Here is a 72,089-nt window from a genome sequence, read left to right as displayed (position 1 = left end):
AGCCCGATACCAACCCCCTAACCGACCGGTGACTTCTAACTCTCACTACCCACGACAGGATGTCAGCGAGCTACGTTGCTTCCGGTGCCGACAGCTGGGTCACATCCGACAGAATTGCCCCATGGTCAACCACACCAGGTCAAATTGGTCTCGACCTGGGTACCAGCAACCACCAGCAGCAGCCCATTGTGTAGATTCGACTTGGGGTCCCAAGGAGCTGGGTCAGGAAGAACCATTGGGCACCCTTTACGAAGCCCTCATGGTGCAATCCACCGTCACAGACAATCGGAAACACCATTGCCAACTGGTCATGGTTAACGGCAAGACAGCACGGGGATTAAGAGACAGTGGTGCGACCATCACGCTAGTACAACGACATCTCATTAACGCATCGGAGAAGCCGGGGAAATCAATTGCTGTGAGAGTGGCAGGGGGGGGAGTGTATCGCATTCCTACCGCACAAGTACACCTGGACTGGGGTGCGGGAGCTGGCAAAGTTCAAGTGGGCGTAATGAAAGACTTACCCTCTGAAGTCGTGTTGGGCAATGACATTGGGCCCCTGACTTCGGCATTCGCCTCAACCACCACTCAAGAGGCCCACGCAGTAACCACCAGAGCACAAAGTCGCGCTGCCGAGAGCCACCCGCTTCCTACTGAGACCCAGGTAAGCCAACCCGACCTACCCCTGACTATAGAACCCCTTCCCTGGGACACCCCAGAAGACTTTGGGCGGGAAGTGACCGGAGACCCTTCCCTCAGAAAGTATCGAGAGAAGGCCAGGCGGGGAATGGGGGGGTTAGAGAAGGAACAGTTTATCTGGGAAAAAGGCCGCTTGTGCAGGCTCACTGAGACACGGGTTAACACACCTGGGCCTAGGCAAAAACGCCAGCTGGTAGTTCCACGGAAATACCGGCGGGAGTTATTGAGAATTGGGCACGACGTTCCTCTGGCAGGACACTTGGGAATACGCAGGACGGGATATCGGGTAACCCAGAACTTTTTCTGGCCTGGGGTATCCGATGACGTCCGGGCGTATTGCCAGACGTGCGAGATATGTCAACGCATAGGTAAGAAGGGAGACCACCCAAAGGCTAAACTGGTCTCCATGCCCATAATTGAAGAACCGTTCACGAGGGTAGCCGTGGACATCATAGGACCCTTGGCCCAACCTAGCCGCTCCGGCAAACGTTATATCCTCACAGTGGTAGATTACGCCACCCGTTACCCCGAAGCGGTGGCCCTTTCTAACATACAGGCTGAGACGGTGGCAGATGCGCTAGTCCGGATATTCTCCCGAGTGGGCTTTCCCAAGGAGGTACTGTCCGACCAAGGTACACAGTTCACGGCCGAGGTAACCCAGCAGATATGGAAAGTCTGTGGAGTTAAATCCCTGACTAGTTCCCCATACCACCCCCAGACTAATGGCCTGTGTGAACGCTTCAACGGGACGCTAAAGCAAATGTTGAAGTCGTTCACGGGGGCGTACAAGGATTGGGAGCGGTTCCTTCCACACCTTCTCTTTGCCTACCGAGAGGTGCCGCAGGAATCAACCGGATTCTCACCCTTCGAACTCCTATATGGGAGGCGGGTGAGGGGGCCTTTAGATCTTATCAAGGACCACTGGGAGGGTCAGACGGAGATTGAGGGGACCCCGGTTGTACCTTATGTGCTGGAACTGCGGGACCGCATGGAGGAACTCGCCCAGGCGGTGCAGGGAAACCTCCGGGCGGCCCAGCAGCGTCAGAGGGTATGGTATGACCGACGGGCTAGGCACCGGAGCTTTCAGATCGGCCAAAAAGTCATGGTGCTAAGACCGGTCCGAACAGACAAGCTCCAGGCCGCCTGGCAGGGCCCCTACAAAGTTATAGGGCAGATATGCGACACCACCTACACCATAGCTAGCTGCGAGGATGAGGATGTGAAGCAAACCTTTCACATCAACATGCTTAAGGCCTATCAGGAACGGGCAGAGGAAGTGACCGCTATCTGTGCACCAGCAGGGGAAGACACAGAGACACTACCTCTTCCCGACCTATTGGGCAGCAACGAAGGGAGGACCCAGATAGAGAAAGTCCAACTAGGCGAACAGCTGGGACCACAAGAGAGGGCTCAAGCTGTCCGCTTGCTAGAAACCAAACAGGCCACATTCTCTCAGGAGCCTGGGTACACACTCCTAGCCGTCCACAAGGTGGAGACTCCAGGGCAAGCACCCCTGAGGCAGCCCCCTTACCGTATTCCGGAAGCAGTCCGAGAAGGGATGCGGAAGGAAATCGATGAGATGCTTCGGCTAGGGGTAATAGAACACTCGGAAAGTCCTTGGGCCTCGCCGGTAGTCCTAGTACCAAAGAAGGACGGGACAACCCGCTTCTGTGTGGATTACCGGCGACTCAACGACAAAACAGTTTCTGACGCCTATCCAATGCCGCGGATGGACGAACTGCTTGACCGTATCTCTGCAGGGAAGTATCTGACCACAATTGACCTATGTAAGGGATATTGGCAGATTCCCCTAGCAGAAGATGCCATACCCAAGTCTGCCTTCATCACCCCGTTCGGCCTATACCAATTCCGGGTGATGCCATTCGGGATGAAGAACGCCCCGGCCACCTTCCAACGGATGGTGGACCAATTACTGGGAGGTCTCCAGGACTACGCATGCGCCTACCTGGATGACATCGCCATCCATAGCGATACCTGGGAAGCGCACCTAGAACATGTAGGGGTAGTATTAGATAGGATAAAGGGGGCCGGGCTGACCTTGAAACCAGACAAATGTCATTTGGGTATGGCGGAGGTACTATATTTGGGCCACCGAGTAGGATGTGGTAAGCAACGGCCGGAGCCGGCTAAGATCGAGGCCGTTGCCAATTGGCCCACTCCCCAAACCAAGACACAAGTCATGGCTTTCTTGGGCACAGCCGGCTATTACAGACGCTTTGTACCAGACTATAGCGCCCTAGCCAAACCCCTGACCGACCTGACCAAAAAGAAGTTACCCCGACAAGTCCTGTGGTCCCCGGAATGCGAGGTGGCTTTCCAAGCACTAAAGAATGCTCTTGTTAATGCTCCAGTGTTGGTTACCCCAGATCCTAACAAAAGGTTTATTGTCCACACAGACGCTTCAATGTTTGGACTGGGGGCAGTACTAAGCCAGATCGGAGAGGATGGGGGAGAGCACCCGGTGGCATACCTGAGTCGGAAGTTGTTGCCAAGGGAGGTCAGTTATGCCACCATTGAGAAGGAGTGTTTGGCCTTGGTATGGGCACTCAAAAAACTCACACCCTATCTCTATGGCCGGGCCTTCACCCTCATCACGGATCACAATCCCCTAGTTTGGCTCAACCGGGTCTCAGGGGATAACGCCCGTTTGCTGCGCTGGAGCCTGGCGTTACAGCCCTATGACTTTACTATTCATTATCGCCCAGGCAAGCAAAACGAGAATGCTGATGGACTGTCGCGCCAAACGAACTTGGCCTCAGATTAAAAACTTTGGAAAGACCCGTCAACCCTATTGGACCAGGAAAGGTCCAACCGAGTTGCCGGAGCAGGGAGAAAAAGGGGGGCCATTGTGAAGGATTTTTCATGTATTTGCCTGTGGGCCCTCAGTTAAACCTTCTCCCTGCTGTTTAAATGCCTGTATCTGTTCAGTTCAATATGTATGTACCACTTTAAGAACATTTTTCAAAAGTTGACAGTTGGCAGTTAACTCCTTGAGCCATTATTAAATTGGCAGTTGTCTCCCTGAATGGTGTTTCTTCTGGTTACTGGGGGATTTGGGATATTACCTTCTATACCAGCGGAGATCTGGGGATTTAATATTGCAGTCCCGTTACAGTCGGTTATTTCTAATACTCGTTATTACTAACACTGCGAGTTCCCTTTAATAAAGCAGTATGTCGGTTATTTCTAATACTCATTATTACTAACACTGCGAGTTCCCTTTAATAAAGCAGTATGTCGGTTATTTCTAATACTCATTATTACTAACACTGCGAGTTCCCTTTAATAAAGCAGTATGTCGGTTATTTCTAATACTCGTTATTACTAACACTGCGAGTTCCCTTTAATAAAGCAGTATGTCGGTTATTTCTAATACTCGTTATTACTAACACTGCGAGTTCCCTTTAATAAAGCAGTATGTCGGTTATTTCTAATACTCGTTATTACTAACACTGCGAGTTCCCTTTAATAAAGCAGTATGTCGGTTATTTCTAATACTCGTTATTACTAACACTGCGAGTTCCCTTTAATAAAGCAGTATGTCGGTTATTTCTAATACTCGTTATTACTAACACTGTGAGTTCCCTTTAATAAAGCAGTATGTTGGTTATTTCTAATACTCATTATTACTAACACTGCGAGTTCCCTTTAATAAAGCAGTATGTCGGTTATTTCTAATACTCGTTATTACTAACACTGTGAGTTCCAGTTAATAAAGCAGTATGTCGGTTATTTCTAATACTCGTTATTACTAACACTGCGAGTTCCCTTTAATAAAGCAGTATGTCGGTTATTTCTAATACTCATTATTACTAACACTGTGAGTTCCCTTTAATAAAGCAGTATGTCGGTTATTTCTAATACTCGTTATTACTAACACTGTGAGTTCCCTTTAATAAAGCAGTATGTCGGTTATTTCTAATACTCGTTATTACTAACACTGTGAGTTCCAGTTAATAAAGCAGTATGTCGGTTATTTCTAATACTCGTTATTACTAACACTGCGAGTTCCCTTTAATAAAGCAGTATGTCGGTTATTTCTAATACTCGTTATTACTAACACTGCGAGTTCCCTTTAATAAAGCAGTATGTCGGTTATTTCTAATACTCGTTATTACTAACACTGCGAGTTCCCTTTAATAAAGCAGTATGTCGGTTATTTCTAATACTCATTATTACTAACACTGCGAGTTCCCTTTAATAAAGCAGTATGTCGGTTATTTCTAATACTCATTATTACTAACACTGCGAGTTCCCTTTAATAAAGCAGTATGTCGGTTATTTCTAATACTCGTTATTACTAACACTGCGAGTTCCCTTTAATAAAGCAGTATGTCGGTTATTTCTAATACTCATTATTACTAACACTGCGAGTTCCCTTTAATAAAGCAGTATGTCGGTTATTTCTAATACTCATTATTACTAACACTGTGAGTTCCCTTTAATAAAGCAGTATGTCGGTTATTCCTAATACTCATTATTACTAACACTGCGAGTTCCCTTTAATAAAGCAGTATGTCGGTTATTTCTAATACTCGTTATTACTAACACTGCGAGTTCCCTTTAATAAAGCAGTATGTCGGTTATTTCTAATACTCGTTATTACTAACACTGTGAGTTCCCTTTAATAAAGCAGTATGTCGGTTATTTCTAATACTCATTATTACTAACACTGTGAGTTCCCTTTAATAAAGCAGTATGTCGGTTATTCCTAATACTCATTATTACTAACACTGCGAGTTCCCTTTAATAAAGCAGTATGTCGGTTATTCCTAATACTCATTATTACTAACACTGCGAGTTCCCTTTAATAAAGCAGTATGTCGGTTATTTCTAATACTCATTATTACTAACACTGCGAGTTCCCTTTAATAAAGCAGTATGTCGGTTATTTCTAATACTCGTTATTACTAACACTGTGAGTTCCAGTTAATAAAGCAGTATGTCGGTTATTTCTAATACTCGTTATTACTAACATTGTGAGTTCCCTTTAATAAAGCAGTATGTTGGTTATTTCTAATACTCGTTATTACTAACACTGCGAGTTCCCTTTAATAAAGCAGTATGTCGGTTATTTCTAATACTCGTTATTACTAACACTGCGAGTTCCCTTTAATTAAGCAGTATGTCGGTTATTTCTAATACTCGTTATTACTAACACTGCGAGTTCCCTTTAATAAAGCAGTATGTCGGTTATTTCTAATACTCGTTATTACTAACACTGCGAGTTCCCTTTAATAAAGCAGTATGTCGGTTATTTCTAATACTCATTATTACTAACACTGCGAGTTCCCTTTAATAAAGCAGTATGTCGGTTATTTCTAATACTCATTATTACTAACACTGTGAGTTCCCTTTAATAAAGCAGTATGTCGGTTATTTCTAATACTCGTTATTACTAACACTGTGAGTTCCAGTTAATAAAGCAGTATGTCGGTTATTTCTAATACTCATTATTACTAACACTGCGAGTTCCCTTTAATAAAGCAGTATGTCGGTTATTTCTAATACTCATTATTACTAACACTGTGAGTTCCCTTTAATAAAGCAGTATGTCGGTTATTTCTAATACTCATTATTACTAACAGTGCGAGTTCCCTTATATAAAGCAGTATGTCGGTTATTTCTAATACTCATTATTACTAACACTGTGAGTTCCCTTTAATAAAGCAGTATGTCGGATATTTCTAATACTCGTTATTACTAACACTGCGAGTTCCCTTTAATAAAGCAGTATGTCGGTTATTTCTAATACTCGTTATTACTAACACTGCGAGTTCCCTTATATAAAGCAGTATGTCGGTTATTTCTAATACTCGTTATTACTAACACTGTGAGTTCCCTTTAATAAAGCAGTATGTCGGTTATTTCTAATACTCATTATTACTAACACTGCGAGTTCCCTTATATAAAGCAGTATGTCGGTTATTTCTAATACTCGTTATTACTAACACTGCGAGTTCCCTTTAATAAAGCAGTATGTCGGTTATTTCTAATACTCATTATTACTAACACTGCGAGTTCCCTTTAATAAAGCAGTATGTCGGTTATTTCTAATACTCATTATTACTAACACTGTGAGTTCCCTTTAATAAAGCAGTATGTCGGTTATTCCTAATACTCATTATTACTAACACTGCGAGTTCCCTTTAATAAAGCAGTATGTCGGTTATTTCTAATACTCGTTATTACTAACACTGCGAGTTCCCTTATATAAAGCAGTATGTCGGTTATTTCTAATACTCGTTATTACTAACACTGCGAGTTCCCTTTAATAAAGCAGTATGTCGGTTATTTCTAATACTCATTATTACTAACACTGCGAGTTCCCTTTAATAAAGCAGTATGTCGGTTATTTCTAATACTCATTATTACTAACACTGTGAGTTCCCTTTAATAAAGCAGTATGTCGGTTATTCCTAATACTCGTTATTACTAACACTGTGAGTTCCAGTTAATAAAGCAGTATGTCGGTTATTTCTAATACTCGTTATTACTAACACTGCGAGTTCCCTTTAATAAAGCAGTATGTCGGTTATTTCTAATACTCGTTATTACTAACACTGCGAGTTCCCTTTAATAAAGCAGTATGTCGGTTATTTCTAATACTCATTATTACTAACACTGTGAGTTCCCTTTAATAAAGCAGTATGTCGGTTATTTCTAATACTCATTATTACTAACAGTGCGAGTTCCCTTATATAAAGCAGTATGTCGGTTATTTCTAATACTCATTATTACTAACACTGTGAGTTCCCTTTAATAAAGCAGTATGTCGGTTATTCCTAATACTCATTATTACTAACACTGCGAGTTCCCTTTAATAAAGCAGTATGTCGGTTATTTCTAATACTCGTTATTACTAACACTGCGAGTTCCCTTTAATAAAGCAGTATGTCGGTTATTTCTAATACTCGTTATTACTAACACTGTGAGTTCCCTTTAATAAAGCAGTATGTCGGTTATTTCTAATACTCATTATTACTAACACTGTGAGTTCCCTTTAATAAAGCAGTATGTCGGTTATTCCTAATACTCATTATTACTAACACTGCGAGTTCCCTTTAATAAAGCAGTATGTCGGTTATTTCTAATACTCGTTATTACTAACACTGTGAGTTCCAGTTAATAAAGCAGTATGTCGGTTATTTCTAATACTCGTTATTACTAACATTGTGAGTTCCCTTTAATAAAGCAGTATGTTGGTTATTCCTAATACTCATTATTACTAACACTGCGAGTTCCCTTTAATAAAGCAGTATGTCGGTTATTCCTAATACTCATTATTACTAACACTGCGAGTTCCCTTTAATAAAGCAGTATGTCGGTTATTTCTAATACTCATTATTACTAACACTGCGAGTTCCCTTTAATAAAGCAGTATGTCGGTTATTTCTAATACTCGTTATTACTAACACTGTGAGTTCCAGTTAATAAAGCAGTATGTCGGTTATTTCTAATACTCGTTATTACTAACATTGTGAGTTCCCTTTAATAAAGCAGTATGTTGGTTATTTCTAATACTCGTTATTACTAACACTGCGAGTTCCCTTTAATAAAGCAGTATGTCGGTTATTTCTAATACTCGTTATTACTAACACTGCGAGTTCCCTTTAATAAAGCAGTATGTCGGTTATTTCTAATACTCGTTATTACTAACACTGCGAGTTCCCTTTAATAAAGCAGTATGTCGGTTATTTCTAATACTCGTTATTACTAACACTGCGAGTTCCCTTTAATAAAGCAGTATGTCGGTTATTTCTAATACTCATTATTACTAACACTGCGAGTTCCCTTTAATAAAGCAGTATGTCGGTTATTTCTAATACTCATTATTACTAACACTGTGAGTTCCCTTTAATAAAGCAGTATGTCGGTTATTTCTAATACTCGTTATTACTAACACTGTGAGTTCCAGTTAATAAAGCAGTATGTCGGTTATTTCTAATACTCATTATTACTAACACTGCGAGTTCCCTTTAATAAAGCAGTATGGGGGGGCGTGGTCTGACTGCCGACAGAGATGGCCGCCTAAAGCCGGAGCTCCGCACCAGAGGCTCGTAAATTAGCACTATAATCAGCACCAACCTGATCCAAACTCGCCCAGACTCAGCCCCAGCGAACCCTAAGCTGCCAGCCCGCACCGATCGCGGATGTCCAGCCGCAAACCCGCCAAAAAGGGCCAAAAGGAAGCGCCATCAGTGGCGGAGATGTTCACGGCCCAGAGACCGTCGCCTCGTGGCACTGCTACCGACACGGGCCCCAGTGAAACACACCAGCCTGAAGCAGCCTCCACTGCCGCACTGACAGCCCCAGAGGCCTCTTCCCGCGCCATCCTTAAATCGCTGGCGGAGGTAAAGGGATACCTCGCAGCTGAAATCAGCCGCACAGCGGCGGAAGTGAAGGCAGAGATTGCCGCCATTGGGGCCCGAACAACCGAAACGGAGCGCAGAGTAGCCCAGATGGTCACTGCGCAGAACGACACCGCTAAGGCCACCAACACCCTCAAACAAAAAATTTCTGACCTAGAGATCGAACTGGAGGATATATCTAACCGGTCAAGACGCAATAATTTACGTGTTAGAGGCCTACCAGAAGCTGTGAGGGACGAAGACCTGGAACAGGTACTACTACAAACTTTCCAACAGCACCTGCCTAACATACCGGATTACCTCTGGCTGATTGACAGAGCACATAGAGCCCTCAGGGCCAAAGGCCCGAAGTCCAGTCCGCCAAGGGACGTCATTGTAAGATGGCACTATTTCCAGACAAAGGAAGCCATACTTAAACAGAGCAGAACAAAACCGTTCCAGCATGAAGACGCCGAACTGCAACTGTACCAAGACATCGCGCCTGCAACCCTCCTCAGAAGGCGGGCATGGAAACCAGTTACAGATCTGCTGCGCCAGAAGGGAATCAGATTCGCCTGGGGGTACCCCTTCAAGATCATCGTCTTTCATGGGCCCTCACCATCCATACTGCTACCTTCAACAAATGTCCGAGACTTTCTAAAAGATCTGGATATACTGCTCCCAGAGGATCTGCAACTCCCGGTGACGGGCACCACGGACCTGCCACCATTGCCAGCTAGCTGGGAAGATCGCGACTCCCAAGTGGACTGAGTGATCGGACTGTAGCAAACCAGTAATGTATTAACTGACTCTGGACTTGCACACACATCATAGCAACCATTTTATTGAACGCAATTTAATCGCTCACGGTTAGAGCAAGTTAAAGGGGTTTTGAGGTCACATTTCGGCCTCGGGGGTTGAGGCTGAGGCAGGGGATGTGTGGGAGGGTGACAAGTGGGGTCCACTAACTAAAGAAACATGGGTGGGAGGGGGCGACCAACGGGGCCCCAGGCAATACGTTACCACACATTGTGATAGGCCATAACTGGGACAAGAAAGGGGGGTAAGAAGCAACAGGAGGGAAAAAAAATAAAAAAAAAAAATATAAAAAAAAAAAAAAAAAAAAATACCAATGATAATAATGAAAAAAGCATAAAAAGACAAAAAATTAAAAAACAATAATAATAACTGAAATAAAAATAAACTGCATTGATGGGATGGAGGGAAATGCAAGCTTACAGGGAAGAATGGGGCGGGAAGGCAGGACAGTGTCCAGTAACTACAATAGACCGCTGTCCGAAGAGCGGGAATTTCGGGTCAGGTGACCTGGTGCTCCCGCCTAAATCGGAGACCGGAACGTTAGGATAAGAGAAAGGAATAGACGTTACCAAACATTCCAAGGGTGCCTCTTCCCCACCCCCATACTGCATAACCGCACTCTCCCGGAGGGCAGTAATCAGGATCCCTGTTAGCCGCACCTTAACAGACAAAACATGGGTGGTGTACATAGCCAGAACCCGGGAGACTCTTGACCCCGCACAAGGCAGCACACTCCCTGACGCCACATACATAATACATAAGCGGTTTACTCCAAGCTTCGACTGAGGTATCCCCCCCCCCCCAGACCAGAAAACCGAAATAAGGCGTAGTAATGCAGAGCGCAAAGGGCTTGCTCAGGCAAGGAATATACGAGTGGACGACCCACCCCCCCCCCCCCCCCCCCCCGAGATACTCAGCAGACACAGGTTGTTTATTCTTTGGCCGAGCCTCGGCAGGGTGCTTATCGGCTGAGTTTCCCCCCCGTTAGAGGAGATACCCTCAGCGCGGTGGATACCCACCCCCTATAGCTCCTGGCGACTGGTAAGACCCGGATAAGTTAAATTTAATTTATTGTTTCACTATATTACGCTCATTGTGAACTTGGTTGGTTCACACTGCATATTGTACTGTTTTAATTAATTATTCATTTGCTTCTTCGTAGGTTGTATTTTCACTACAACCTCCTCTTTCTACCTACCCACTTCAATCTCTCCACCCTCCCCTTTCCCCCGTTCCGCACGAATACACAAGCGACTTAGAGGAGATTGGCACCTGAGGACGCATCTGCTGGGGTGGACGGCACCGGTTTCGACCTGAGCGCGAGATAGACTGACACCTCGCCCTGGGTCAGGTAAGCGGACGCACCATACCCCACACACAGACATGGACCTAAAGATAACCTCACTGAACGTGAATGGGTTAAATGTACCCAACAAACGAAGACTACTTCTGAGAGAAGTGCGACGACAGAGGGCAGACGTCACATTCGTACAAGAAACCCACATACCCAACGGCTCCCATATAGCCTTAACTGACCACGTATATACAAGGGCATTCGCATCCCGAGCCCCATGGAAGAAAAACGGAGTAGAGATACTCATCCATAAAAAATGCCCCATACAGATCACAAATATACAAACTGATACAGAGGGCCGGTACGTGGTCCTGTCAGGCACAATTCACTCCAACACATATCATTTAATTAACGTATATGCCCCGAACACTCCCACTCCAGGGTTCTGGGCAGAACTCGAGACAAGGATCTCCACCCTCCCAAGGGGCATAGTGATACTAGGGGGGGACCTTAATGCGACACCCTGTCCAGCGACGGACCGGGGAGGCGGGCAACACCTCCCACGATCACAATACAGAGGGGGACAGGACAAACTCCTAAACAACTTCATACTCAACACGGGACTACTAGATCCCTGGCGTATCCACCACCCGAGTACACGTGATTACACGTTCTACTCCGCCTCCCATGCCACCTACTCACGCATCGACCTATTTCTCACAAACAAGCTGGGCATGCAGTGGGTCAAAAATTCTGCGATTAACCTAATCTCCTGGTCAGACCACGCAGATATTGAAATAACCCTTAAAACTGCGGGCGCACGCACACCATGGAAGTGGAGAATGAACCCCTCCCTTCTTAAGAACCTACAGGTCCAAGAGAGTGTTAGACGCGAACTAACACAATATTTCCAAACCAACGACACCCCGGACATATCGCCCACAACCCTATGGGCGGCCCATAAGCCCGTTATCAGAGGCCTTCTTATTAAGCTAGCTACACAACACAAGAAGCAGAAATACGATAAGCTTACGGACCTACTCAAGCAATTACGCAGAACAGAGCAGCAACATAAACAAAACGCTACACCCACAACATATAGAGATTTACAGGAACTTAGACGGATGATCAGAGAGCTGATGGTGGACGAGGTCAGCAATGACATGCGCCACACCAAAAGACTCTTCTACGAGAAGTCCAACAAAATGGACACCCTTCTCGCAAGAGCCCTACGACCTAGAGCACATAAAACCACGACAATCATCGTCAAAAACGCACAAGGAACGGTCCTTACCAACCCCAGTGAGGTGAACGATGAATTCACACAGTTCTATACACAACTATATAACCACTCCCCCACCCTGACAGAGTCCAATACCGAGTACATGTCGGAGCTTCAGGCATTCCTAGCCAGGGCCCGAATCCCGAAACTTGCCACAGACCTGACAGAGCCCCTGGGAAACGCAATAGAAATGGACGAAGTAGTTGCGGCTGTCGCAGGGCTTAAGGGGAACAAAGCCCCAGGCCCCGATGGATTTGACGGCACATACTACAAGACATTCAAGGACGACTTAATGCCATACCTAACCAACATGTACAAATGCTGGACACAAGGCGACATGCCACACCAAGACCTCTCGACAGCAGACATCACCCTAATCCCCAAACCTGATAAGGATACCACCAGCATCACCAATTACCGGCCCATATCCCTAATAAATTTTGACCTCAAAGCTTACGCAAAACTACTAGCCAACCGGTTGAACCCGCTCCTCACAACATGTATACACCCCGACCAAGTGGGCTTCGTCCCCACGCGACAGCTGTATGAGAACACACGAAGAGCGGTGGACCTCATATGGAGGACGGGCGAGAAACAGACGCCTTCTCTGATCCTCTCACTGGATGCGGAGAAGGCGTTTGATCGGGTCCTCTGGCCCTTTCTCTTCACATTACTGCGCGACATGCACCTACCAGACACATTTATCAACGCGATCCAGGCCCTATATGCGAACCCCAGAGCACAAACACTAGTACCAGGAACAACACAACGCCCCTTTGCCCTTAAAAACGGCACGCGACAGGGATGCCCCCTGTCCCCCCTCCTATTCATATTAGCATTGGAACCGCTCTTGAGGCTCATTAGGGAACACCCGGGGATCCGAGGAGTCAGGGGAGCGACAGAGGAGTTTAAAGTTTCGGCCTACGCCGATGACATCATGCTGACCCTCACCAATCCGAAAGACTCAGTGCCAAACCTTCTTGACCTACTCGACGAATATAACCGCGTCTCAGGGTACAAGATAAATGTTGACAAATCGGTGGGCATGCCCATCGGACTCCCAGACTCAGACATCGCATGGCTGGCCAACACATACCCACTGAACATTAGCAGCCGCCCAATTAAATACCTAGGAGTGGCACTCCCCCCCGACCCTAAGGACCTGTATGCGGAAAACCATAAAAGACTGATAACCACACTGATCAAAGACATTACCAAATGGCATGAAAAACCCATCTCATGGATAGGCAGACTACACAGCGTCAAGATGAATATCTTGCCGCGCCTCCTGTTCCTCTTCCAGGCCCTACCGGTACGGGTCACTAAAGGAGACCTAAAACCAATTCAAACAGTAATAGACGACTTCATATGGGCAGGGAAGAGGCACAGGATAGCGAGACAAACCCTGTATACACCCAAAAGCAGGGGCGGTCTCGGGCTACCCCATCTCCACGCCTACTACCTATCCGCACAATTAGCGCAAATAATAGAGTGGCATTCGCCACCTGACACCCACCGATGGGTCGATCTAGAAACGATGATCATGAACACGGACCTACCGCAATATTGGATCTGGGTCCCCAAGCTGGACAGACCGGTTCTCTCTACGACCTGCCCAGCAATCCTGAACTCGATCAGGATCTGGGACGCCACGGCACACAAACACGCCTTAACTCACCCCATCTCACCCCTAACACCGTACCTACGCAATAACGCCTTTCCACCTGGCCTGACAGCTAGAGATTTTCAGGGAATAGAGAACACGGGCATCCAAAGATATCACCAGCTATACCAGGCAGGTACTCTCAGAACATTCGAAAACCTCGCCACCCTGGCCCCATTAACCACAAAGGACCATTTCAGATATATTCAGCTCAGGGACTTTGCGGGTAAGACACAGGTAAGGGAGGCCGCTCATACCAGACCAACATTCTTTGAAAAATTGTGCATATCCGAAGGACCACGTACCGGCCTAATCACCCTCCTCTACACCCAATTAAGCGCACCTACAGACAAGACATACACTCCCGCCTATGTCACACAATGGGAAACCGATCTACAACAAACACTAGAGGGGGGAGAGTGGCAAGATATCTGGGAAGCAGCAGCAAAAACATCCATCTGTGTACTCCATCAAGAACAATGCTATAAAACTCTTATGCGGTGGTACACCACACCGGTTAAACTGTACCGCATGGGTAAAACACCCATTGACACATGCTGGAGGGGGTGTGGGGAGAAGGGTACGTACCTACACATGTGGTGGACGTGTCCCAAGGCAATGACATACTGGGAAGGAATAGCCCGCCTTATGACAGAAGTACTACACAAAACACTGACCCCGGACCCTTGGTCCTTCCTGATAGCCAGACCAGTTGACGGCCTGACCAACAAAGAACAAAGACTGTTCAATAAGATATCCCTGGCCGCAAGGCGAGCTATGGCGCATACCTGGCTACAAACTGACATGCCACAAATAGAAAAAGTCATCCACAACATCAAAGAGGCACACCTTATGGATAAATTGACAGCACAAATAAGGGACACATATCCTCAATTCATCAAGACATGGGAGCCGTGGGAGGACTATACTGATAGTTGAGAATGACATAGACGAAGTGACGTTTATTCAGGAACACACGTTTTGGAGATGGCCACCGGTGCCGGCCACCCCGATCTCATGGATGCCCATTCCGCACGAACGCAACCCTGTACTACCCCCCCCCTCTCCCCTCCCTCCTCTTCTCCTCCTAAACTTCTCTACTTTTCACCCAAACCCACTCTCGGGTCATATCATAAAATTGTTCATGTCATGAAAGGGTGTATAAGACACAGGTACAAGGCCACAGGCCGCAAATGTATAGAGTATATTGATACACAGAGATACAGAAAAAAAAAAAAAAAAAAGGTCTACACGTGGACAGCAGCTAGCATCGGAGCTGGAACAGAGGCCGAAGACATATCCTCGAAAAAGACCGATTGTCCTTACCTCACAAAACAAGGATAGTAAACTAATGTATATTGAAAGATGAACCCCCATTACTGTTCATAATTGCATTGGCTAGACCAGTCTTGTGTAACCTGGTATGGAACATCTCATTTATCATTGTATATTTGTACCACTGGCAAGTAATTTTTGTCTGTATAACCATACAAGCATATACCCTATAAGTATGTCATATCAAATTGACATGCATGAACCTATAAATAAAGATTTAAAAAAAATAAAAAAAATAAAGCAGTATGTCGGTTATTTCTAATACTCATTATTACTAACACTGCGAGTTACCTTTAATAAAGCAGTATGTCGGTTATTTCTAATACTCATTATTACTAACACTGTGAGTTCCCTTTAATAAAGCAGTATGTCGGTTATTTCTAATACTCATTATTACTAACAGTGCGAGTTCCCTTATATAAAGCAGTATGTCGGTTATTTCTAATACTCATTATTACTAACACTGTGAGTTCCCTTTAATAAAGCAGTATGTCGGATATTTCTAATACTCGTTATTACTAACACTGCGAGTTCCCTTTAATAAAGCAGTATGTCGGTTATTTCTAATACTCGTTATTACTAACACTGCGAGTTCCCTTATATAAAGCAGTATGTCGGTTATTTCTAATACTCGTTATTACTAACACTGTGAGTTCCCTTTAATAAAGCAGTATGTCGGTTATTTCTAATACTCATTATTACTAACACTGCGAGTTCCCTTATATAAAGCAGTATGTCGGTTATTTCTAATACTCGTTATTACTAACACTGCGAGTTCCCTTTAATAAAGCAGTATGTCGGTTATTTCTAATACTCATTATTACTAACACTGCGAGTTCCCTTTAATAAAGCAGTATGTCGGTTATTTCTAATACTCATTATTACTAACACTGTGAGTTCCCTTTAATAAAGCAGTATGTCGGTTATTCCTAATACTCATTATTACTAACACTGCGAGTTCCCTTTAATAAAGCAGTATGTCGGTTATTTCTAATACTCGTTATTACTAACACTGCGAGTTCCCTTATATAAAGCAGTATGTCGGTTATTTCTAATACTCGTTATTACTAACACTGCGAGTTCCCTTTAATAAAGCAGTATGTCGGTTATTTCTAATACTCATTATTACTAACACTGCGAGTTCCCTTTAATAAAGCAGTATGTCGGTTATTTCTAATACTCATTATTACTAACACTGTGAGTTCCCTTTAATAAAGCAGTATGTCGGTTATTCCTAATACTCGTTATTACTAACACTGTGAGTTCCAGTTAATAAAGCAGTATGTCGGTTATTTCTAATACTCGTTATTACTAACACTGCGAGTTCCCTTTAATAAAGCAGTATGTCGGTTATTTCTAATACTCGTTATTACTAACACTGCGAGTTCCCTTTAATAAAGCAGTATGTCGGTTATTTCTAATACTCATTATTACTAACACTGTGAGTTCCCTTTAATAAAGCAGTATGTCGGTTATTTCTAATACTCATTATTACTAACAGTGCGAGTTCCCTTATATAAAGCAGTATGTCGGTTATTTCTAATACTCATTATTACTAACACTGTGAGTTCCCTTTAATAAAGCAGTATGTCGGTTATTCCTAATACTCATTATTACTAACACTGCGAGTTCCCTTTAATAAAGCAGTATGTCGGTTATTTCTAATACTCGTTATTACTAACACTGCGAGTTCCCTTTAATAAAGCAGTATGTCGGTTATTTCTAATACTCGTTATTACTAACACTGTGAGTTCCCTTTAATAAAGCAGTATGTCGGTTATTTCTAATACTCATTATTACTAACACTGTGAGTTCCCTTTAATAAAGCAGTATGTCGGTTATTCCTAATACTCATTATTACTAACACTGCGAGTTCCCTTTAATAAAGCAGTATGTCGGTTATTCCTAATACTCATTATTACTAACACTGCGAGTTCCCTTTAATAAAGCAGTATGTCGGTTATTTCTAATACTCATTATTACTAACACTGCGAGTTCCCTTTAATAAAGCAGTATGTCGGTTATTTCTAATACTCGTTATTACTAACACTGTGAGTTCCAGTTAATAAAGCAGTATGTCGGTTATTTCTAATACTCGTTATTACTAACATTGTGAGTTCCCTTTAATAAAGCAGTATGTTGGTTATTTCTAATACTCGTTATTACTAACACTGCGAGTTCCCTTTAATAAAGCAGTATGTCGGTTATTTCTAATACTCGTTATTACTAACACTGCGAGTTCCCTTTAATAAAGCAGTATGTCGGTTATTTCTAATACTCATTATTACTAACACTGCGAGTTCCCTTTAATAAAGCAGTATGTCGGTTATTTCTAATACTCGTTATTACTAACACTGTGAGTTCCAGTTAATAAAGCAGTATGTCGGTTATTTCTAATACTCATTATTACTAACACTGCGAGTTCCCTTTAATAAAGCAGTATGTCGGTTATTTCTAATACTCATTATTACTAACACTGCGAGTTCCCTTTAATAAAGCAGTAGGTCGGTTATTTCTAATACTCATTATTACTAACACTGTGAGTTCCCTTTAATAAAGCAGTATGTCGGTTATTTCTAATACTCATTATTACTAACAGTGCGAGTTCCCTTATATAAAGCAGTATGTCGGTTATTTCTAATACTCATTATTACTAACACTGTGAGTTCCCTTTTATAAAGCAGTATGTCGGATATTTCTAATACTCGTTATTACTAACACTGCGAGTTCCCTTTAATAAAGCAGTATGTCGGTTATTTCTAATACTCGTTATTACTAACACTGCGAGTTCCCTTATATAAAGCAGTATGTCGGTTATTTCTAATACTCGTTATTACTAACACTGTGAGTTCCCTTTAATAAAGCAGTATGTCGGTTATTTCTAATACTCATTATTACTAACACTGCGAGTTCCCTTATATAAAGCAGTATGTCGGTTATTTCTAATACTCGTTATTACTAACACTGCGAGTTCCCTTTAATAAAGCAGTATGTCGGTTATTTCTAATACTCATTATTACTAACACTGCGAGTTCCCTTTAATAAAGCAGTATGTCGGTTATTTCTAATACTCATTATTACTAACACTGTGAGTTCCCTTTAATAAAGCAGTATGTCGGTTATTCCTAATACTCATTATTACTAACACTGCGAGTTCCCTTTAATAAAGCAGTATGTCGGTTATTTCTAATACTCGTTATTACTAACACTGCGAGTTCCCTTATATAAAGCAGTATGTCGGTTATTTCTAATACTCGTTATTACTAACACTGCGAGTTCCCTTTAATAAAGCAGTATGTCGGTTATTTCTAATACTCATTATTACTAACACTGCGAGTTCCCTTTAATAAAGCAGTATGTCGGTTATTTCTAATACTCATTATTACTAACACTGTGAGTTCCCTTTAATAAAGCAGTATGTCGGTTATTCCTAATACTCGTTATTACTAACACTGTGAGTTCCAGTTAATAAAGCAGTATGTCGGTTATTTCTAATACTCGTTATTACTAACACTGCGAGTTCCCTTTAATAAAGCAGTATGTCGGTTATTTCTAATACTCGTTATTACTAACACTGCGAGTTCCCTTTAATAAAGCAGTATGTCGGTTATTTCTAATACTTATTATTACTAACACTGTGAGTTCCCTTTAATAAAGCAGTATGTCGGTTATTTCTAATACTCATTATTACTAACAGTGCGAGTTCCCTTATATAAAGCAGTATGTCGGTTATTTCTAATACTCATTATTACTAACACTGTGAGTTCCCTTTAATAAAGCAGTATGTCGGATATTTCTAATACTCGTTATTACTAACACTGCGAGTTCCCTTTAATAAAGCAGTATGTCGGTTATTTCTAATACTCGTTATTACTAACACTGCGAGTTCCCTTATATAAAGCAGTATGTCGGTTATTTCTAATACTCGTTATTACTAACACTGTGAGTTCCCTTTAATAAAGCAGTATGTCGGTTATTTCTAATACTCATTATTACTAACACTGCGAGTTCCCTTATATAAAGCAGTATGTCGGTTATTTCTAATACTCGTTATTACTAACACTGCGAGTTCCCTTTAATAAAGCAGTATGTCGGTTATTTCTAATACTCATTATTACTAACACTGCGAGTTCCCTTTAATAAAGCAGTATGTCGGTTATTTCTAATACTCATTATTACTAACACTGTGAGTTCCCTTTAATAAAGCAGTATGTCGGTTATTCCTAATACTCATTATTACTAACACTGCGAGTTCCCTTTAATAAAGCAGTATGTCGGTTATTTCTAATACTCATTATTACTAACAGTGCGAGTTCCCTTATATAAAGCAGTATGTCGGTTATTTCTAATACTCATTATTACTAACACTGTGAGTTCCCTTTAATAAAGCAGTATGTCGGATATGTCTAATACTCGTTATTACTAACACTGCGAGTTCCCTTATATAAAGCAGTATGTCGGTTATTTCTAATACTCGTTATTACTAACACTGCGAGTTCCCTTTAATAAAGCAGTATGTCGGTTATTTCTAATACTCATTATTACTAACACTGCGAGTTCCCTTTAATAAAGCAGTATGTCGGTTATTTCTAATACTCATTATTACTAACACTGCGAGTTACCTTTAATAAAGCAGTATGTCGGTTATTTCTAATACTCATTATTACTAACACTGTGAGTTCCCTTTAATAAAGCAGTATGTCGGTTATTTCTAATACTCATTATTACTAACAGTGCGAGTTCCCTTATATAAAGCAGTATGTCGGTTATTTCTAATACTCATTATTACTAACACTGTGAGTTCCCTTTAATAAAGCAGTATGTCGGATATGTCTAATACTCGTTATTACTAACACTGCGAGTTCCCTTTAATAAAGCAGTATGTCGGTTATTTCTAATACTCGTTATTACTAACACTGCGAGTTCCCTTATATAAAGCAGTATGTCGGTTATTTCTAATACTCGTTATTACTAACACTGTGAGTTCCCTTTAATAAAGCAGTATGTCGGTTATTTCTAATACTCATTATTACTAACACTGCGAGTTCCCTTATATAAAGCAGTATGTCGGTTATTTCTAATACTCGTTATTACTAACACTGCGAGTTCCCTTTAATAAAGCAGTATGTCGGTTATTTCTAATACTCATTATTACTAACACTGCGAGTTCCCTTTAATAAAGCAGTATGTCGGTTATTTCTAATACTCATTATTACTAACACTGTGAGTTCCCTTTAATAAAGCAGTATGTCGGTTATTCCTAATACTCATTATTACTAACACTGCGAGTTCCCTTTAATAAAGCAGTATGTCGGTTATTTCTAATACTCGTTATTACTAACACTGTGAGTTCCAGTTAATAAAGCAGTATGTCGGTTATTTCTAATACTCGTTATTACTAACACTGCGAGTTCCCTTTAATAAAGCAGTATGTCGGTTATTTCTAATACTCGTTATTACTAACACTGCGAGTTCCCTTTAATAAAGCAGTATGTCGGTTATTTCTAATACTCATTATTACTAACACTGTGAGTTCCCTTTAATAAAGCAGTATGTCGGTTATTTCTAATACTCATTATTACTAACAGTGCGAGTTCCCTTATATAAAGCAGTATGTCGGTTATTTCTAATACTCATTATTACTAACACTGTGAGTTCCCTTTAATAAAGCAGTATGTCGGTTATTCCTAATACTCATTATTACTAACACTGCGAGTTCCCTTTAATAAAGCAGTATGTCGGTTATTTCTAATACTCGTTATTACTAACACTGCGAGTTCCCTTTAATAAAGCAGTATGTCGGTTATTTCTAATACTCGTTATTACTAACACTGTGAGTTCCCTTTAATAAAGCAGTATGTCGGTTATTTCTAATACTCATTATTACTAACACTGTGAGTTCCCTTTAATAAAGCAGTATGTCGGTTATTCCTAATACTCATTATTACTAACACTGCGAGTTCCCTTTAATAAAGCAGTATGTCGGTTATTCCTAATACTCATTATTACTAACACTGCGAGTTCCCTTTAATAAAGCAGTATGTCGGTTATTTCTAATACTCATTATTACTAACACTGCGAGTTCCCTTTAATAAAGCAGTATGTCGGTTATTTCTAATACTCGTTATTACTAACACTGTGAGTTCCAGTTAATAAAGCAGTATGTCGGTTATTTCTAATACTCGTTATTACTAACATTGTGAGTTCCCTTTAATAAAGCAGTATGTTGGTTATTTCTAATACTCGTTATTACTAACACTGCGAGTTCCCTTTAATAAAGCAGTATGTCGGTTATTTCTAATACTCGTTATTACTAACACTGCGAGTTCCCTTTAATAAAGCAGTATGTCGGTTATTTCTAATACTCGTTATTACTAACACTGCGAGTTCCCTTTAATAAAGCAGTATGTCGGTTATTTCTAATACTCGTTATTACTAACACTGCGAGTTCCCTTTAATAAAGCAGTATGTCGGTTATTTCTAATACTCATTATTACTAACACTGCGAGTTCCCTTTAATAAAGCAGTATGTCGGTTATTTCTAATACTCATTATTACTAACACTGTGAGTTCCCTTTAATAAAGCAGTATGTCGGTTATTTCTAATACTCGTTATTACTAACACTGTGAGTTCCAGTTAATAAAGCAGTATGTCGGTTATTTCTAATACTCATTATTACTAACACTGCGAGTTCCCTTTAATAAAGCAGTATGTCGGTTATTTCTAATACTCATTATTACTAACACTGCGAGTTCCCTTTAATAAAGCAGTATGTCGGTTATTTCTAATACTCATTATTACTAACACTGTGAGTTCCCTTTAATAAAGCAGTATGTCGGTTATTTCTAATACTCATTATTACTAACAGTGCGAGTTCCCTTATATAAAGCAGTATGTCGGTTATTTCTAATACTCATTATTACTAACACTGTGAGTTCCCTTTAATAAAGCAGTATGTCGGATATTTCTAATACTCGTTATTACTAACACTGCGAGTTCCCTTTAATAAAGCAGTATGTCGGTTATTTCTAATACTCGTTATTACTAACACTGCGAGTTCCCTTATATAAAGCAGTATGTCGGTTATTTCTAATACTCGTTATTACTAACACTGTGAGTTCCCTTTAATAAAGCAGTATGTCGGTTATTTCTAATACTCATTATTACTAACACTGCGAGTTCCCTTATATAAAGCAGTATGTCGGTTATTTCTAATACTCGTTATTACTAACACTGCGAGTTCCCTTTAATAAAGCAGTATGTCGGTTATTTCTAATACTCATTATTACTAACACTGCGAGTTCCCTTTAATAAAGCAGTATGTCGGTTATTTCTAATACTCATTATTACTAACACTGTGAGTTCCCTTTAATAAAGCAGTATGTCGGTTATTCCTAATACTCATTATTACTAACACTGCGAGTTCCCTTTAATAAAGCAGTATGTCGGTTATTTCTAATACTCGTTATTACTAACACTGCGAGTTCCCTTATATAAAGCAGTATGTCGGTTATTTCTAATACTCGTTATTACTAACACTGCGAGTTCCCTTTAATAAAGCAGTATGTCGGTTATTTCTAATACTCATTATTACTAACACTGCGAGTTCCCTTTAATAAAGCAGTATGTCGGTTATTTCTAATACTCATTATTACTAACACTGTGAGTTCCCTTTAATAAAGCAGTATGTCGGTTATTCCTAATACTCGTTATTACTAACACTGTGAGTTCCAGTTAATAAAGCAGTATGTCGGTTATTTCTAATACTCGTTATTACTAACACTGCGAGTTCCCTTTAATAAAGCAGTATGTCGGTTATTTCTAATACTCGTTATTACTAACACTGCGAGTTCCCTTTAATAAAGCAGTATGTCGGTTATTTCTAATACTCATTATTACTAACACTGTGAGTTCCCTTTAATAAAGCAGTATGTCGGTTATTTCTAATACTCATTATTACTAACAGTGCGAGTTCCCTTATATAAAGCAGTATGTCGGTTATTTCTAATACTCATTATTACTAACACTGTGAGTTCCCTTTAATAAAGCAGTATGTCGGATATTTCTAATACTCGTTATTACTAACACTGCGAGTTCCCTTTAATAAAGCAGTATGTCGGTTATTTCTAATACTCGTTATTACTAACACTGCGAGTTCCCTTATATAAAGCAGTATGTCGGTTATTTCTAATACTCGTTATTACTAACACTGTGAGTTCCCTTTAATAAAGCTGTATGTCGGTTATTTCTAATACTCATTATTACTAACACTGCGAGTTCCCTTATATAAAGCAGTATGTCGGTTATTTCTAATACTCGTTATTACTAACACTGCGAGTTCCCTTTAATAAAGCAGTATGTCGGTTATTTCTAATACTCATTATTACTAACACTGCGAGTTCCCTTTAATAAAGCAGTATGTCGGTTATTTCTAATACTCATTATTACTAACACTGTGAGTTCCCTTTAATAAAGCAGTATGTCGGTTATTCCTAATACTCATTATTACTAACACTGCGAGTTCCCTTTAATAAAGCAGTATGTCGGTTATTTCTAATACTCGTTATTACTAACACTGCGAGTTCCCTTATATAAAGCAGTATGTCGGTTATTTCTAATACTCGTTATTACTAACACTGCGAGTTCCCTTTAATAAAGCAGTATGTCGGTCATTTCTAATACTCATTATTACTAACACTGCGAGTTCCCTTTAATAAAGCAGTATGTCGGTTATTTCTAATACTCGTTATTACTAACACTGTGAGTTCCCTTTAATAAAGCAGTATGTCGGTTATTCCTAATACTCGTTATTACTAACACTGTGAGTTCCAGTTAATAAAGCAGTATGTCGGTTATTTCTAATACTCGTTATTACTAACACTGCGAGTTCCCTTTAATAAAGCAGTATGTCGGTTATTTCTAATACTCGTTATTACTAACACTGCGAGTTCCCTTATATAAAGCAGTATGTCGGTTATTTCTAATACTCGTTATTACTAACACTGTGAGTTCCCTTTAATAAAGCAGTATGTCGGTTATTTCTAATACTCCTTATTACTAACACTGTGAGTTCCCTTTAATAAAGCAGTATGTCGGTTATTTCTAATACTCGTTATTACTAACACTGCGAGTTCCCTTTAATAAAGCAGTATGTCGGTTATTTCTAATACTCGTTATTACTAACACTGCGAGTTCCCTTTAATAAAGCAGTATGTCGGTTATTTCTAATACTCATTATTACTAACACTGTGAGTTCCCTTTAATAAAGCAGTATGTCGGTTATTCCTAATACTCATTATTACTAACACTGCGAGTTCCCTTTAATAAAGCAGTATGTCGGTTATTCCTAATACTCATTATTACTAACACTGCGAGTTCCCTTTAATAAAGCAGTATGTCGGTTATTTCTAATACTCATTATTACTAACACTGCGAGTTCCCTTTAATAAAGCAGTATGTCGGTTATTTCTAATACTCGTTATTACTAACACTGTGAGTTCCAGTTAATAAAGCAGTATGTCGGTTATTTCTAATACTCGTTATTACTAACATTGTGAGTTCCCTTTAATAAAGCAGTATGTTGGTTATTTCTAATACTCGTTATTACTAACACTGCGAGTTCCCTTTAATAAAGCAGTATGTCGGTTATTTCTAATACTCGTTATTACTAACACTGCGAGTTCCCTTTAATAAAGCAGTATGTCGGTTATTTCTAATACTCGTTATTACTAACACTGCGAGTTCCCTTTAATAAAGCAGTATGTCGGTTATTTCTAATACTCGTTATTACTAACACTGCGAGTTCCCTTTAATAAAGTAGTATGTCGGTTATTTCTAATACTCATTATTACTAACACTGCGAGTTCCCTTTAATAAAGCAGTATGTCGGTTATTTCTAATACTCATTATTACTAACACTGTGAGTTCCCTTTAATAAAGCAGTATGTCGGTTATTTCTAATACTCGTTATTACTAACACTGTGAGTTCCAGTTAATAAAGCAGTATGTCGGTTATTTCTAATACTCATTATTACTAACACTGCGAGTTCCCTTTAATAAAGCAGTATGTCGGTTATTTCTAATACTCATTATTACTAACACTGCGAGTTCCCTTTAATAAAGCAGTATGTCGGTTATTTCTAATACTCATTATTACTAACACTGTGAGTTCCCTTTAATAAAGCAGTATGTCGGTTATTTCTAATACTCATTATTACTAACAGTGCGAGTTCCCTTATATAAAGCAGTATGTCGGTTATTTCTAATACTCATTATTACTAACACTGTGAGTTCCCTTTAATAAAGCAGTATGTCGGATATTTCTAATACTCGTTATTACTAACACTGCGAGTTCCCTTTAATAAAGCAGTATGTCGGTTATTTCTAATACTCGTTATTACTAACACTGCGAGTTCCCTTATATAAAGCAGTATGTCGGTTATTTCTAATACTCGTTATTACTAACACTGTGAGTTCCCTTTAATAAAGCAGTATGTCGGTTATTTCTAATACTCATTATTACTAACACTGCGAGTTCCCTTATATAAAGCAGTATGTCGGTTATTTCTAATACTCGTTATTACTAACACTGCGAGTTCCCTTTAATAAAGCAGTATGTCGGTTATTTCTAATACTCATTATTACTAACACTGCGAGTTCCCTTTAATAAAGCAGTATGTCGGTTATTTCTAATACTCATTATTACTAACACTGTGAGTTCCCTTTAATAAAGCAGTATGTCGGTTATTCCTAATACTCATTATTACTAACACTGCGAGTTCCCTTTAATAAAGCAGTATGTCGGTTATTTCTAATACTCGTTATTACTAACACTGCGAGTTCCCTTATATAAAGCAGTATGTCGGTTATTTCTAATACTCGTTATTACTAACACTGCGAGTTCCCTTTAATAAAGCAGTATGTCGGTTATTTCTAATACTCATTATTACTAACACTGCGAGTTCCCTTTAATAAAGCAGTATGTCGGTTATTTCTAATACTCATTATTACTAACACTGTGAGTTCCCTTTAATAAAGCAGTATGTCGGTTATTCCTAATACTCGTTATTACTAACACTGTGAGTTCCAGTTAATAAAGCAGTATGTCGGTTATTTCTAATACTCGTTATTACTAACACTGCGAGTTCCCTTTAATAAAGCAGTATGTCGGTTATTTCTAATACTCGTTATTACTAACACTGCGAGTTCCCTTTAATAAAGCAGTATGTCGGTTATTTCTAATACTCATTATTACTAACACTGTGAGTTCCCTTTAATAAAGCAGTATGTCGGTTATTTCTAATACTCATTATTACTAACAGTGCGAGTTCCCTTATATAAAGCAGTATGTCGGTTATTTCTAATACTCATTATTACTAACACTGTGAGTTCCCTTTAATAAAGCAGTATGTCGGATATTTCTAATACTCGTTATTACTAACACTGCGAGTTCCCTTTAATAAAGCAGTATGTCGGTTATTTCTAATACTCGTTATTACTAACAATGCGAGTTCCCTTATATAAAGCAGTATGTCGGTTATTTCTAATACTCGTTATTACTAACACTGTGAGTTCCCTTTAATAAAGCAGTATGTCGGTTATTTCTAATACTCATTATTACTAACACTGCGAGTTCCCTTTAATAAAGCAGTATGTCGGTTATTTCTAATACTCATTATTACTAACACTGCGAGTTCCCTTTAATAAAGCAGTATGTCGGTTATTTCTAATACTCATTATTACTAACACTGTGAGTTCCCTTTAATAAAGCAGTATGTCGGTTATTCCTAATACTCATTATTACTAACACTGCGAGTTCCCTTTAATAAAGCAGTATGTCGGTTATTTCTAATACTCGTTATTACTAACACTGCGAGTTCCCTTATATAAAGCAGTATGTCGGTTATTTCTAATACTCGTTATTACTAACACTGCGAGTTCCCTTTAATAAAGCAGTATGTCGGTCATTTCTAATACTCATTATTACTAACACTGCGAGTTCCCTTTAATAAAGCAGTATGTAGGTTATTTCTAATACTCGTTATTACTAACACTGTGAGTTCCCTTTAATAAAGCAGTATGTCGGTTATTCCTAATACTCGTTATTACTAACACTGTGAGTTCCAGTTAATAAAGCAGTATGTCGGTTATTTCTAATACTCGTTATTACTAACACTGCGAGTTCCCTTTAATAAAGCAGTATGTCGGTTATTTCTAATACTCGTTATTACTAACACTGCGAGTTCCCTTATATAAAGCAGTATGTCGGTTATTTCTAATACTCGTTATTACTAACACTGTGAGTTCCCTTTAATAAAGCAGTATGTCGGTTATTTCTAATACTCATTATTACTAACACTGCGAGTTCCCTTATATAAAGCAGTATGTCGGTTATTTCTAATACTCGTTATTACTAACACTGCGAGTTCCCTTTAATAAAGCAGTATGTCGGTTATTTCTAATACTCATTATTACTAACACTGCGAGTTCCCTTTAATAAAGCAGTATGTCGGTTATTTCTAATACTCATTATTACTAACACTGTGAGTTCCCTTTAATAAAGCAGTATGTCGGTTATTCCTAATACTCATTATTACTAACACTGCGAGTTCCCTTTAATAAAGCAGTATGTCGGTTATTTCTAATACTCGTTATTACTAACACTGCGAGTTCCCTTATATAAAGCAGTATGTCGGTTATTTCTAATACTCGTTATTACTAACACTGCGAGTTCCCTTTAATAAAGCAGTATGTCGGTTATTTCTAATACTCATTATTACTAACACTGCGAGTTCCCTTTAATAAAGCAGTATGTCGGTTATTTCTAATACTCATTATTACTAACACTGTGAGTTCCCTTTAATAAAGCAGTATGTCGGTTATTCCTAATACTCGTTATTACTAACACTGTGAGTTCCAGTTAATAAAGCAGTATGTCGGTTATTTCTAATACTCGTTATTACTAACACTGCGAGTTCCCTTTAATAAAGCAGTATGTCGGTTATTTCTAATACTCGTTATTACTAACACTGCGAGTTCCCTTATATAAAGCAGTATGTCGGTTATTTCTAATACTCGTTATTACTAACACTGCGAGTTCCCTTTAATAAAGCAGTATGTCGGTCATTTCTAATACTCATTATTACTAACACTGCGAGTTCCCTTTAATAAAGCAGTATGTCGGTTATTTCTAATACTCGTTATTACTAACACTGTGAGTTCCCTTTAATAAAGCAGTATGTCGGTTATTCCTAATACTCGTTATTACTAACACTGTGAGTTCCAGTTAATAAAGCAGTATGTCGGTTATTTCTAATACTCGTTATTACTAACACTGCGAGTTCCCTTTAATAAAGCAGTATGTCGGTTATTTCTAATACTCGTTATTACTAACACTGCGAGTTCCCTTATATAAAGCAGTATGTCGGTTATTTCTAATACTCGTTATTACTAACACTGTGAGTTCCCTTTAATAAAGCAGTATGTCGGTTATTTCTAATACTCCTTATTACTAACACTGTGAGTTCCCTTTAATAAAGCAGTATGTCGGTTATTTCTAATACTCGTTATTACTAACACTGCGAGTTCCCTTTAATAAAGCAGTATGTCGGTTATTTCTAATACTCGTTATTACTAACACTGCGAGTTCCCTTTAATAAAGCAGTATGTCGGTTATTTCTAATACTCATTATTACTAACACTGTGAGTTCCCTTTAATAAAGCAGTATGTCGGTTATTCCTAATACTCATTATTACTAACACTGCGAGTTCCCTTTAATAAAGCAGTATGTCGGTTATTCCTAATACTCATTATTACTAACACTGCGAGTTCCCTTTAATAAAGCAGTATGTCGGTTATTTCTAATACTCATTATTACTAACACTGCGAGTTCCCTTTAATAAAGCAGTATGTCGGTTATTTCTAATACTCGTTATTACTAACACTGTGAGTTCCAGTTAATAAAGCAGTATGTCGGTTATTTCTAATACTCGTTATTACTAACATTGTGAGTTCCCTTTAATAAAGCAGTATGTTGGTTATTTCTAATACTCGTTATTACTAACACTGCGAGTTCCCTTTAATAAAGCAGTATGTCGGTTATTTCTAATACTCGTTATTACTAACACTGCGAGTTCCCTTTAATAAAGCAGTATGTCGGTTATTTCTAATACTCGTTATTACTAACACTGCGAGTTCCCTTTAATAAAGCAGTATGTCGGTTATTTCTAATACTCGTTATTACTAACACTGCGAGTTCCCTTTAATAAAGTAGTATGTCGGTTATTTCTAATACTCATTATTACTAACACTGCGAGTTCCCTTTAATAAAGCAGTATGTCGGTTATTTCTAATACTCATTATTACTAACACTGTGAGTTCCCTTTAATAAAGCAGTATGTCGGTTATTTCTAATACTCGTTATTACTAACACTGTGAGTTCCAGTTAATAAAGCAGTATGTCGGTTATTTCTAATACTCATTATTACTAACACTGCGAGTTCCCTTTAATAAAGCAGTATGTCGGTTATTTCTAATACTCATTATTACTAACACTGCGAGTTCCCTTTAATAAAGCAGTATGTCGGTTATTTCTAATACTCATTATTACTAACACTGTGAGTTCCCTTTAATAAAGCAGTATGTCGGTTATTTCTAATACTCATTATTACTAACAGTGCGAGTTCCCTTATATAAAGCAGTATGTCGGTTATTTCTAATACTCATTATTACTAACACTGTGAGTTCCCTTTAATAAAGCAGTATGTCGGATATTTCTAATACTCGTTATTACTAACACTGCGAGTTCCCTTTAATAAAGCAGTATGTCGGTTATTTCTAATACTCGTTATTACTAACACTGCGAGTTCCCTTATATAAAGCAGTATGTCGGTTATTTCTAATACTCGTTATTACTAACACTGTGAGTTCCCTTTAATAAAGCAGTATGTCGGTTATTTCTAATACTCATTATTACTAACACTGCGAGTTCCCTTATATAAAGCAGTATGTCGGTTATTTCTAATACTCGTTATTACTAACACTGCGAGTTCCCTTTAATAAAGCAGTATGTCGGTTATTTCTAATACTCATTATTACTAACACTGCGAGTTCCCTTTAATAAAGCAGTATGTCGGTTATTTCTAATACTCATTATTACTAACACTGTGAGTTCCCTTTAATAAAGCAGTATGTCGGTTATTCCTAATACTCATTATTACTAACACTGCGAGTTCCCTTTAATAAAGCAGTATGTCGGTTATTTCTAATACTCGTTATTACTAACACTGCGAGTTCCCTTATATAAAGCAGTATGTCGGTTATTTCTAATACTCGTTATTACTAACACTGCGAGTTCCCTTTAATAAAGCAGTATGTCGGTTATTTCTAATACTCATTATTACTAACACTGCGAGTTCCCTTTAATAAAGCAGTATGTCGGTTATTTCTAATACTCATTATTACTAACACTGTGAGTTCCCTTTAATAAAGCAGTATGTCGGTTATTCCTAATACTCGTTATTACTAACACTGTGAGTTCCAGTTAATAAAGCAGTATGTCGGTTATTTCTAATACTCGTTATTACTAACACTGCGAGTTCCCTTTAATAAAGCAGTATGTCGGTTATTTCTAATACTCGTTATTACTAACACTGCGAGTTCCCTTTAATAAAGCAGTATGTCGGTTATTTCTAATACTCATTATTACTAACACTGTGAGTTCCCTTTAATAAAGCAGTATGTCGGTTATTTCTAATACTCATTATTACTAACAGTGCGAGTTCCCTTATATAAAGCAGTATGTCGGTTATTTCTAATACTCATTATTACTAACACTGTGAGTTCCCTTTAATAAAGCAGTATGTCGGATATTTCTAATACTCGTTATTACTAACACTGCGAGTTCCCTTTAATAAAGCAGTATGTCGGTTATTTCTAATACTCGTTATTACTAACAATGCGAGTTCCCTTATATAAAGCAGTATGTCGGTTATTTCTAATACTCGTTATTACTAACACTGTGAGTTCCCTTTAATAAAGCAGTATGTCGGTTATTTCTAATACTCATTATTACTAACACTGCGAGTTCCCTTATATAAAGCAGTATGTCGGTTATTTCTAATACTCGTTATTACTAACACTGCGAGTTCCCTTTAATAAAGCAGTATGTCGGTTATTTCTAATACTCATTATTACTAACACTGTGAGTTCCCTTTAATAAAGCAGTATGTCGGTTATTCCTAATACTCATTATTACTAACACTGCGAGTTCCCTTTAATAAAGCAGTATGTCGGTTATTTCTAATACTCGTTATTACTAACACTGCGAGTTCCCTTATATAAAGCAGTATGTCGGTTATTTCTAATACTCGTTATTACTAACACTGCGAGTTCCCTTTAATAAAGCAGTATGTCGGTCATTTCTAATACTCATTATTACTAACACTGCGAGTTCCCTTTAATAAAGCAGTATGTCGGTTATTTCTAATACTCGTTATTACTAACACTGCGAGTTCCCTTTAATAAAGCAGTATGTCGGTTATTTCTAATACTCGTTATTACTAACACTGCGAGTTCCCTTTAATAAAGCAGTATGTCGGTTATTTCTAATACTCATTATTACTAACACTGTGAGTTCCCTTTAATAAAGCAGTATGTCGGTTATTTCTAATACTCATTATTACTAACAGTGCGAGTTCCCTTATATAAAGCAGTATGTCGGTTATTTCTAATACTCATTATTACTAACACTGTGAGTTCCCTTTAATAAAGCAGTATGTCGGATATTTCTAATACTCGTTATTACTAACACTGCGAGTTCCCTTTAATAAAGCAGTATGTCGGTTATTTCTAATACTCGTTATTACTAACAATGCGAGTTCCCTTATATAAAGCAGTATGTCGGTTATTTCTAATACTCGTTATTACTAACACTGTGAGTTCCCTTTAATAAAGCAGTATGTCGGTTATTTCTAATACTCATTATTACTAACACTGCGAGTTCCCTTATATAAAGCAGTATGTCGGTTATTTCTAATACTCGTTATTACTAACACTGCGAGTTCCCTTTAATAAAGCAGTATGTCGGTTATTTCTAATACTCATTATTACTAACACTGTGAGTTCCCTTTAATAAAGCAGTATGTCGGTTATTCCTAATACTCATTATTACTAACACTGCGAGTTCCCTTTAATAAAGCAGTATGTCGGTTATTTCTAATACTCGTTATTACTAACACTGCGAGTTCCCTTATATAAAGCAGTATGTCGGTTATTTCTAATACTCGTTATTACTAACACTGCGAGTTCCCTTTAATAAAGCAGTATGTCGGTCATTTCTAATACTCATTATTACTAACACTGCGAGTTCCCTTTAATAAAGCAGTATGTCGGTTATTTCTAATACTCGTTATTACTAACACTGTGAGTTCCCTTTAATAAAGCAGTATGTCGGATATTTCTAATACTCATTATTACTAACACTGTGAGTTCCCTTTAATAAAGCAGTATGTCGGTTATTTCTAATACTCATTATTACTAACACTGTGAGTTCCCTTTAATAAAGCAGTATGTCGGTTATTCCTAATACTCGTTATTACTAACACTGTGAGTTCCAGTTAATAAAGCAGTATGTCGGTTATTTCTAATACTCGTTATTACTAACACTGCGAGTTCCCTTTAATAAAGCAGTATGTCGGTTATTTCTAATACTCGTTATTACTAACACTGCGAGTTCCCTTATATAAAGCAGTATGTCGGTTATTTCTAATACTCGTTATTACTAACACTGTGAGTTCCCTTTAATAAAGCAGTATGTCGGTTATTTCTAATACTCATTATTACTAACACTGCGAGTTCCCTTATATAAAGCAGTATGTCGGTTATTTCTAATACTCGTTATTACTAACACTGCGAGTTCCCTTTAATAAAGCAGTATGTCGGTTATTTCTAATACTCATTATTACTAACACTGCGAGTTCCCTTTAATAAAGCAGTATGTCGGTTATTTCTAATACTCATTATTACTAACACTGTGAGTTCCCTTTAATAAAGCAGTATGTCGGTTATTCCTAATACTCATTATTACTAACACTGCGAGTTCCCTTTAATAAAGCAGTATGTCGGTTATTTCTAATACTCGTTATTACTAACACTGCGAGTTCCCTTATATAAAGCAGTATGTCGGTTATTTCTAATACTCGTTATTACTAACACTGCGAGTTCCCTTTAATAAAGCAGTATGTCGGTTATTTCTAATACTCATTATTACTAACACTGCGAGTTCCCTTTAATAAAGCAGTATGTCGGTTATTTCTAATACTCATTATTACTAACACTGTGAGTTCCCTTTAATAAAGCAGTATGTCGGTTATTCCTAATACTCGTTATTACTAACACTGTGAGTTCCAGTTAATAAAGCAGTATGTCGGTTATTTCTAATACTCGTTATTACTAACACTGCGAGTTCCCTTTAATAAAGCAGTATGTCGGTTATTTCTAATACTCGTTATTACTAACACTGCGAGTTCCCTTTAATAAAGCAGTATGTCGGTTATTTCTAATACTCATTATTACTAACACTGTGAGTTCCCTTTAATAAAGCAGTATGTCGGTTATTTCTAATACTCATTATTACTAACAGTGCGAGTTCCCTTATATAAAGCAGTATGTCGGTTATTTCTAATACTCATTATTACTAACACTGTGAGTTCCCTTTAATAAAGCAGTATGTCGGATATTTCTAATACTCGTTATTACTAACACTGCGAGTTCCCTTTAATAAAGCAGTATGTCGGTTATTTCTAATACTCGTTATTACTAACACTGCGAGTTCCCTTATATAAAGCAGTATGTCGGTTATTTCTAATACTCGTTATTACTAACACTGTGAGTTCCCTTTAATAAAGCAGTATGTCGGTTATTTCTAATACTCATTATTACTAACACTGCGAGTTCCCTTATATAAAGCAGTATGTCGGTTATTTCTAATACTCGTTATTACTAACACTGCGAGTTCCCTTTAATAAAGCAGTATGTCGGTTATTTCTAATACTCATTATTACTAACACCGCGAGTTCCCTTTAATAAAGCAGTATGTCGGTTATTTCTAATACTCATTATTACTAACTCTGTGAGTTCCCTTTAATAAAGCAGTATGTCGGTTATTCCTAATACTCATTATTACTAACACTGCGAGTTCCCTTTAATAAAGCAGTATGTCGGTTATTTCTAATACTCGTTATTACTAACACTGCGAGTTCCCTTATATAAAGCAGTATGTCGGTTATTTCTAATACTCGTTATTACTAACACTGCGAGTTCCCTTTAATAAAGCAGTATGTCGGTCATTTCTAATACTCATTATTACTAACACTGCGAGTTCCCTTTAATAAAGCAGTATGTCGGTTATTTCTAATACTCGTTATTACTAACACTGTGAGTTCCCTTTAATAAAGCAGTATGTCGGTTATTCCTAATACTCGTTATTACTAACACTGTGAGTTCCAGTTAATAAAGCAGTATGTCGGTTATTTCTAATACTCGTTATTACTAACACTGCGAGTTCCCTTTAATAAAGCAGTATGTCGGTTATTTCTAATACTCGTTATTACTAACACTGCGAGTTCCCTTTAATAAAGCAGTATGTCGGTTATTTCTAATACTCATTATTACTAACACTGTGAGTTCCCTTTAATAAAGCAGTATGTCGGTTATTTCTAATACTCGTTATTACTAACACTGCGAGTTCCCTTTAATAAAGCAGTATGTTGGTTATTTCTAATACTCATTATTACTAACACTGCGAGTTCCCTTTAATAAAGCAGTATGTCGGTTATTCCTAATACTCATTATTACTAACACTGCGAGTTCCCTTTAATAAAGCAGTATGTCGGTTATTTCTAATACTCATTATTACTAACACTGCGAGTTCCCTTTAATAAAGCAGTATGTCGGTTATTTCTAATACTCGTTATTACTAACACTGTGAGTTCCAGTTAATAAAGCAGTATGTCGGTTATTTCTAATACTCGTTATTACTAACATTGTGAGTTCCCTTTAATAAAGCAGTATGTTGGTTATTTCTAATACTCGTTATTACTAACACTGCGAGTTCCCTTTAATAAAGCAGTATGTCGGTTATTTCTAATACTCGTTATTACTAACACTGCGAGTTCCCTTTAATAAAGCAGTATGTCGGTTATTTCTAATACTCATTATTACTAACACTGCGAGTTCCCTTTAATAAAGCAGTATGTCGGTTATTTCTAATACTCATTATTACTAACACTGCGAGTTCCCTTTAATAAAGCAGTATGTCGGTTATTCCTAATACTCATTATTACTAACACTGCGAGTTCCCTTTAATAAAGCAGTATGTCGGTTATTTCTAATACTCGTTATTACTAACACTGCGAGTTCTCTTTAATAAAGCAGTATGTCGGTTATTTCTAATACTCGTTATTACTAACACTGCGAGTTCCCTTTATTAAAGCAGTATGTCGGTTATTTCTAATACTCATTATTACTAACACTGCGAGTTCCCTTTAATAAAGCAGTATGTCGGTTATTTCTAATACTCATTATTACTAACACTGTGAGTTCCCTTTAATAAAGCAGTATGTCGGTTATTTCTAATACTCGTTATTACTAACACTGTGAGTTCCAGTTAATAAAGCAGTATGTCGGTTATTTCTAATACTCATTATTACTAACACTGCGAGTTCCCTTTAATAAAGCAGTATGTCGGTTATTTCTAATACTCATTATTACTAACACTGCGAGTTCCCTTTAATAAAGCAGTATGTCGATTATTTCTAATACTCATTATTACTAACACTGTGAGTTCCCTTTAATAAAGCAGTATGTCGGTTATTTCTAATACTCATTATTACTAACAGTGCGAGTTCCCTTATATAAAGCAGTATGTCGGTTATTTCTAATACTCATTATTACTAACACTGTGAGTTCCCTTTAATAAAGCAGTATGTCGGATATTTCTAATACTCGTTATTACTAACACTGCGAGTTCCCTTTAATAAAGCAGTATGTCGGTTATTTCTAATACTCGTTATTACTAACACTGCGAGTTCCCTTATATAAAGCAGTATGTCGGTTATTTCTAATACTCGTTATTACTAACACTGTGAGTTCCCTTTAATAAAGCAGTATGTCGGTTATTTCTAATACTCATTATTACTAACACTGCGAGTTCCCTTATATAAAGCAGTATGTCGGTTATTTCTAATACTCGTTATTACTAACACTGCGAGTTCCCTTTAATAAAGCAGTATGTCGGTTATTTCTAATACTCATTATTACTAACACTGCGAGTTCCCTTTAATAAAGCAGTATGTTAGTTATTTCTAATACTCGTTATTACTAACACTGTGAGTTCCCTTTAATAAAGCAGTATGTCGGTTATTTCTAATACTCGTTATTACTAACACTGTGAGTTCCCTTTAATAAAGCAGTATGTCGGTTATTTCTAATACTCATTATTACTAACACTGTGAGTTCCCTTTAATAAAGCAGTATGTCGGTTATTCCTAATACTCATTATTACTAACACTGCGAGTTCCCTTTAATAAAGCAGTATGTCGGTTATTTCTAATACTCGTTATTACTAACACTGCGAGTTCCCTTATATAAAGCAGTATGTCGGTTATTTCTAATACTCGTTATTACTAACACTGCGAGTTCCCTTTAATAAAGCAGTATGTCGGTTATTTCTAATACTCATTATTACTAACACTGCGAGTTCCCTTTAATAAAGCAGTATGTCGGTTATTTCTAATACTCATTATTACTAACACTGTGAGTTCCCTTTAATAAAGCAGTATGTCGGTTATTCCTAATACTCGTTATTACTAACACTGTGAGTTCCAGTTAATAAAGCAGTATGTCGGTTATTTCTAATACTCGTTATTACTAACACTGCGAGTTCCCTTTAATAAAGCAGTATGTCGGTTATTTCTAATACTCGTTATTACTAACACTGCGAGTTCCCTTTAATAAAGCAGTATGTCGGTTATTTCTAATACTCATTATTACTAACACTGTGAGTTCCCTTTAATAAAGCAGTATGTCGGTTATTTCTAATACTCGTTATTACTAACACTGCGAGTTCCCTTTAATAAAGCAGTATGTTGGTTATTTCTAATACTCGTTATTACTAACACTGCGAGTTCCCTTTAATAAAGCAGTATGTCGGTTATTTCTAATACTCGTTATTACTAACACTGCGAGTTCCCTTTAATAAAGCAGTATGTCGGTTATTCCTAATACTCGTTATTACTAACACTGTGAGTTCCAGTTAATAAAGCAGTATGTCGGTTATTTCTAATACTCGTTATTACTAACACTGCGAGTTCCCTTTAATAAAGCAGTATGTCGGTTATTTCTAATACTCATTATTACTAACACTGTGAGTTCCCTTTAATAAAGCAGTAAGTCGGTTATTTCTAATACTCGTTATTACTAACACTGTGAGTTCCAGTTAATAAAGCAGTATGTCGGTTATTTCTAATACTCGTTATTACTAACACTGTGAGTTCCCTTTAATAAAGCAGTATGTCGGTTATTTCTAATACTCGTTATTACTAACACTGTGAGTTCCCTTTAATAAAGCAGTATGTCGGTTATTTCTAATACTCATTATTACTAACACTGTGAGTTCCCTTTAATAAAGCAGTATGTCGGTTATTTCTAATACTCGTTATTACTAACACTGCGAGTTCCCTTTAATAAAGCAGTATGTCGGTTATTTCTAATACTCGTTATTACTAACACTGCGAGTTCCCTTTAATAAAGCAGTATGTCGGTTATTTCTAATACTCGTTATTACTAACACTGCGAGTTCCCTTTAATAAAGCAGTATGTCGGTTATTTCTAATACTCATTATTACTAACACTGAGAGTTCCCTTTAATAAAGCAGTATGTCGGTTATTTCTAATACTCATTATTACTAACACTGCGAGTTCCCTTTAATAAAGCAGTATGTCGGTTATTTCTAATACTCATTATTACTAACACTGCGAGTTCCCTTTAATAAAGCAGTATGTCGGTTATTTCTAATACTCATTATTACTAACACTGCGAGTTCCCTTTAATAAAGCAGTATGTCGGTTATTTCTAATACTCGTTATTACTAACACTGTGAGTTCCCTTTAATAAAGCAGCATGTCGGTTATTTCTAATACTCGTTATTACTAACACTGTGAGTTCCCTTTAATAAAGCAGTATGTCGGTTATTTCTAATACTCGTTATTACTAACACTGCGAGTTCCCTTTAATAAAGCAGTATGTCGGTTATTTCTAATACTCATTATTACTAACACTGCGAGTTCCCTTTAATAAAGCAGTATGTCGGTTATTTCTAATACTCGTTATTACTAACACTGCGAGTTCCCTTTAATAAAGCAGTATGTCGGTTATTCCTAATACTCATTATTACTAACACTGTGAGTTCCCTTTAATAAAGCAGTATGTCGGTTATTTCTAATACTCGTTATTACTAACACTGCGAGTTCCCTTTAATAAAGCAGTATGTCGGTTATTTCTAATACTCGTTATTACTAACACTGTGAGTTCCAGTTAATAAAGCAGTATGTCGGTTATTTCTAATACTCGTTATTACTAACACTGCAAGTTCCCTTTAATAAAGCAGTATGTCGGTTATTTCTAATACTCGTTATTACTAACACTGCGAGTTCCCTTTAATAAAGCAGTATGTCGGTTATTTCTAATACTCTTTATTACTAACACTGCGAGTTCCCTTTAATAAAGCAGTATGTCGGTTATTTCTAATACTCATTATTACTAACACTGCGAGTTCCCTTTAATAAAGCAGTATGTCGGTTATTTCTAATACTCATTATTACTAACATTGTGAGTTCCCTTTAATAAAGCAGTATGTCGGTTATTTCTAATACTCATTATTACTAACACTACGAGTTCCCTTTAATAAAGCAGTATGTCGGTTATTTCTAATACTCGTTATTACTAACACTGCGAGTTCCCTTTAATAAAGCAGTATGTCGGTTATTTCTAATACTCATTATTACTAACACTGCGAGTTCCCTTTAATAAAGCAGTATGTCGATTATTTCTAATACTCGTTATTACTAACACTGTGAGTTCCCTTTAATAAAGCAGTATGTCGGTTATTTCTAATACTCGTTATTACTAACACTGCGAATTCCCTTTAATAAAGCAGTATGTCGGTTATTTCTAATACTCATTATTACTAACAGTGCGAGTTCCCTTTAATAAAGCAGTATGTCGGTTATTTCTAATACTCATTATTACTAACACTGCGAGTTCCCTTTAATAAAGCAGTATGTTAGTTATTTCTAATACTCGTTATTACTAACACTGCGAGTTCCCTTTAATAAAGCAGTATGTCGGTTATTTCTAATACTCATTATTACTAACACTGCGAGTTCCCTTTAATAAAGCAGTATGTCGGTTATTTCTAATACTCATTATTACTAACACTGCGAGTTCCCTTTAATAAAGCAGTATGTCGGTTATTTCTAATACTCATTATTACTAACACTGCGAGTTCCCTTTAATAAAGCAGTATGTCGGTTATTTCTAATACTCGTTATTACTAACACTGCGAGTTCCCTTTAATAAAGCAGTATGTCGGTTATTCCTAATACTCATTATTACTAACACTGTGAGTTCCCTTTAATAAAGCAGTATGTCGGATATTTCTAATACTCATTATTACTAACACTGTGAGTTCCCTTTAATAAAGCAGTATGTCGGTTATTTCTAATACTCGTTATTACTAACACTGTGAGTTCCCTTTAATAAAGCAGTATGTCGGTTATTTCTAATACTCGTTATTACTAACACTGCGAGTTCCCTTTAATAAAGCAGTATGTCGGTTATTCCTAATACTCATTATTACTAACACTGCGAGTTCCCTTTAATAAAGCAGTATGTCGGTTATTTCTAATACTCGTTATTACTAACACTGTGAGTTCCCTTTAATAAAGCAGTATGTCGGTTATTTCTAATACTCGTTATTACGAACACTGTGAGTTCCCTTTAATAAAGCAGTATGTCGGTTATTTCTAATACTCGTTATTACTAACACTGCGAGTTCCCTTTAATAAAGCAGTATGTCGGTTATTTCTAATACTCATTATTACTAACACTGCGAGTTCCCTTTAATAAAGCAGTATGTCGGTTATTTCTAATACTCATTATTACTAACACTGCGAGTTCCCTTTAATAAAGCAGTATGTTAGTTATTTCTAATACTCGTTATTACTAACACTGCGAGTTCCCTTTAATAAAGCAGTATGTCGGATATTTCTAATACTCGTTATTACTAACACTGCGAGTTCCCTTATATAAAGCAGTATGTCGGTTATTTCTAATACTCGTTATTACTAACACTGCGAGTTCCCTTTAATAAAGCAGTATGTCGGTTATTTCTAATACTCATTATTACTAACACTGCGAGTTCCCTTTAATAAAGCAGTATGTCGGTTATTTCTAATACTCATTATTACTAACACTGCGAGTTCCCTTTAATAAAGCAGTATGTCGGTTATTTCTAATACTCGTTATTACTAACACTGCGAGTTCCCTTTAATAAAGCAGTATGTCGGTTATTTCTAATACTCATTATTACTAACACTGCGAGTTCCCTTTAATAAAGCAGTATGTCGGTTATTTCTAATACTCATTATTACTAACACTGCGAGTTCCCTTTAATAAAGCAGTATGTCGGTTATTTCTAATACTCATTATTACTAACACTGTGAGTTCCCTTTAATAAAGCAGTATGTCGGTTATTTCTAATACTCGTTATTACTAACACTGCGAGTTCCCTTTAATAAAGCAGTATGTCGGTTATTTCTAATACTCGTTATTACTAACACTGCGAGTTCCCTTTAAGCAGTTGTTGGCACAGTAAGTCCCCTTTAAGTTAATGCAGCATTTACATAGTTAAAAGCCATTGTCTCCTCTCTCTCTCTTTCTCTCCACCCAAGTTGGTGAAACCTTCCCCCTCCCTCCCTCCCTCCCTCCCTCACCTGCCCCCTCTCCAATCACCATCCTACAAACTTCTTCCTTTTTTAAGGATTTGGGAGGTTTCCCCCCTCTCCCTCCCCCCCAGCCTCTTAGATTCCCCTCTTTTATGTCTGGATGTTAGAGACAGTTTGAAGCTGTTAGTTGGGTACAGAGTGGGCACTCAGCACTCACACTGAGGAAGCCGGGTCCCTGGGAGAGAGAGAGAGAGAGAGAGAGAGAGAGAGAGAGAGAGAGAGAGAGAGAGAGAGAGAGAGAGAGAGAGAGAGAGAGAGTGAGAGTGTGCAGGATACAGTGTCTCTCTCATTGCTACATTGCACAGTCTCTTACAGTGCAGGATACAGTGTCTCTCTCATTGCTACATTGCACAGTCTCTTACAGTGCAGGATTACTCTGGGCACAGTGTCTCTATACTGGACTAGCAAGAACCCCAAATCTGATCTCCAGCTGTGAACATCTGTCTGGGAGCCATGTATCTGAGTGGGACCCTATTAACTGTGTCACTGCTGCTGCTTAGCCAGGTGAGTAGTGTAACCCCCTCAGTGCCAGCTCAGTGCTGTGCCTATTTACAAAGTGATTTCATCAAAGCTAAGTCAGTTTTTGTGGATTCTGTGATTTTTATACTTTGTTTAGTGTTTGCTGTCTGTCTAATGTCCACACTGACTCAGTTCTGGAGTTTTGGGTTTTCGGGGTGATTCCCATTCTGGTAAAGGGCTGCTGCCCAGATTTTGGCATTTGGGCGCCTATTGTTTAAGTATTAGGCGTGAGCGGTTTTATACCTTAACCGGTTTATTTGCTGTCTTCAGAATTGTACACTTTTTCTTCTGTTTGGCTGTTTTGTACATTGGCCAGTTCGGCCAGGGCAATATGAACAATGTCTGGCTAATGTGAAGATTAGTTTCAATTTCTATGCAGGATAAGCGCAGACAATATTCTGTAACTGATTCCAGGATAGGTAATAGAGGTTTAGGGCGGCAGTCATTTCATTTTTTCTTTCTGTATAAATGTATGTGACTTGTTACCGCAGCAATTCTTCAAGTAATCCTGTGAAATGATTTCAATTGGCTTTTATGATATGATGGAGATGATATCCGCTGAATGGTGAATTAACCGCAAACTATATTTAAGTCAGAATAGTCCAGGTTTTTTCTGGGTTATTTGTGAAGTGGAAGGGAATTACAAATTTGAGGCCAAACCAGCCGAGCTGTAAAAGTTTACAAAACTCGGTCCTGCGCTCTAACTCCCACTATCATTTTTTTGGAGCGTTGAAAAATGAAAAAGTTTAAAAGTTTTGCAACTTGTGCGCCCTGGCTCCGAATCTGCAACTCTCCCCAAATTCTCTGTTTTGTGAAAAACCTGTTGAGTACTATTTGCAATTTGACTATTTAGCGAATAAACCCCTCGACATTAAATAACGAAACACGTAAAACCTTTATGCCACAACAGCTGAGTGCAACATTGTACAACCCCCCTGTATGTGCATGTGAGATGGCCACTTATAATTAGCAAACTTGGGTTTGAATTCACTATTTAGTGGATAAAACCTGCACGTTTTCACCTTGGGTTTCTGCAAAGTGGCCAATGGCATTTGCTCTTAGGAAATGCTTTCTTGCTTTATATACTTGTTGGCGTTCCTTGTGTACAGCGCTGCTGAACATGTTGGTGCTCCTAAAAAAAACCACACAATTATTTAGAATATGCCAAAACAGGGAATTTACAGGTGTTCGTTGCTATTCCGACTTCAATTCACTACGATATGGAACTTAATGAATGAACTCCCAAGCGATAAATTGTCACAGTAAGACACAAATCTGCCAATAATGAATAATTGAACAGGTATTTGAAACTTTTAGGCCAAATTGGGAGAAATTCTCCCGGTGTATCGATTTCACCAGCTCTACTTGTTGTATATAATATGGTCATTTTCTTTTTCCTTTATTTAAAATTCTGACATTAGTAAATACGACCCACTGACCATGCCTGGCTCATGCCTGTGGCCCACGAAGGGTTAAAATAATATCTCTCTGTGCGCCGCAGCATGCAGAGCAAATTAGATTGCAAGCTCTTTTGGCATGGGGTCAAGAATGCTCCGCTTATAAACCTCTCATACATCCTGGCAGACAAAACGCGTTCTGTGTTTGAGCTCTCTGTGTGATGATGTCACAAAAAAGGTGTTTTATTCCTCAAATGACTGAGGAGAAGCATGGCAGACAAGAATTAGAAAGAGGGATGTGTAAACTTGTTTATACATGCTGCCGCTCATTAGGGAAAAAACGCACCCTCTGATCCTATAAAAAGATTAGGCAGGAGGGGATGAAACATGTCCCACACGTTAATGTCAGCAGGAGACTCTGTCACCGGCCAAAAATTTGTATAACTTTAACCTCTTAAGGACCAAACTTCTGGAATAAAAGGGAATCATGACATGTCACACATGTCATGTGTCCTTAAGGGGTTAAAGACTAACCATCGTGCAGGAGTCGACAATCTTTCGGCACTCCAGATGTTGTCAACTACATCACCCATGATGCTTCTAACAGTCATAATGCTGGCAAAGCGTCAGGGGAGATGTAGTCCATAACATCTGGTGTGCCGTAGGTTGCCTAGCCCTGCAGAGGTGGCCGTGTGTGCGGTTCTGCTTGGCATACAAGGGGTTAATCCATTTTTAATAATTTGATTTATTTTTGACTTTCTTTTTTATCTTAGTCATTATTTTATCTTATGTTGTCAGTGGATGGACTTAAATAGAATATATATGTAGACGGGTGTTCATTTAAAAAAAAAAAAACGCATTTAAAGCATTATATTGGTTTCTAAATATGTCAGCTGAAGGTGCGGATAAAGTTTTAGATGTTCCGTTCTCGCTTTATGTAAATCGCCAACATGGCTGCCTTTTTAGTAAAATTGGAGAATAATCAGATGTGCTGGAACCCAAGTGGGCACAATATGTTTTTCCATTCGTACTAGAAGGGTAAGGCTGTTGCGTGATGGGAATCTAAATAGACATGTTCGCAAATTTAACTAAATTGCATGGTTTGTGCAGTGTTATGTCGGAGGTTTTAAAACTCTTAACCGCAGAACATGCAGTGTTAAATCAAAATAAAAAGAGGCAAAATACTTCTACATTTTCACTTAAATATCTTTTTTTTTTCGCTGGGAGCTGCGTGACCAACAGACTTCAAAGATTTGAAACGTTGGTGTCTATAAAGTGTTTCAGAAGTGAGTCATTTTACGGCCCTTTGTGCGGTGTACAAAGCCATTTGTCAGTGGGGGAAAGCTGATGTGGAAAGACAGGAATTTGTAGAACGATACAATGGGATGTTAATGTTGGCATCTTAATTGAAACAAGCAAACTGTACTGCTGTCTCCTATTATAGTCTTTTTTGCGTTTGTACTTGAATTACCTACAATCTACAGAAAAACCAATGGCGGCTCACAATTTAAAACACGCTGGCTCTGTAAATGGGCGTAAAATGTCCTTTCTGGAAGCCATTATTTCCTTGACATCACTGTTACGCAGAATGGGTTTTCTGGGTATTGTACGGTATTCCTTGTTCAACTGGGTCTGTTATGGTGACTGTGTCTCTGCGTTAATGAGAAACAGGCATTGCTGCGCACTCTGCTATAAAATATATTACTTTCTGTGCAGAAAGAATTGACATCAAATATTTTGCGAGATGAACTCTGACATGCATGGGTGCTCGGGGTCACTGTAATGCAATGAATACCAGCGAGATGGAGATTTCATAGAAAAAGGTCCAGGGTACCGTCCTCAGGATGTGTGTCTGGTCAGAGGAAGGACAAACGGTGTGAAACTAACAGGGGAAGCTCAGAGAGGATGTGGCACCTCTGAGATGTTTGCACAGCCCTGCTGTTTGCGAGCCTCTCAGGGCGCAGTCTGCCATACTGTGTGAATGGCTGGGATGGAGGCACAGTGCATTGTGGGAGGGACACTAGGCCAAGAGCTGCACATGACGTTATGGAATGGAGATACCATGTGCTTTGGAATTATTACAGTTGCAGGGTGTGAATATTTGGGTGCGTCCCTGGTTATATTCTCTATCTGTTCATCGTGTATCTGACAGCAGTTTGATCCGGGGGATTCCTCTAGCCCCAGCTATCAGATCATGGTTCTCACCCCACAGCAGTGTTTCTGTTCTTTGTTTATATGGTATTTGGGTGCATTGGGTATTAGCCAAACATTGACGGGTATTATGTCTTACCTGGTGCAAGAAATCAAGTGTTCCTGTGAGATGCTGCGGTGCTGAATAAGCCAAGAGGTGCCAGACATTCCTTCTAACCATTAAAGTAGTTTGTCTGGGGTTTTCACCACACTGGCTGGGCTTTGGCCACAGAGACTAGAATTTGGCCACACGGGCTAGGTTTTGGTCATACAGGCTACATTATGGCCACACAGGCCGAGTTTTGGCCACACCGACTAGAATTTGGCCACTAGGCCAAGTTTTGGCCACAGAGACTAGAATTTGGCCACACAGGCTGGGTTTTGGTCACACAGGCTGCATTATGGCCACACTGGCCGGGTTTTGGCCACACTGGCTGGGTTTTGGCCGCACATTCTGGGATTTGGCCAGCTTGGCTGGGTTCTGGACAGTCAGAATCTCTATATTATAACCAATTATTGTCCATATTCTCTCCTGGGAGACCGTATACGTTATATCTCGTACCTTCTGGAATTATAATCTTGCATGTACTCTAATAAACAGTTATAGAGCAGAGACAATGTAATTATATAACCATTTAATTCCCTTTAGTGATAATGTCTGTACACCCTGACGCATTGTGTGGCAGCCTTGGCCACGATTTGAGGATTTCCCAACCTGTTCACAAGGATCACTAATTAGTTCACCTGTTCTAAAGCAGGATTTATTCTGCCTCTCGGTGCGATTCTTGGTGAGAGCTTTGATGAATGTATCGATTAAACGGTATGTGTAATATTCAGTTGCCCAGTTGAGATGTCAGTTCTAGCACTAAGCTTGCTTGGAAAAAGGGCTTCAAATTCCTAATTTCCTTAAAGGAACACTATAGTCACCTAAATTACTTTAGCTAAATAAAGCAGTTTTAGTGTATAGATCATTCCCCTGCAATTTCACTGCTCAATTCACTGTCATTTAGGAGTTAAATCACTTTGTTTCTGTTTATGCAGCCCTAGCCACACCTCCCCTGGCTATGATTGACAGAGCCTGCATGGAAAAAAAAACTGGTTTCACTTTCAAACAGATGTAATTTACCTTAAATAATTGTATCTCAATCTCTAAATTGAACTTTAATCACATACAGGAGGCTCTTGCAGGGTCTAGCAAGCTATTAACATAGCAGGGGATAAGAAAATCTTAATTAAACAGAACTTGCAATAAAGAAAGCCTAAATAGGGCTCTATTTACAGGAAGTGTTTATGGAAGGCTGTGCAAGTCACATGCAGGAAGGTGTGACTAGGGTTCATAAACAAAGGGATTTAACTCCTAAATGGCAGAGGATTGAGCAGTGAGGCTGCAGGGGCATGTTCTATACACCAAAACTGCTTCATTAAGCTAAAGTTGTTCAGGTGACTATAGTGTCCCTTTAAATGAAAGGTTTAAAGTGCAGCCTGGCACCCTTCCCTTGCATGCTTGCCCACAGAGCTTGCTCTCTGGTTGGGGACGCTGTTGCAGACAGTCTGGCATCTCATTCTCAAGGGTTCGTTCATGATCCGAGAGAAACTTGCACTGAGTTTGCAACGTAATATTTTTTGCTCCTAGACAGTCTGTGGAAGCTGTCAGTGAATCCAGTTACCCTCTGATTTCCTGGAACGGGGTATTTGTGGTCCTCATTAACTGTTTGGGATAATAACCCATCTCTGGAACCATGATTTTGCGCATCTTGCTTGTCATAGAGTATATATGGGGATCTTTCTGTCCAACGAGAACCATTACTCTGCTGTCAGACTACATTTCCCATAATTCTCTGCCAGTCCATGTCTGAAATCAGATCATGGAATTTGCAGTCGGAATATCAGCAGCAGAGTCTGTTCGTCCTCATCTGGATGTTCTTTGCTCTACAAATGCTCTTCAGTTAGGTTCTCTGGGATGGAAGTGCAGGCAGGAGTGCCACTGAACTCACAGGAAGTGGAAAGGTTAATATTTGGGATCAATAAAGCAATATTAATATGAACGCCTGCCGCCAGTCGTGGCCGCAGGCCCAGGATACCCGAGTGGTCGCTGTAGATATGAATTACAGCTGTGTGTAGTGGGTGGATTCAGGATTGTTTTAATACTTTCTCTGTTACGTGTGCCCTTCACAGTAATAGATCTTAATTTTTATAACTATGTTAATTCTATAAGTATTAATCAATGCAGCCTTACCGGGGGGAATTAAACCAAATGTTTCTCTGTTTGTAAATACAAGAAATACAGTCCTTTCTAGATCTCCAGAAACTCTATAGCATTAGGAATACAAACCTGTATCTTATGGTGCCCCTGTCCCTAGTTATATTGTTATAGGAAAATGGGTGAAAGGGATTTTATTTACCCTTGTCCCTACTGGCATCTCCCCCTCCCGCCATAATATCGAGGAGATATCACTTCCTCCTATCGGCGGTCCAATCCAATGCTGAGGGCGCCGGATGCACATGCGCAGCCGTTTCTGTATGTGCATCCAATGCTTCTCATAGGGAAACATGGAATCCACTGCTTTCTTATGAACTGCAGTTTTACTTAGTATTTCAACCGAAAACACCTCTAGCGTCTGTCAGTGTCTGAGGGTCAGAGCCGCCTTTTACCCTTCAAAGAAAACATTGCCCTTTCTAGAATTTGGCAATGTTTTACCTTGGTGTGTCTGAAAGCATAACAGAGCTCCACAGCAATAATACTCCCAATAATGTGTCTGAGTGTATAACAGAGCTCCACAGCAATAATACTCCCAGTAATGTGTCTGAGTGTATAACAGAGCTCCACAGCAATAATACTCCCAGTAATGTGTCTGAGTGTATAACAGAGCTCCACAGCAATAATACTCCCAGTAATGTGTCTGAGTGTATAACAGAGCTCCCCAGCAATAATACTCCCAGTAATGTGTCTGTGTGTATAACAGAGCCCCACAGTAATAATGCTCCCAGTAATGTGTCTGAGTGTATAACAGAGCTCCACAGCAATAATACTCCCAGTAACGTGTCTGAGTGTATAACAGAGCTCCACAGCAATAATACTCCCAGTAATGTGTCTGAGTGTATAACAGAGCTCCACAGCGATAATACTCCCAGTAATGTGTCTGAGTGTATAACAGAGCTCCACAGCAATAATACTCCCAGTAATGTGACTGAGTGTATGACAGAGCTCCACAGTAATAATGCTCCCAGTAATGTGTCTGAGTGTATAACAGAGCTCCACAGCAATAATACTCCCAGTAATGTGTCTGAGTGTATAACAGAGCTCCACAGCAATAATACTCCCAGTAATGTGTCTGAGTGTATAACAGAGCTCCACAGCAATAATACTCCCAGTAATGTGTCTGAGTGTATAACAGAGCCCCACAACAATAATACTCCCAGTAATGTGTCTGAGTGTATAACAGAGCTCCACAGCAATAATACCCCCAGTAATGTGTCTGAGTGTATAACAGAACTCCACGGTAATAATACTCCCAGTAATGTGTCTGAGTGTATAACAGAGCTCCACAGCAATAATACTCCCAGTAATGTGTCTGAGTGTATAACAGAGCTCCACAGCAATAATACTCCCAGTAATGTGTCTGAAAGCACAACAGAGCTCCACAGCAATAATACTCCCAGTAATGTGTCTGAGTGTATAACAGAGCTCCACAGCAATAATACTCCCAGTAATGTGTATGAGTGTATAACAGAGCTCCACAGTAATAATACTCCCAGTAATGTGTCTGAGTGTATAACAGAGCTCCACAGCAATAATACTCCCAGTAATGTGTCTCAGTGTATAACAGAGCTCCACAGCAATAATACTCCCAGTAATGTGTCTGAGTGTATAGCAGAGCTCCACAGCAATAATACTCCCAGTAATGTGTCTGAGTGTATAACAGAGCTCCACGGTAATAATACTCCCAGTAATGTGTCTGAGTGTATAACAGAGCTCCACAGCAATAATACTCCCAGTAATGTGTCTGAAAGCATAACAGAGCTCCACAGCAATAATACTCCCAGTAATGTGTCTGAGTGTATAACAGAGCTCCACAGCAATAATACTCCCAGTAATGTGTCTGAGTGTATAACAGAGCTCCACAGCAATAATACTCCCAGTAATGTGTCTGAAAGCACAACAGAGCTCCACAGCAATAATACTCCCAGTAATGTGTCTGAGTGTATAACAGAGCTCCACAGCAATAATACTCCCAGTAATGTGTCTGAGTGTATAACAGAGCTCCACAGCAATAATACTCCCAGTAATGTGTATCAGTGTATAACAGAGCCCCACAGTAATAATACTCCCAGTAATGTGTCTGAGTGTATAACAGAGCCCCACAGTAATAATGCTCCCAGTAATGTGTCTGAGTGTATAACAGAGCTCCACAGCAATAATACTCCCAGTAATGTGACTGAGTGTATGACAGAGCTCCACAGTAATAATGCTCCCAGTAATGTGTCTGAGTGTATAACAGAGCTCCACAGCAATAATACTCCCAGTAATGTGTATGAGTGTATAACAGAGCTCCACAGTAATAATACTCCCAGTAATGTGTCTGAGTGTATAACAGAGCTCCACAGCAATAATACTCCCAGTAATGTGTCTGAGTGTATAACAGAGCTCCACAGCAATAATACTCCCAGTAATGTGTCTCAGTGTATAGCAGAGCTCCACAGCAATAATACTCCCAGTAATGTGTCTGAGTGTATAACAGAGCTCCACGGTAATAATACTCCCAGTAATGTGTCTGAGTGTATAACAGAGCTCCACAGCAATAATACTCCCAGTAATGTGTCTGAGTGTATAACAGAGCCCCACAACAATAATACTCCCAGTAATGTGTCTGAGTGTATAACAGAGCTCCACAGCAATAATACCCCCAGTAATGTGTCTGAGTGTATAACAGAACTCCATGGTAATAATACTCCCAGTAATGTGTCTGAGTGTATAACAGAGCTCCACAGCAATAATACTCCCAGTAATGTGTCTGAGTGTATAACAGAGCTCCACAGCAATAATACTCCCAGTAATGTGTCTGAAAGCACAACAGAGCTCCACAGCAATAATACTCCCAGTAATGTGTCTGAGTGTATAACAGAGCTCCACAGCAATAATACTCCCAGTAATGTGTATGAGTGTATAACAGAGCTCCACAGTAATAATACTCCCAGTAATGTGTCTGAGTGTATAACAGAGCTCCACAGCAATAATACTCCCAGTAATGTGTCTGAGTGTATAACAGAGCTCCACAGCAATAATACTCCCAGTAATGTGTCTCAGTGTATAACAGAGCTCCACAGCAATAATACTCCCAGTAATGTGTCTGAGTGTATAACAGAGCTCCACAGCAATAATACTCCCAGTAATGTGTCTGAGTGTATAGCAGAGCTCCACAGCAATAATACTCCCAGTAATGTGTCTGAGTGTATAACGGAGCTCCACAGCAATAATACTCCCAGTAATGTGTCTGAAAGCATAACAGAGCTCCACAGCAATAATACTCCCAGTAATGTGTCTGAGTGTATAACAGAGCTCCACGGTAATAATACTCCCAGTAATGTGTCTGAGTGTATAACAGAGCTCCACAGCAATAATACTCCCAGTAATGTGAGTGTATAACAGAGCTCCACAGCAATAATACTCCCAGTAATGTGTCTGAGTGTATAACAGAGCTCCACGGTAATAATACTCCCAGTAATGTGTCTGAGTGTATAACAGAGCTCCACAGCAATAATACTCCCAGTAATGTGAGTGTATAACAGAGCTCCACAGCAATAATACTCCCAGTAATGTGTCTGAGTGTATAACAGAGCTCCACAGCAATAATACTCCCAGTAATGTGTCTGAGTGTATAACAGAGCTCCACAGCAATAATACTCCCAGTAATGTGTCTGAGTGTATAACAGAGCCCCACAACAATAATACTCCCAGTAATGTGTCTGAGTGTATAACAGAGCTCCACAGCAATAATACCCCCAGTAATGTGTCTGAGTGTATAACAGAACTCCATGGTAATAATACTCCCAGTAATGTGTCTGAGTGTATAACAGAGCTCCACAGCAATAATACTCCCAGTAATGTGTCTGAGTGTATAACAGAGCTCCACAGCAATAATACTCCCAGTAATGTGTCTGAAAGCACAACAGAGCTCCACAGCAATAATACTCCCAGTAATGTGTCTGAGTGTATAACAGAGCTCCACAGCAATAATACTCCCAGTAATGTGTATGAGTGTATAACAGAGCTCCACAGTAATAATACTCCCAGTAATGTGTCTGAGTGTATAACAGAGCTCCACAGCAATAATACTCCCAGTAATGTGTCTGAGTGTATAACAGAGCTCCACAGCAATAATACTCCCAGTAATGTGTCTCAGTGTATAACAGAGCTCCACAGCAATAATACTCCCAGTAATGTGTCTGAGTGTATAACAGAGCTCCACAGCAATAATACTCCCAGTAATGTGTCTGAGTGTATAGCAGAGCTCCACAGCAATAATACTCCCAGTAATGTGTCTGAGTGTATAACGGAGCTCCACAGCAATAATACTCCCAGTAATGTGTCTGAAAGCATAACAGAGCTCCACAGCAATAATACTCCCAGTAATGTGTCTGAGTGTATAACAGAGCTCCACGGTAATAATACTCCCAGTAATGTGTCTGAGTGTATAACAGAGCTCCACAGCAATAATACTCCCAGTAATGTGAGTGTATAACAGAGCTCCACAGCAATAATACTCCCAGTAATGTGTCTGAGTGTATAACAGAGCTCCACAGCAATAATACTCCCAGTAATGTGTCTGAGTGTATAACAGAGCTCCACAGCAATAATACTCCCAGTAATGTATCTGAGTGTATAACAGAGCTCCACAGCAATAATACTCCCAGTAATGTGTCTTTAAACTACAATAAATGTGTTTAGAAATCAGTCTGTGTAAATGATCTTGTTATAAATTTTATTTTAGTTGTATAAACGATTAATACATCACCTAAAGTTTCTCAGAACAGTCCCACACCCCTTCCCTCCCGTCCCTGGCCACGCCACTTACACCCATAAAATGAAAGGATTCCTCATTATCCGTTTGAAATTTTGGAAGGTGTGCGTCTTGTGAACACCCAACTAAGTCGCATTGATTTGTATAGTATTCATATTCAGGGCATGATTTATAAATTCCCATTGGGCCATGGTTAATTTAAAGGGACACTCAACCAGCATAGCCGTTGTTATGTTCCTCGCACTAGTCATGGTGCACAAATTTCCTTTTAACTGCAGTGATTCGCAAAAGTTACACAGCTACCAGCCTATTCCATTAGTAACTGCTGTCAATGGCGGAAATGATATTTCTGCTTCTGTACATCCAGTTTTTTTTACACCCCCCTCCCCTCGTCACCTTTTTTCACAGCTTATTGTAATAGAGCTTGAGCTGAATCCGATCTGACTGATCAGCTTGTAGAGCTGTGAATGAAGCTGTCATTAAGCAGATAGCGCTGCCGCAGAGATTTATGGGATATGTTCAGCTCAGCGCTGATTCGCTGGACCATTTCCTCCATTTTGGAGAGAGATCTTTTAATTTACATACTTTCTGGTAATTTCAGCTACCCAATGGATACAATATATCTCATAAATTGACTGTTGGGACGACAAGTCCCATTAGTCTGAAATAAAGTAATCCAGCGTTCCTGGGGCACACCGATTTGGCTTTCTCTCTGCCAGGACATTATGGCCAGGATTATTTGTGGCCCCTATAAGCAGACCAGGGCTGATAACATCTCTCTGTACACTATCGGACTTCCACGAGTCCAACCTGGTCCAGCTGCCCCCATTTATCTGGTCTCTGACCAAGAACTGGCAGAGTCTGTCTCTGTGTTTCCTGTGAATTTATTGGCGGGCAGCCCCCTCTCCCTTTCCTGCTCCCCTCTCTTGCCTTTAGGGTGTCCCTCTGATGTCTGACTGTATCCAGATGCTCAGTGCCAATCTGCAGCCTCTGCAGGAGAGAGGACAGCTGTGTCCTCACCAAATATGGCTCTTGTTCTGTGTAATCCGATCGTTTAACGAAAAGAAGAATAGAGAGAAAAGGGGGGAACCTGCTTAATTAGATCAAGATCCGGCAGAGCGGTGGGGATGGTTCGGTACGATTTCAGGATACCATTAACCCCTAGAAAGCTGGGTCAGAGGGGACGAATACTTGGAAACAGTTTTAGTGGCTGTTAATCGACTGATGATTCTTTTTACAGTCAGAGCGGGCGATCGAAGGGCTGCAAATCCCTTTGGATGTATGTGAAAAAATATTCTCAAATCCTGTTATATGGAAACCTTCCGCTGTTGCTCCAAATGCTGTCACTTTAAGGCGGTTTATGCGGCTCTGGGTCCTTGGCTTAATTTTGAGTTATTGGGACAGGGGTCTAATCCATGTTCTTGGGGGCTGCAGCTGCGCAGAATTTTAGGATAATGTTCAACACATTGCTCCGCTCTATACCGTGTTAATTGTTGGATCACTTCCTTTAATAAGAGGAATCCTTAGAGGGTTTCTGCTATTCAGAACATGACTATACTTTTTAAAGCTGTTAATAATCGAATTTTATGTGCCCCGGGGTCTACGATCACTGTACGAGCCAATCACAGCAAGCGCATGTCTTTACTGGCAGTTTGCGCGTGCAAGTTCAGTACCTGGGAAAAGTGGGAAGGAACCTGGGACCGATAATATAACTAGCATTAAGTAAAGAAATGGGACTAACGGAACAGAGTGGGTCATAAATAAACATTTGCTTATTAATATTGCCGCGCCTTGCTATCACTGTGTTCATGGCTGCTAAACCGAAGCTTTATGGATGGTCCATTGAATCATGTCTCGGGATCCCCTGTTCTTTTGGTGGACCAGGATGCTCCTCATCGTGCCGTCTTGCCCCTGGGCGCCCCACACAGTTATGGTGTAAAATGAACATGGTTGGGGTGAATCCCTTTATCTGAAGTGTCAAAGGTGGAAAGGTTAATGTACCATAGACAAAAGCACCACAACCACTACAGTGCACTGTAGTAATTATGGTTCCAGGAGTGCCCAGGCGCCATCCCAATGTAAGTAGTCAAACCGTTTGGTAATGGCTGACCTGCTGAGCGCCACTTCCTGCCTGCTCTCTTCCTTCTAACAGGAAGTGAGACCTAGGAGCTTCTCTTAGCTTTCCAGCAGAGCGGGGCCAGCTCATTGGCTCAAAGAATCCGCTGTTCTCAGCCAATAAGCTAAGCCCTGCACCGGCAGCGTACTGTAGTGGTTATGGTGCATGGACTTTAACACCCGAGGCCGTGATACTCATTTTATTAAGCTCAGACAGATTACAGGCAGCGTTGACTCCTCAGTTGGCATTCTTTCAGCATCTTAGAATTTCCCTGTAGTCATATACTTTTAATATTCTGCGCAGAGTTAGTATATTTTATAAACGTATACTATTCATACATTTTGGATAAAGTGCTAAACGCAGAGCAATTCATTCCATCCATCGCCATGGTAACTGCTCCATTTTTAGCGTCGCCCCAGAATTACTCTTTATACAGAACCGTCCTTGTGTTTTAACCTCCTGTATTTATTCATATTTGGAGCCGGAGTATGAGGCAGAGGAAATTGGCTTCCCGCAGATTAGCAGCCTCGGCCAGTGTATAATAAACTTATAGAGAGGTTTTATTTTGTGTTTTTGTTTTTTCCTTGCAAGGCTTAGATAGACGTTTTCGTGCAGCGGGTCTAAAATGAAAAGCATATGACAGCAGTGACTTTACTATAACAGACCCTCAGCCATTCCCTTTGACCCTCCCAAACACGGACGCTTTTAGATGAGGTTCTTGCTAGGAATGAAATGCCTTTCACTCTGTAAGGTTTTGACTTGTGACACTTGCGTCTGTGTCTTGCATCGTACGAACAGAGAGCCCTGTGTGACCTGGCCTGTGAGCTGAGTGTGTGTTTGTGTAGCAACCCGCGCTGGTCTCAATTAAATAAACGGCATGTAAGCCACACATTACAGACTGGCACCCTGCCATACAAGACAGAAGGGCACGAAGTGCAGGATACACACATTACTCGCTGGGTCAATGCCAGCATAGTGAGACGGGCACAGAGTGTGGAATGTACGAATCTGCCAAGAGGGCATTGCAGGAGCCGCGAAAAGGCTAATATACATTACCTTTTCTTCAGATTGGCTCGGGATCAGTGGTAATGGTGGCCGCACTAAACACGGACTGGTTTTAAAATCACAGGAAGCGTTTCCTGCTTTTCATGTCAAAATGCTAGTAAAATCTAAAAAGGAAGGTTGGAGAGCTGTCGATAATCAGACAGTAAATTAATATTTTTTTCCTGAGCCCACCTGTTCCTTCCTTTTATCACTTAGAAGGGGCACACTACGCACCATTGCATGTTTATTGCATTCCTCTGTATTATTATTATTATTATTGGCATTTATATAGCGCCAGCGTATTCTGCAGCGCTTTACAATAAAACTGTAGACAGTCATAAACCCAGTCATGGCCAATGGCTGCCCCTGAGTGAAGGCAGCAGGTATGAGGTGATCAGAGACTTAATACAGTCTACAATAATATTATTAACGAGCAGTTGACGTTTCAGGTTTCATTAGATCGGAGATGCAGCCCGCGTGTCGTTGCCCTTCTCCCAGATCATCCCACCTCACCCCTTGCACTTACCTTTACAGTTGGTTCACCCACACCATTGTAATTACTTACATTACGTAATGCCATTTTCACTGTTACTTCAGGTAAACTTTTATTTCATATTTGGTTTCATTTTATTTGTTTATCAAAAAAACAACAAAATGAACATATTTAAACATTGACGCAATATAGATTAAATACTCGTACTACTATTTTATTATTATATATATAATGTATCACGCCAGTTGTTGATTTTTTTTTTTGGTAGTTCAAATGCCAAGTTAGTCGTGTTTCGTCGACTCGTTGGTGGTTTTGTGTTTATTGTACGGTTGTGCCTTTATAGGAAAATATTTGTTTAGTTGTTTTTTTTTTTTTTTTTATTCGAATGCCTTTTTCATGGTGATTGGGGCAGATCCTCCGAGTTTTGCTCTCGGCACAGAAGGTACACTTTTACTAAACCATCCCACCTTCGGGAATGAGATGTTTGAACTTTTCTATTTGTGAAATCCCTCCAGTTTGTGTTGTCATTCCTGCTCCCAGCTAACAAAGGTTTCAATACACTTCCTTTCCCCGTGCACCTTTACCTTTCAAATGCCAAATCCAGTTTCCTGTGCTTGTAAACTTTAATTTAATGCAGATTTAAAAAAAAGATGAAATACAATGTGGCAATCCTTTTGCTATTGTCTTCCAGATCCATTCCCTGTCTCCCTGCGGGGGGGGGTAACGACCCAGTGTACATTAGACTTTATCTGAATTATTTACTTTTATCCTCTTCAAAGCACAGGCAGGTGTGAGAACATGTAAATTGGCTGCAGTACAGCCCCAGCCCCTCGTTTATATCAAAGGCTTTTACAGTGCATTGTTGGGCACATACAAGAAACCCTTTAACCCCCTGGTAATAAAGGCCAGGCCTTGTAAATAAATGGCACAGTCCCTCTGTGTGACCTGGTCAAAAGTGCCTTAGAAAAATTTAAAGCAAATTAACTTTATATTTTACATATATAGTATGTGATTTAAAAAACATAAAAAGAAAAATTGCACATTTTATTTTGTTTTTTTTGTAATGGTTTTAGCTTGACAGTCCATGATTCTTTGTAGAATTAGATCAGTGACTCAATCTCCCATGTTCCTTAACAAATGATAGATTATTGGCCGAAAGGAATGGAAGGGTTGGGAGAAGTTGGGGGTATTAAATCGCCAGTAAAAATGTGGGTAATTGGAAATTTGTTGCAGCTAAGCAGAAATTAAAAGCCTGTTATTCTTCTTGAGTTTAAAGGAAAACTGTAATCTTTTTGTTATATATTTTTTAAATAAAAGGTCTAATGTTGCATAACCTTGCTATTTATAATGTTTTAATTTATACATGTAAGTGCCTCCGTTCAGTGCATCTCTGGGCTTAGCAACAGGGGCGGCCATCTTAAAGGCTCTGTGGCAGCTTATCTGACCAAAGATTCTGCAGAAAACAAAAAAACTAGTGTGTGCTCACAAATCTGGACATTGTGCCCATGCACTGGGCATCTAAAAATATCACCCTGGGAAGGTTTCAAACTTTCAATTTGTGCTTGTTTAAATAGATAATGAGTGTTCCGACCAAAGAGGACTAAAGATGGCTGCCCCATAGAGCAAGTCTAATCCGTGAGGTGCATTACATAGAGTCATTTACTAATGTATATTCATTACTAAATAATACCCAGCAGAATTGTATCACATGTAATATTGTACTTTCAGCATTAATAAAAATTGACAGTTATCCTTTAAGCTGCTGATTCAAAGCACGTTGCATCGTGTAATATTCCGCTGTCCGGAACTTTGAAATTGTTTATAAATGGCAGTGTAAATGTTAGGAAGTTCTCCCAGCTATACGTAGTCACCATGGGCGTAGGGGTTCTTATTGTTTGCCATGTTTAAGCTTTACTAGCCATGTCCTCGTAAGCCGAGGCACGGTGATGTCATCGTGATGTAATGATATTAATGAGGTCATCGCTCTCTCTGTCTGCATTAAGTGAAATCACGTTCTCTCTTTCTCTCCCATCAAGGCGGTCGCTGAAGACAGTTGCGCAAGTGGTCAGTTTACAAGTAATGGCGAGTGCTGCTCCCTCTGTGACCCGGGCTATGGCGTAGCAGTGCCGTGCGGTGACAAAGATACCGTGTGTAAACCCTGCACTGATGGTAAGTTAATGGTGTGCGTTCGCAGGAATCCAACAGAAAAATGGCAGGAAAGTGTTCAGTTACAATTATATGTATATATATATTCCAGCACCCTTAGAACATACAATTCTCCTTGGTGGGCCCTCTTTTATTTACAGGCCCACTCGGACGTTGGTTTCGGCACACCACAACCAACTTTTATCTCAGACACTATCCATTACATATTAAATTCCGAGCACAAATATATATATATATAGTGTCAACATATTCCACAGCGCTGTTCAATAGATAAACCAAGACAAAGATTAATTCTGACACAACACGTTTGACATACAGTAACAGTAGGTGAGGTGTGTCTTTTTTGGGGGGGGGGGGGGGGGGTTGTGCAGTTTTTTTCGGCTCCATGCTAAACATTTGGCTTGTTCTAAATGGGCACTCCGGTTTGTCAGATAGTTTGATGGAGGTGTTTATTTGTAGCACAGTAGGGGTACAGATATCACTAGTTACTCTCTCTGGGACCCTTGTACAATAGCTGGATTGTGTGTTTAGGTATCAAGGACGAGTGGCACGAGCCCAGCCATTGTGTGAGCTCACAGCCGGGGGTCCTGACTATTTACTATAAATGGAAACGAATAGAAAGGGATCACTTCCTGGTTACTTTGGCATAAATTACCAGTTTATTGAAAACGCAAACTACCTGGAAATTGTATTAAAGGTCATAAAATATCTCAATATAAATAACTTTGTTTTTTTGTTTTTTTTTATGAGCAGTAGTGTATATATAAAATAAAAATACACAGGTAAAACCAGCCATGATGTCCAGAATACTACAACTAGAAAGCCAAGCAAAATAATAAAATATTTTTTATTAAAAATAAACAAAAATATATATATATATATTTTCTATACAAAGTCTCATGTTGGAAGTGATGGGGGGGGTCTCTAGGTAGCCCAATGGCACCAGCATCACTACAAAAAGCTGGAGTGATCGTGATACGTAGAGTGTCTCTCTAAGCAAACACGGTGATCTTATTAATATTCTGATTGATCCTCCAGAAGGAAAGGCCATAAGGTTAACTATAACCCCTACCTTTATGTAGCTATAACTTGAAAATCAGGCACATTCGAAATGGGAGGAAGACCTGACAATAGAATATGTTTTTTCTACAAAAAAAAAACGTATATATGACCAATGCATGGAAAAAAGACAGATGTCTGCCTCGTTGACATCAGTACAGAAATAGGGGAGATGAATAGGTAATATATAGTCGCCCCGTTACAGTGATCTGCTTTGTCGCTGTGTGCCCCTCTCTACTACCATGTCCTACAAAGGATTCCATGACTTTCTGTGTGGATCTACATATTGTGTGTGATTTTTGTAGCTAGCAGGAGCAGAAGTGTTAAATCAGGGGCCACCTCCTGTACCGTATCTTGCTAATACGACATTTTTTTGTTCTACAGGAACCTTCTCAGACTCCAGCAGTGTCACTGACAAGTGCCAGCCTTGCTCCAGCTGTGAGGGTCCCTCTCAATCCATAGAATCTAGCTGTACTTCCAAGAGTGACACTGTCTGCCGGTGCCAAGATGGGCATTTTCTACAATTCGAACATTACAGCAATAGGACCTGTGTTCCCTGCCAGCTGTGCTCCAAGGGGTTCGGGGTAACTTCTGTCTGCACCCGTACAGAGAACACACAATGCCAACTGTGCCCCAAAGGATCCTATTCGGAGGAGAAGAGCCGAATGTCGCCCTGCTTACCGTGCCGGACAGAGTGTGCAGAGACGGAGGTGCAGATTGGTGACTGCGTCCCTCAACATGACATCCTGTGCATGAGTAAGTGACTCGTTCCACACCCTAGTAAAGCGTCCTTCAAACTCTCATATAATTAAACAATATTGTACACTTTGTTCCTTTCCAATTTTGTTTTTAAATTGCTTTAAAATTCATTTAATTAATACAACAGCATTTTCTGATCACTCTGCCCAATCTCACACACTTGCTCACACACCTCACTATGTAAAAACAATCTTTCTGATTTCACGTTTTACTTCCTGTAACCTACATGGAAGACGTTAAATCCCACGGAAGTGTTGGCAATGTATAGAGAAGAGACGAATCACAGACACACAGAATAAACGATGCGGGCTTTTTGAAGTCAGAGCTCAATTCTCATTGGTTATTCTTTGAATTATGATCAATGACGTGAGAATAAAGTAATGGCTACTGCCTCTCTGCTATAAAATAAACATTTCCTGGACCAATAGCAGTTACTTAAAACAAAAGCATTATTTACCGTATATATTTGAGCTTAATTCTCTTCTTCTTAAAGAAACTGGGTCTAAGTAAATACATTAGTGTCGCTTTAAATCCCATTTGAAATTCCAGGACTCTGAGACCAGGAATTAGCCACGTTCCCCATCTCCTTTCTTTCTCCTCTTGCTCTGTATGTTTCCTCCCATGGACTCAAGACAGTCACATGTTTATGTGTTTGGACATAAATTCCTCAGTTCATCTTTAATCTCTTCATTGTCCTCGTCGCACTGTGCTTTTTAATCCAGGTTATTGCTGCTGGCTATAGAGAGATCCATTTTTTTTCTTTTTCCTTTCCCAATGAATTCTCAGGAAGACGAGTATATTAAGAGGACGAATACCATTGAGAAAGTAGGGGGTGAGAATTTTATTGAAGCTCTACTTATACCCAGCAGCTCATTTCAGTCCTCTTCTTTTTGGAGGGGGCCGAGGTGCATATCCAGTCAATGGTCCAGCCAGAAATCCAGCTGTTGTCTTCAACTCGGTATCTACTTTCCTTGGAGCTCTGAGCCCTCTCGCAGTGAGACCTTCAATAGATCAGCAGGGGACGCTCTCCCACGGATCCCATGATATTATGGGAATCGTTTGAACTTCTTGTACTTGGCAGAGCCCGATTTCTTGGGCTCAATGACTCAGTAAAGCAGCATTGCCAGACATTACCTTTTTGAATTCTCTCTGGGGTAATTTTGGCTGAGCCCCTCTCTCTGTTTGTCTGATTTCTTAATCCTCCCTTTATGGCTTTCTGTGGAGTTATTGTGTGATTAGAACACGCGTATATTTTATTTTTTGGAATGAGAAAGAATGCGGCTGTGTTTTTGCCTGTTGCCGATTCAGCCCGTTGATGTCCGCCATTTTCCCATTTTTAGGTTGAAATTTATCCTGTATTGAAACTTTCAAATTGTAGCTTAATATGAACTGAAGTGTTTATGCATCAACGATTGTACAAGGGAATTATTAAATATGTATTTTTTTACATAGAGAGCTGCTGTTCCCCAAAAGAAAGGTTTATTGTACTACTAACACCGTGCACTGTGTGCCCGGGGGCCCCAAAGCTTAGAGGCTAAAATCGAAGTGTTACAACTCCAAACACTGTGTTCTGTGTATAAATGGCTGACTTTGTGAACTAATAATGAGTTAATCGAAGCTGTGTTCAGTTTTTATTTTCTGCCATTATGATCTGCGGGGATTCTTAAAAATGGGATTTGGCCAAGTTCTACGTAGTACGCAGGTGTCGCCCTGTGCATGAGTAGCTGGTTTCTAATGACCCAACTTGTTCACTTTTCTAAGGTCTAACCTTACATGTCCACCTCTAATTGATGACCGCCATGAAACTGTCGTCGTTACCAATGGCCTGTCATTAATTTGCATGTTAAGGTGCACCCACCTTAGAGAGCCCACCAATAGAGCTCTGTAACCGGTTATATGCCTATTGAAATTATCTTCTATTGAGATGCATCTGTATGTATATCTCAAAAGGCTACAGTTATACAGGGTTCAATTTATTATTTCAATTATTTTTAGGTCCTGTTTAACATTCCATTTCACTGCAATATATTGGGTGATGCTGTCCCTTTAAATATCCCAAAGTACCATTGCATTGTAACTGGACTCTGTAACACTGTGTCTTATCACTATGCTCATATCTAAACAAGATATTGCAGCCAATCTTATCTCTGATCTCCTATTGCTTACTGTCTGCTGGCCGGCTGATTAGATAAGGTACTAAAATGGGACATTTTCCTTAAATGCTTATTTTGGGAATTCTCAATATTCTCCCTCTCAGCTTGCTGGTTCGTCCTTGAACATTTTAGTGCATATTTAATGAATTATTTTCTCTCAGAGATTGTGGAAGGCTTCTTGCTGTAAATGCGTTGCCACCTGGTTGTCGTTAATGTTTGAATCATTCTGTAGTTTCTGAAGATATTTTTCATTTCACATTTTTACAAATGATCCTTCTGCGTGTGTAGGTAGATTCAATGAATCATCTGTCTGCCAGGCAGATCATTTAATATGTTAATTCCCAGAGGCGTTTTATAATAGTGCAGAAATCCTAAAATTGGATAAGATGTACTCCGATTTTGGGAACTTAATGCATATATTAAATTTGGCATCTAAAGACGCAGACCTTTATACCTGCCTTTGGTGAGTGTGAATTTGGGGGGGAGGGATCCCTAATTGGCAGACCCCCCCCCTCCCCCCCCCCCCCCCCATCATGTGTAATCCACGCTCTCGGTATAAACTGACTGAGCTTCTTGAGAGAGTGTTTGTGTGCAGTTTGCAGAGTACTTCACCCTTTTCTAACCTTATTTACAAACGATCACACAATTAGCGGTGACTATTGCTTGTGCAAACATTTCACGATAGCGTTCTTTGTTTATGAGGAAAGCAGCTGGCAACTGGAAGTACATTTCTTAATGGAAATAGTGTTTTTGTCTGCAACAAGGCTCATTTCGCAGCTTCTTCATTAGCTATAAATGGGCCGACCTGCCCTGCGATCACTCTTTAAGTGTGATCCTTGCGCATGCTGAGAGCTCAGTAGGAAACACCGTGACCATATAACAAGGATTCGACGTGCATGCGCATAACGCCATGATTGTCACCGGCACCCCGTGAAAATGACAAGTTAGGGCCGTCCCCATTGTAACTGGAGAATGCTCAGAATGGGGTTTCTGACCGTTTCCACAGGACAAATGGCCACATTTCTCTAGATTTTATTGTGGCAATGTTTATTCAAAATAGTGATTTTCTTTTTACAAGATTAAAACCCGAAAATGGGTGAAGAGACGGGATCTTTTTTTATTCCCTTTGACCCTCTGACTCTGTAAGAAGACACTTCAAAGTGAGCCGTGCCGGATTCTTGCAGCATGTGGTGTGCAGGCTGTGCCGTGCTGACAGGAGGCCTGTGATTTGGGGAGGGGGCTTTCTGCCAGGGAACAGCTGAGGAAGGGGCAGCATCCCAGAAGGATAGAGAGGACCTGGGGGAGACCGATTGGTTCCCATCTCTCCCTCTCACGCAGACTTTGGTCTAAAGTTTTGAAGCCAAGGCTCCCAGCTCGCATTAGTTTCTCAAACATTATGTAGATTACTTTCCAAGGGGGGATTGTGGAGAATCTACAAGGAAATCGCACATTTTAGGCAAGGATGGCAGAGTTGAAGACTTTTCCAATAGTCTATTTCGGCCTAATTGTTGTGGATATATCTGCCACCTGGGCATCTTTCATTCCTTTTTCCCAGCCTACCTTCCTTTATTTTTATTTATTGGAACGGTTTTCGTTTCTCTGAAGGCAGCAGTCCCCCCTACGGCCCTGTAAACGCTGCTGAAGCCCCTAAATAAAGCGAATGGAAGTCAATTAAAGCTCACATTGTCTGTAGCACTCCTGTGTCCAATGTAAATAGCACCATAGATGGGGGATGGGATGCGGCAATTTGCATGGAATGCCCTCGTAGTGCCAGGACAGTCAGACATACAATGGAAACGGAAAAATAAAAATGGTGACTAATTTTTAAAAATTACATTGCGCAACTCCTAGCTAAGGGTTTTAGTTGGTCGTGAAGTTTACGGACTAGTGATGGCTCCTCATTGATTCAGTTCTAATATACATATACTTATTTATGGGTTTTTTAAGATCCTCTATTAGGTTTTCTACAAGGGTTTCCAAACAGAATATGAAGTAACTTATATGAAGACCGTGCACCACATTTAAAAAAATGTCTTGTTTAAGGTCCTCCGTGCAGAATTCTGAAATTGCCCAAGCAGTTTGATAAAGTCAATATAAGCAAGTGTGTGCCCACATTCAGCACTCCTAGCTCTGTTCAATGAAATGTCTGTCATTTGGGGAGTGTGTTAGATGTGGGCCGTTTTGCGGGGGGCTCCTGTTTTAGTTTAAATTTTGAAAGTCGGTTGCTAATCCCCCACGATTTGCTGTTTGTTTAAGTAAAATGATGACTATGGCATCGTGTCTGGATTTGTGGTTTGTAATCTCTCCATAGAAGGGGAGATTGGGACATGAGTCAGCGGGGAATCTGTCACTGGGGGCTGAAGCTAAGTTCACATCTGCTTGCTTTTTTCTGACCCTCCATTACTTAATTACCGTAGGGCACTGGGAAAGTGCAAAGGACAGGGTCACTGGACTTTATTTAGGAAAAAGACAAAAATGCTTCCACCGCAAGAACATCATCGGAGCCACAAAAGTGTTAGCCCAAAGACATGTTACTTAAAGGGACACTATAGTCACCAGAACAACTACAGCGTAATCTATAGTATACAGCTTAATATATAGTATACAGCGTAATATATAGTATACAGCGTAATCTATAGTATACAGCTTAATATAGTTGTTCTGGTGAATATAATCAGTCACTACAGGCATTTTCATTTAAAACTGCAATGTGTTGCAAAATACAGTGTTTACATTGTCCCCTAAGGACACATCCAGTGGCCACTCCTCAGATGGCTGCTAGAGATGATTCCTGTGGCAGTGCTGCACAGTGTGACTGACAATCAGTGTCTCTGCATGGAGACACTGAACTCTCATCATAGAGGTATATTGATTCAATCCATCTCTATGAGGAGGTGCTGATTGGCCAAGCCGGCGTTTGGTCCTGACTCCGTCCTGCCGATTCCAGCCAATCCAAAAGCAATGGATTGGCTGAAATCATACGTTCTGATGATGACAACAAGGAGGTGGAACTCTGGCGATGCCAGTGCTCACAGACTCTTGTCGTTTTATTACCTTTTAAGGGGCTAAGGGGTATCAAGCCACCTAAATGGTGGTTTTAACACTATAGGGTCAGAAATACATGTTTGTGCTCCTGTAACCTACACTATTTCCTGACAGTGTGACTTACTCAGTACTCTAGCTCTCATTAATAGGACTGTATAGAAAGTACACAGACTATCCCAGTATACTGTGACCTGCTCAGTACACATAGACCTCTATCTCTCATTAATAGGACTATATAGAAAGCACACAGACTATCCCAGTATAGTGTGATCGGCTCAGTACACATAGACCTCTAGCGTTCATTAATAGGACTGTATAGAAAGCACACAGACTATCCCAGCACAGTGTGACCGGCTCAGTACACATAGACCTCTAGCTCTCATTAATAGGACTGTATAGAAAGCACACAGACTATCCCAGCATAGTGTGACCGGCTCAGTACACATAGACCTCTAGCTCTCATTAATAGGACTGTATAGAAAGCACACAGACTATCCCAGCACAGTGTGATCGGCTCAGTACACATAGACCTCTAGCGTTCATTAATAGGACTGTATAGAAAGCACACAGACTATCCCAGCACAGTGTGACCGGCTCAGTACACACAGACCTCTAGCTCTCATTAATAGGACTGTATAGAAAGCACACAGACTATCCCAGCATAGTGTGACCGGCTCAGTACACATAGACCTCTAGCTCTCATTAATAGGACTGTATAGAAAGCGCACAGACTATCCCAGCATAGTGTGACTGGCTCAGTACACATAGACCTCTAGCTCTCATTAATAGGACTGTATAGAAAGCACACAGACTATCCCAGTATAGTGTGACCTGCTCAGTACACATAGACCTCTATCTCTCATTAATAGGACTGTATAGAAAGCACACAGACTATCCCAGTATAGTGTGACCGGCTCAGTACACATAGACCTCTAGCTCTCATTAATAGGACTGTATAGAAAGCACACAGACTATCCCAGTATAGTGTGACCGGCTCAGTACACATAGACCTCTAGCTCTCATTAATAGGACTGTATAGAAAGCACACAGACTATCCCAGCATAGTGTGACCGGCTCAGTACACATAGACCTCTAGCTCTCATTAATAGGACCGTATAGAAAGCACACAGACTATCCCAGTATAGTGTGACCGGCTCAGTACACATAGACCTCTATCTCTCATTAATAGGACTGTATAGAAAGCACACAGACTAGCCCAGCATAGTGTGACCGGCTCAGTACACATAGACCTCTAGCTCTCATTAATAGGACTGTATAGAAAGCACACAGACTATCCCAGTATAGTGTGACCTGCTCAGTACACATAGACCTCTATCTCTCATTAATAGGACTGTATAGAAAGCACACAGACTATCCCAGTATAGTGTGACCGGCTCAGTACACATAGACCTCTATCTCTCATTAATAGGACTGTATAGAAAGCACACAGACTATCCCAGTATAGTGTGACCGGCTCAGTACACATAGACCTCTAGCTCTCATTAATAGGACTGTATAGAAAGCACACAGACTATCCCAGCATAGTGTGTCCGGCTCAGTACACATAGACCTCTAGCTCTCATTAATAGGACTGTATAGAAAGCACACAGACTATCCCAGTATAGTGTGACCGGCTCAGTACACATAGACCTCTAGCTCTCATTAATAGGACTGTATAGAAAGCACACAGACTATCCCAGCATAGTGTGACCGGCTCAGTACACATAGACCTCTAGCTCTCATTAATAGGACTGTATAGAAAGCACACATACTATCCCAGCATAGTGTGACCGGCTCAGTACACATAGACCTCTAGCTCTCATTAATAGGACTGTATAGAAAGCACACAGACTATCCCAGCATAGTGTGACCTGCTCAGTACACATAGACCTCTAGCTCTCATTAATAGGACTGTATAGAAAGCACACAGACTATCCCAGTATAGTGTGACCGGCTCAGTACACATAGACCTCTAGCGCTCATTAATAGGACTGTATAGAAAGCACACAGACTATCCCAGTATAGTGTGACCGGCTCAGTACACATAGACCTCTAGCTCTCATTAATAGGACTGTATAGAAAGCACACAGACTATCCCAGCATAGTGTGACTGGCTCAGTACACATAGACCTCTAGCTCTCATTAATAGGACTGTATAGAAAGCACAGACTATCCCAGCATAGTGTGACTGGCTCAGTACACATAGACCTCTAGCTCTCATTAATAGGACCGTATAGAAAGCACACAGACTATCCCAGCATAGTGTGACTGGCTCAGTACACATAGACCTCTAGCTCTCATTAATAGGACCGTATAGAAAGCACACAGACTATCCCAGCATAGTGTGACTGGCTCAGTACACATAGACCTCTAGCTCTCATTAATAGGACTGTATAGAAAGCGCACAGACTATCCCAGCATAGTGTGACCGGCTCAGTACACATAGACCTCTAGCTCTCATTAATAGGACCGTATAGAAAGCGCACAGACTATCCCAGCATAGTGTGACCGGCTCAGTACACATAGACCTCTAGCTCTCATTAATAGGACCGTATAGAAAGCACACAGACTATCCCAGCATAGCGTGACCGGCTCAGTACACATAGACCTCTAGCTCTCATTAATAGGACCGTATAGAAAGCACACAGACTATCCCAGCATAGCGTGACCGGCTCAGTACACATAGACCTCTAGCTCTCATTAATAGGACTGTATAGAAAGCGCACAGACTATCCCAGCATAGTGTGAACGGCTCAGTACACATAGACCTCTAGCTCTCATTAATAGGACTGTATAGAAAGCACACAGACTATCCCAGTATAGTGTGAAAGCACAGAGCAGAGGTGTAAAATGATTAAAATACTAATTTGTGAGATGCTGTATATCTGATTGTACAGCGCTGCGGAATTTGTTGGCGCTTTATAAATAATAATAATAAAGCTTTATAAAGATTGTTGTGAAAGCTAAGCACAGGCTAGAGGTTTCCATACAGTTGGAAGGTTTTCAGGGCCGTATCATGGAGTGACTGAGAGGTGGGTGGCCATCTGTATTTACTGTTTAGAGTAAAAGATTCTTCTTCTCTACAGATAAAGATGTTCCCATCCTGAAACGTGCTGATGGCGACAGTCGGAAGGACGATAACATCACCGCATCTGGTTCTCCCCACTTCATCGCCCCATCGGATGACCACAGCAAAAACATAATCCCCGTATACTGCTCCATCCTGGCTGCTGTGGTCGTGGGGCTTATTGTATATGTCGCTTTCAAGTGGTAAGTTGGTAATGTTGGTAATGTGAGGTGTCTATGGTGGGTTTAACATTGGAGTTAATAATTACCCTGAACCCCCTATCAGCACGAGGGGGAAAACTGAGATTTTGGGGTCCCTGCTTTCTCGTCCCAGGGACATTGTGTAGAACAGGAGGGTCACATCCTGAGGTTCAATGGGTTGTCTATCTACTCCAGCATTCTGCAATGAAGACCTACGTATGGCCATGTACTGGATATATAGCACCATAGGTTGTTTCAATAACACTTTAAGCAGGCAGCAAACTCTTTGTTATTTGCATCATTGCTCTCTTAATATCGCATGATTAGATTCACAGTATTTTTACTAATGCCACAAATCCCACTCTTGTCCACAGTTACACAACCTGCAAGCAGAAGAAGCAGTTGGCAAAGGCCAGGGCAGTTGAACTGGCAACATCTGGCGAGGGGGAGAAACTGCACAGTGACAGTGGGGTTTTCCTGGACACACACAGCCTGCAGGACCAGAACCAACTAAGCAAAGGTAAGGGGTTACCACACACACCCCAAAACAGTCTCCGAAGAGTAAAGGGCCCGTGCCTTCCTCAAAACACCCTCAAAATTGCCGCTTATGGTTGACCAATGGACGGGAGATGTTCTGAATGGGAGGTGAATGGAATTCTTTCAGAAATTAATTGGTTTGAGTGGTGCTGGTTTGAAAGGAAGACTGACTTGTAACCTCTCTTATCAACCTGTGGACATTTTACTTTAATTTTAATGATTAGCACATGGAGTATATTTAGTCTGGGGTGGTCCCACAGCTCGTCTCTTGTATGGTAGTATCATTACCTCTCTTTCTTGTGCATTATAACACCTTTACGTCTCTTTTTTGTGCATTATAATATCATTACCTCTCTTGTTTTTCCTCTCTGCAGTAAAAACGGAACCCAAACTTTACATTAACCTGCCGCCGAACAAGCAAGAGGAAGTGGAGCGCCTTTTGGCAGACTCCAGCCGTGGGAAGGACTGGCAACGCCTGGCCAACCTCCTGGGGTACGAAGAGGCAGCCATTGAAATGTTTATGAGAGGAGAAGATCCTGTGCACACCCTTCTCACTGACTTTTCTACTAAAGATGGCTCAACTCTCGAGGTCTTATGTGCTGCTTTAGTCAACATTGAACGGGCCGATGTAGTGGAAACCCTGAACAGCTCAGCCGATGCCAGCTCTGTGGTGTAATCATCACCATTATACCCTACAGTAGACGTAACTTTATTGACGTTTAATTCAATTTACAGACTACAGTGACTTTTTATTTCCATTCTACTAAAATTAATGGACGTGTCTTGGAGATGCAGTTAGCAGGGTGTTTGTATCGTGGAGTGACCTGGCTTAATTTGGGTTCAACTGTCACTTTCTACTATGAGTAATGCTGGTGTCTCTCGATGACTCTCAAGGCCTCAGTCTGCCAGCTCTGTTGGCCTCCTTCGTCTTTAGACCACACACAACTGATGGAGGCTTTTATTTAACACCTTGACGCCAAGGGAATGGAACAGTTGGAAGACCATAAGATATGGCTGTTAAACTTTGTTTGGATCAAGGTTTATAAATGTCAATGACATGAACGCAGAAATGACTGGATGTCTTGTCAGTGGTTCTCTGTCAGATATGGTCCACAAATCCCGTAACATTGAAGGCCCCTCTTTTATAGAAAGGATAAAATAGCTGCATCCTTTGGAGGAAAAAGCAATTATTATGGGGGTCTGTAACTTATAGAATTCACTGCAAGAAGAATCTGTGTTATGTTTGTTGGGGTGAGCCGTTACGGACACAGCAAAGCTTATGACAATCACTGATTTTCTTTTATAAGTAAAAAGTTACAATCAGGAAGCAGTAATTGTCAACAATTTAACAGACTGTCTGGGAAAATTGTTTACTTGTTCCCCCAATGACTTTTTGCGTGTTAAATGTTCTTCTAAAAAAAGAAAAGAAAAAAAAATAGATTAGATCACTGATGAAAACAGCTAGACAGGCATCTTTATCCCACTTTTTTTTATAAGAAATGTAAGCTTTTAAAATACAACATATTTTTCAGTTTTTACAATATTTCTGCCCTTGGATCCACAAACTTCCGGATTGTTGTTATTAATTATTATTTTTTTAAAAATATTTTGCCTGTTTTTGTTTTGGCGGACGGGAGGGGAGGGGAGGGGGGGAATTAAGGATTTGTTTCCATGTATAGTAATTTAACAGATTAAGACAGATGGAAATGATTGCAACAGAATTTCTAATGAGGGAAACAGGATTCTAATTGTATGTTTTAATATAAAGTTGGTGATACAGAATTCAATATCCCAATACTGTCTGCTCTTAGTGCTTTAATAGGATACTTTGGAGGGGGTTGGGGGGGGGGGGACACCCTTTGTGTAGCTGATTTGACTCCAACGGGCACGATGTATTTTATTATGGATTTGATATTAAATATTGTTTTTATTTTAGTTCTTTGACATGTCTGTTTATATCGAAGGGTTGGGCAATGCTGTTTTGAGATATTGATGGCTATATTTCCCTGACACCCCGATGGAGAGGGACAAGGCATGAGCTGTAGATGTGTCTATGGGGAATATACGTATTGATATGTGTGGTTTTTTTAAACTTTATTTTATGAGGTTTTTTTTTATTTCTGAGTGAATGTTTTATGCATTATAAGGTACGGTTTGGTTAACTAAAGCTGTTGGTCTGAATCTAGCGCTTACATGCATGGCATTCACATGACAGTGCTCTGTTCCTCACTTCCTGGCCTCCCCTCTCTATCACCCTATTCCCTTTGTTAATTTTACAATCAGTGGAGACCTCGATAATCGCAGCCAAGGAGGCAGAGCTTCCCCACAAAGACCGGCACAGCGAGTTCTGAAATATAAGTAAAACTTGCCCTTCGAGCCCTCACACGGTGTGGGAACACTACCATATCTAAATTAGAACTATGGTGTTAGGAATAAAATTTCTATCCCAAATGCGATAGTGTTCCTTAATATTAATCATTTTGAGGTGACCCTCTGTATGTTCACCTGTGTGCGGCTGCAGCACCTCGCATGCCGTGTGTCATTCTCATGCCTGTTCTGACACTGTGCATCTCGTGTCAATACTAATGCAGTGTGTCGTCCTTGCATTAAAGGGACTCTATAGTCACCATATAAAAGCAAGAAAGACAGGTCCCCCAGCCTTCCTTCTTGCTTTTATATGAACTTTCATTCATTAAAAAAAAAAAATTAGATGTTTTTATATTAAAAACTTACCTCCGTTCCAGCGCCGAGCTCCCCGCTAGGCCGCGCCCCCTTTTTCGTCAAAATGACGAAAT

At 39.7% G+C, this 72,089-nt stretch overlaps 1 protein-coding gene across 1 annotated transcript; it reads left to right on the top strand.

Annotated features, from left to right (window-relative positions):
- Positions 1 to 41,789: 41,789 nt before the first annotated feature.
- On the top strand, positions 41,790 to 70,622 carry LOC134608191 (tumor necrosis factor receptor superfamily member 16-like). The gene is made up of 6 exons (XM_063450854.1): positions 41,790 to 42,034; positions 58,345 to 58,477; positions 59,918 to 60,289; positions 68,577 to 68,760; positions 69,132 to 69,277; positions 69,669 to 70,622. Exons 1-6 carry the CDS (start codon positions 41,984 to 41,986, stop codon positions 69,968 to 69,970), a joined length of 1,188 nt encoding a protein of 395 aa, XP_063306924.1. The 5' UTR covers positions 41,790 to 41,983; the 3' UTR covers positions 69,971 to 70,622.
- The last annotated feature ends 1,467 nt before the right edge of the window (positions 70,623 to 72,089 follow it).

This window comes from Pelobates fuscus, chromosome 4, assembly GCF_036172605.1.
Source record: "Pelobates fuscus isolate aPelFus1 chromosome 4, aPelFus1.pri, whole genome shotgun sequence".
In the NCBI taxonomy this organism is placed as follows: Eukaryota; Metazoa; Chordata; class Amphibia; order Anura; family Pelobatidae; genus Pelobates; species Pelobates fuscus.
Note: the sequence above shows the minus strand (reverse complement) of the source record. Positions and strands in the feature narration are given on the sequence as shown.

What these genes read in the sequence shown, in the direction of transcription:
- LOC134608191 (XM_063450854.1), top strand. Translation starts at nt 41,984, where the DNA reads ATGTATCTGAGTGGGACCCTATTAACTGTGTCACTGCTGCTGCTTAGC. An exon ending in CACTGCTGCTGCTTAGCCAG is followed by an intron (nt 42,035 to 58,344) that starts GTGAGTAGTGTA and finishes TCTCCCATCAAG; the next exon opens with GCGGTCGCTGAAGACAGTTG. An exon ending in GTATATGTCGCTTTCAAGTG is followed by an intron (nt 68,761 to 69,131) that starts GTAAGTTGGTAA and finishes TCTTGTCCACAG; the next exon opens with TTACACAACCTGCAAGCAGA.